General features: G+C 42.0%; 4 protein-coding genes across 4 annotated transcripts in view; 1 reads left to right on the top strand and 3 right to left on the bottom strand.

The window, feature by feature from the left end:
* The window catches only part of dcdc2b (doublecortin domain containing 2B), a gene marked incomplete at both ends in the record, with an annotated part of 7,118 nt that extends 4,346 nt beyond the window's left edge, over positions 1 to 2,772 (top strand). Inside the window, 5 exons of the mRNA XM_079527479.1 lie at positions 345 to 528; positions 814 to 923; positions 1,019 to 1,087; positions 1,340 to 1,477; positions 2,674 to 2,772. Of these exons, the coding sequence (XP_079383605.1) occupies positions 345 to 528; positions 814 to 923; positions 1,019 to 1,087; positions 1,340 to 1,477; positions 2,674 to 2,772 (600 nt within the window). The remainder of the gene's footprint in view (positions 1 to 344; positions 529 to 813; positions 924 to 1,018; positions 1,088 to 1,339; positions 1,478 to 2,673) is intronic.
* A 2,525-nt stretch (positions 2,773 to 5,297) lies between these two features.
* tmem234 (transmembrane protein 234) lies at positions 5,298 to 8,706 on the bottom strand. The gene is made up of 5 exons (XM_079528224.1): positions 8,506 to 8,706; positions 7,981 to 8,132; positions 7,662 to 7,728; positions 7,286 to 7,378; positions 5,298 to 6,238 (listed from the first exon to the last, which is right to left on the bottom strand). The coding sequence occupies exons 1-5, from the start codon at positions 8,516 to 8,518 to the stop codon at positions 6,117 to 6,119; spliced, it is 447 nt and encodes a 148-aa protein (XP_079384350.1). The 5' UTR covers positions 8,519 to 8,706; the 3' UTR covers positions 5,298 to 6,116.
* A 959-nt stretch (positions 8,707 to 9,665) lies between these two features.
* On the bottom strand, positions 9,666 to 24,394 carry ncmap (non-compact myelin associated protein). The gene is made up of 4 exons (XM_079527376.1): positions 24,137 to 24,394; positions 11,745 to 11,842; positions 10,491 to 10,575; positions 9,666 to 10,175 (listed from the first exon to the last, which is right to left on the bottom strand). The coding sequence occupies exons 2-4, from the start codon at positions 11,830 to 11,832 to the stop codon at positions 9,899 to 9,901; spliced, it is 450 nt and encodes a 149-aa protein (XP_079383502.1). The 5' UTR covers positions 11,833 to 11,842; positions 24,137 to 24,394; the 3' UTR covers positions 9,666 to 9,898.
* Positions 24,395 to 33,629: 9,235 nt separating this feature from the next.
* rcan3 (regulator of calcineurin 3) lies at positions 33,630 to 67,614 on the bottom strand. Its single transcript, XM_079529050.1, has 4 exons — positions 67,360 to 67,614; positions 40,660 to 40,833; positions 36,897 to 37,068; positions 33,630 to 34,440 (listed from the first exon to the last, which is right to left on the bottom strand). Exons 1-4 carry the CDS (start codon positions 67,444 to 67,446, stop codon positions 34,289 to 34,291), a joined length of 585 nt encoding a protein of 194 aa, XP_079385176.1. The 5' UTR covers positions 67,447 to 67,614; the 3' UTR covers positions 33,630 to 34,288.
* Between the last annotated feature and the right edge of the window lie 542 nt (positions 67,615 to 68,156).

The raw sequence follows: 68,156 nt of genomic DNA, 5'->3' as shown, positions 1-68,156 counted from the left end.
CGGACATTCTGATCAAATGCAGTGCTCTTGACGTATTTTCTATCTATTACACACACCCCATGAAGCCTTGAATTCATGGAGATGTTTTTGTTTTTGTCACATTATTAAGCCAATAATTTGATAATTGGTGGAAAGATGCTAATGTCTCCGGCAGGAGACTCCGCAAGTATCCTACCGGTTACCGGTCATCAAATTATTGACTTAGGAATGCGACAAAAAAAAAAAACCCATGGCTTCATGGGGGGTGTAATTGCTGGAAAATAAGTAATTTTTTGACGCAATTGTTGGCATCGTTGTGACGTTGGCTGCGTATGAATGTGACTTTTAATTCTTGAACTTCACAGTCAGATGGGAGGAGGGTGCGGTCCACAGGAGATGAGGCTACGCAGGTGGCCTCACAACAGGCTGTTCATAGAAGGACCGGAAGGACCGGTCATGGGGAGGAGACTTCTGTGTTCTACGCCAGGCCTGTCAGGGTCCGCAAGAACCACGACTACCAACCTAGACTGTCAACCAGCAACGGACCAGGTTAGGACCCAGGCCCGAACACACCCATGCATGCACAAACACACGCAAGCCATACTTGTATCATGCCAGATCGGGCAACAACATAAGATACAGCATGTACTGTATGTATATTGTCTTTTCTTTAATCTTGTATCACTATTTCACATGAGATATACACACAGTAAAATCTGTGTAGTAATGAATGACAGGGTAAACAATCCTCTGTCTTTGTGTTAATGTTCAGTGTGTTGACCAATATATATGTGCAGTGCATGTGCAGCAGCAGTAACTTACTGTTCATTATAGCCCAGCCAAGCGTGTTTAGAAGGAAAGTCCAGCGGAGGAGAGAGGAGGTACGAGGGGCGGAGGAGATACAAGAGGATGAGAACACAGCGACAGAACTCCCTGTTGATCAGGTAAACTCACTACTATCTCTCCTCTGAACTTTTATGTCATGTAAGCTCAATACAAATGACACTTTTCTTTCCTTCTCCTTCCTCTCCATATGAAGAGAGTGGCAGAAATAGTGGAAGATGAGGACGTAACTCAAAGGGATGGCCTGCTGCAGAACACTGAACAGGTGCACATGGCATAATCATTATTTTTAAGTGTGGGAGTTATGTACCCTGTCAATATGTTATTTTTGGAACTCCATAACCATAATCATGATTATCAGAATGATAATCGTGTGTGTGTGTGTGTGTGTGTGTGTGTGTGTGTGTGTGTGTGTGTGTGCGTGTGCGTGCGTGCGTGCGTGCGTGCGTGCGTGCGTGCGTGCGTGCGTGCGTGCGTGCGTGCGTATATACGTGCGTGTGTTTAATGTGGATAGCAGCTAAATAGAAAGGCAAGTACTCCAGCAGGCTCACCTGTCAGCAGCAGTAGCAGCAGTAGCAGCAATAGATCAGTCCATAAAAGTGATCCAGACATCCAGGCAGACATGAAATTGAGACATCAAACTGAAACATCACAGGTATTCATGTATACAACTATTTGTGTGGGAGTTATATACCCTTTCAAGATGTTATTTTTTGGAAAACCATAATAATCATGATTATAAGAATGATTGGTGCAAAGATTGTATGACAAAACTATAGTGTGCTCTTGCCAAGGCAAACTCATATAATTTGTTTGTTGTTTTTTACATTGATAGCAGCCAAACATAAAGGCAAATTCTCCAGCAGGCTCACCTGTCAGCAGCAATACATCAGTTCATAAAAGAGATCCGGGCAGAGATGAAATTGAGACTGATGGTGAAACATCACAGGTATTCATGCATTTGTGTACTGGCTACAACTATTTACTGATGTTCAACAACATCATGTATGGTAGATGCACAAATTGTTCATGGCATGATGTTCTTTTTGGTGAGACAGGCAGAGATTATGAAGAGTGAAGTGTGCAATGAGAATGATCACCATCTCACCGGTACCAAAGAATTTGACCGCATCACACCAGTCCTAAGGCTCCCGATCAAACAAAGGATTGATTTCAAGGTTATTTTATTTACTTTTACATCCCTTAATGGCCTGGCTTCCCTATATATGTCCGAACTCATACAGCGCCACAACCCACTCAGAGGTCTGAGTTCTGCTGACCAGTCACTATTGACTGTGCCAACAGATCTAACCCGCAAAACAAGAGGTTACCCCAGAGCTATGGAACAACCTTCCCCCCACATTAGAGATGTTCAATCCATCAACCCTTCTTAAAACTCACCTTTTCTCTATGGCCTTTAATGTTATCAGATTTTAATGGTTACGTATTCTTGTTGTTTATGCCTCTTGCTTATATACATGCTACAGTATGTTTCCCTGTTTTTCCTTGTATTAGTGTGTGTGTGTGTGTGTGTGTGTGTGTGTGTGTGTGTGTGTGTGTGTGTGTGTGTGTGTGTGTGTGTGTGTGTGTGTGTGAGAGAGAGAGAGAGAGAGAGAGAGTGAGTGAGTGAGTGAGTGAGTGAGTGAGTGAGTGAGTGAGTGAGTGAGTGAGTGAGTGAGTGAGTGAGTGAGTGAGTGTGTGTGTGTGTGTGTGTGTGTGTGTGTGTGTGTGTGTGTGTGTGTGTGTGTGTGTGTGTGTGTGTGATATTTCATCTGGCAGATGATAGTATGTTCAATTATTTTAGTTTTATTTTAGAAAACCTGTTTTTGGTTTTTCATATCCACGTTACAGGTATCCAAACACGAAGGCACTGAACAACAATCAGCTACAGAAAATGATGATACATCTGCAATGACAGAGGAAAATTTTGCCAGAGCTGAGGTGAATTGAGCATCTTCTGCAGACGATTCATACACAGTGGGTCAAAGTTTCTACTGACAGGGTAGATTCTTCCACTGAATTAAATGAACACTGTACACTGTATTTACACTGTATTTACTGTGTACAGGTGCTTATATTGAGAGCAAATAAAGACAGTAATGAATTCTGTCTCTGCTTTCATGTGTATTATTCAAGGTACCTGCGCCTGAGCTGACCTCTTCAAATACAAGGACATCCTCCTCCTCATCTAACCGTTCCAGAGACAGCGGATCGATCCATGGGAAAAAAAGGGAGTTTGAAGACAGGCCAAGTTTAAAATCATCTAACTCTAAGGGGGTACAGTGAAATTCTCTTCATCACCAAGCCATGTCCTGTCTTATCTCTCACTTTGCCCTTACCCTGTTTAATGGTTTACTCCAACAGAGTTCTCCCCAGCCTCCCCCATCAAATATAATGGAACAGTCCAATCATGGAGGACTGATGGCTGAGGAGAGAGAAGGATTCATCAAAGATGAGCCGATGCAATAACCTTAATGTCTACTGTGATATGGCGTATAAACAAAAATGGCTGATCCACAAGCTCACCTATTTTTTTAAGATTTTTAAAATTTGACAATGGTGACATGCCCAGAAAAGGTTGCCAACTTGTACAACAATCTTATGAATTCAATTTAAATAAGATTGTATGATTTTCTTTTTTTTCTCTCTTTCCCTTCAAATTGCGCCTCCACTCTTTGAAAACCACTTGACTAAACATCAACTGATCAATTATGGCCACAAAGTCCAAATAGCCAAGCCATTGTTGTGTGTTGACCTATATGGGGCCAAATAAATGTGAAATTAAAACGAGTCCTATTTGAACTATGTTAAAGACCAGAATGATAACTTTTAAATTAATTTGTGTTTCTTTTCAAAAACTGTAGACAAGAGTCCAAAATATGAACTTGCTCAAACACCATTTTGCAGGAATAGCTATACCACCATGACAATCCCTTGATTGTCACTTTCATCAATGCAACATTATGTATAGAATAATACTTCACATATTTTGTGACATTCTGGACGAAAAACATTTTGTTTTGGATCAACGAGCCATTGAGAACAAACTAAGTCAAAATCTGTTTCACCAAGGTTTTTATTAAAGAAATGTAGCTACATGTCTTATCACTAATGGTGCCATCTTCACTGTATCTTTTAAAATATTAAATATTTGTTCAATAAAATGACAAAAATATATATCTTGCATTTTTTATATTTATTATCTATTTTGAGGAAGGCAATAATTACAGCAATGATACTGTTGAAATATAAAAATGAGCATTAATTACTGTTATTACTGTTAATAAAACAGCATGCTGTTATTATTGAATGCTGTTGAATGTCGAGCTTGTAGGCCAGTTATTTTCGACCGTTAACGCTCAGGATCTTTAGAAAACATTTTGTTCTCATTCCAGTTATATCTAAGCTGGAATGTCAGGTGAACACAGAAATGTACAAAATCTTAAGTTCATTGTTATATTGATAACACAAGATAGATGTAACCAAAATGGACCCAATGTTTCTGCCATAACCTTTGCTCCCCCCCCCCCCCCCCCCCACACACACACACACCACATGTGATAGACAGCAGCAACAGTAAAAACGCCCTGTTAAAACGGAGAAGTACGATTCCATGTGTAACCCGAAACTCATTTGTATGTGGTTTCCATAGTGTTTGTATGAATAGCAGTAGTTAACAATCGGGATTCTATACAAGGACTATAAATCTCTGAAGTGAACCCTGTGTGAACTCGGTTTCCTTTAGTTTTAGCCCATGAGCTCCTAGGTCTTGGCTTTGCTGAGCTCACACCGAGTTCATTTCAGGCATCATTCTCACACCAATAACTTTTACATACAGGGACGTGCACACATTGACATCAAGTTGTGCTGTGGAATGCACTCCCCGTTGCAGTCAGAACTGCAGCATCACTCCCAATCTTCCGCCGTAGTCTGAAAACCCACCTTTTCAGACTCCACCATGGCCCATAGCACTTACCCTACCCCCTTAGACAGCACTTTTTAGACTTAGATAGCATTTGATACAGACTTATAGCATGTTATGTAGACAGCACAATAATTGCATTGTATGTAGTCATAGCACTTCATATATGTACAGCATAGTATAGTATATATGTATAGTTTATATGTACAGTGTCATTATATAGATATGTTCTAGCTACGTTCTTAGCTTACGCATGTTTCTTGATAAATGCTTTTTATATATGTGATGTATTCCCATGCTTTTGTTCTTGCTAAATGTAAGTCGCTCTGGATTAAGAGCGTCTGCTAAATGCCTAAATTGTAAATTGTGCACAGACATTTAGAGGGGCAGGTGTGCAAGTGAAAAAAGGGCACCTTGTGCAGCGTGTGGAACCGGACAGTTGCCTTAACCCATTCAGGCCTGACCTCAAAATTTCAAAAGATTCTTCTAAATCCTCCAGTTTTCTGAAATAAATATTTTCACAATTTTTCAAAAATAGCAGACTATGAGCGCTATGAGGTTGTAGATCTGCTATCTTTCAATAGCTAAATTATAACAATGTTTAAAACACCAAAAGGGGTTCCCGCCCAAAATGGGTTAATAGTGTGAGATTTATAGATTTTGGGGCATAAATAATATATTAGAAGTTTTTTTATCAAGAATTGATCAATGTCACCATGGTCCACATACTGTACAAAAAAAAAAAAGGGCACATTGCTGTCCAGAGGGCACCCCCTAGTGTCTATCTGTGCACGCCACTGGACATCAAAGGGGGCTTCAGCCCCTGCCCTTTTACCTGTCTGTAAAACAACTGCCCTCTCCAGACCACGGATGCAGCATTTACTGTGGTGAAAGAAATGCCTCTCCTTTCCATGCCACACCGGAAGGCAGCATTCAGGAGAATGTTTTTTTTTTCCTGAGTCTCCTGAACTTGAACACAGTATTTTGCGTTTCTGTTGTTCTAAACAAATTTGTTTAGAACACCGCATCTCCACTAGCGTGCTGGGTTGCGCCCCGCAAATAGCTGATCTACAAGCTCTCAACGTGTCGCAGAGCAATGCGTTGTGAGCTTGTAGATCTGCTATTTTCGCTATTTTTGTCCAAAAGTGCCCTCTTATGGGATTTCAGCCCCTGCCCCTCTTGCACGTCCCTGTTGACAGTGGCAGCAACATACGTTGGTGCCACTGACTGAATGTAAATTCTCAATTCCGGTCCTCATTTTCAGTCTCCTGGTTCTCCACAATCTCATCCAGTGAGGAGGTCTGGGAGAATTCATAGCAACTCAACCCCTTATTGGGTCTTTCTGGTTCCATTTGTACACCCAGTCAGGATTTTACAGTTCAGGCTTGGTGGACTGGTTGGAGTGCTGCTGAGTTAAGGCATCCTTGCCATTGATGGAGCTGATCACACACAGAGTGATGCCAGTCATGGTGAGGAACATTCCCCCAACAGCTCCTACAGAGAGGAATAGTGGTGTGGTGGTGTGAAATTAGAGAGCGTAATGTAGTAGATGTAGTAGAATACAAAAGTAAAAACCCCAAACAAAATGATTAGGTCCCAGAATTTCTATCATACTTACAAATTGTACATGTACCGTACACCTGCTGCCATGTGGACCTACCGCCGGTGCTTTGCCACTCTTTTGCACCATTGTCTAACCACATGTACATACCCACACATTCTTTATGCTTCATGTACCGTATATATGTTTATATTTTTTTCTTTGACATTGTAAAAGAGTTTGCAGTCTAGAGCTATTCTGACTACAACTGTTTTAAGGGCAGAGCTCTCCTCAGCATTGTGCACTCTCTCCTGCCTGATTTCCGGCAGACTGGATGCATTTCGGCGCATTGCTGCCCTCACACATTCCACAACCTCCTGGCTGCATCCAGCACCATTTTAATTCGTTCCGACTTTCTCTGTATTTCCACTGCAGTTTATGACCATCGCAATAAATGCTAGAAACCCTCTCTTGTCCAAGCAGATGTTCTGCTCAGCTCCATTCCCCCTTTCCTCTACATCCTCATGCCCCTCCAGTTTCTTGACAGTGTTCACCGTCCGCATATTTCTCGTGCCTGAGACTGAGATTGTGACTCATATATTCAAACCTGGGCCTCTGCTTAGTGGCACCTACCACCTACCTATTAAAATGTATTGAACTGGTTCAATACACAGGTAAATACCAACTCTGATTAACAACGCAACTACTATCGAAGCAAACAGTGTTTGGTGCTGACCATGTGTGCTGTGCTAAAGGTAATGGAGATCTGTAACAAAGGGTGGTGAATACATTGTAATAGTAATATATGGGAATGGTGAATATGCAGCAGCAGAACATGTGAGGCTTAAGGTAAGGTTTTTCCTTTTCCTTACTTTACTGACTTTTAGACACTCGCTTCAGCTTCTGTTGAATCACTCCTACAGGTTGCTAACTGTTCTTCACAATACTCCTGAGCTGAGCCAGCCTGGCCGTGAAAGAACATGTCATGAGGGGGAACTTACGTCTGCCTCCAAACTCTTCACCAAGCAGCTTGCCAGTGAGTAGAGTGAAGAGGAAGGTGAGTGAGTTGGTCACAGGAACAGCTAGGGATAAATCTGAAAGAATGGAGTTAAGAGAGATGTGTTAGAAACTTAAAATTGTATGATTGTGTAATATATGATTAATAGACTGCAAAATCTGCAGCATTAGGGCACGGTCACACACTTTTATTCTACAATAGGAATGGAGTGTTTTGTTTTTTTAGAAATCCGCAAATGGAAGCAAACTGCTCCATTCCTATTGAAATCTATTGGCAGAATCCACCCTCATAGGTAGAATAAAAGTGCGATGTGACCGTGCCCTTAGATAATTATGCCTTGAAGGAAGATGTCATCTCACCTGTGGTAGCAAGGGTTAAATAGTACACCAATGAGCCACTTTGGTTCAACAGAAATGGGACCAGGTACTGGACAAATGAAGCAATAAGTAACCATTAATATACTGTACATGTCATCATGAAACAACTGACCATGGTGTGTGTGTGTGTGTGTGTGTGTGTGTGTGTGTGTGTGTGTGTGTGTGTGTGTGTGTGTGTGTGTAACATACATGTAACAATGTTTTCTGTCAATTTCTAATTGATTTCTATTTGGAATAGAACTTCTATTCAATTAATCAATTTCTATTCCAAATGTATATGTCCATAATGGCTTTAGATTACCTTCAGATTGAGAAAAAGAAACTTGACTTCAGCCAGTAGCTGTGAAACCATATTGGTTCTTTTCACATTCTCGACCCCCTCAGTTCCTCTCTTGAGGAAAGGATTGGTGCAGCCCCACAGCACAGCAACCAGCACCAGACACAACACCTCCACTGAAACACACGACAGCCACGGAAGGTACACGTCGGTGACAGATCAGATTCAGAACGGACACGATTTGTGGCTTGTCTAAAAGTTATGTATGTGTATAAGTAACTTTACAGATATTATCATCTGTTAATGTTGTAGCGAGAGGAGGGTAACATGTATCTCAATCTACTTCCGTAAACAAACCAAGAAAGCTCCGCGATATATTTTCCCCTTTCCCGCATGAAGTAAGCTAAAGAATATGTATGAATAAATATGCGAATTGCTTCATTTTAAAAATAAATGTATTTCAATTGTGAAAACGCAGCGACGGTCCTATGAAAAACACAACAAATGTCAAATACACTACACAGCAGCAATTATAAGCTTGCTACTTACCAACAGAAACCATCGCTGTGTAACGTGCACGCGAAGTTGCATTCAAGTCTAACAAAATGTTCTTGATTAGGACGTCACATTATCGGCCAGCTGCCAGCAGAAACTACTATACATCAATTATTTTTGTGAGGAATTTGGCCCTAGACCCGAGTCTATTAACAGTTAATGGTTAAAAAAATATATATATCGACAAATTTAAACTATAAAAGATGACATGATGTGCCATCTTGAATGCAGCCCCTTTGTCATTTAATAAATTGTAGGAATGGAGTATACCAGTTGAGGGCGCAATACATCCTTGTTTGTTTCAACAAATGGGCGCCTACAATTTATCACAGTACAGTCGCCCATGCAGTGCACTCAACAAAGTAAGTAATAGACATGTTTAGAAATATCAACATTTATTTTCATTTCATTGAAAGAACATAATAATTAAAACAATGGAACAAGAAAAATAAAGTGCAAAATCCATTCGTGTCAGACTAACTATAAGGATTAATGTCAGCACAGTGATAGAGTTCAAAACAATATAAACTTTTCACAAAATCGCTGTGGTCTCTTTAATCTGCACATTGTAATTATATGCTAGACCTAGGTTCATAAATAAACCCTCTCATTAATTCTAAGTGGCAAAACCAGTAGTGTAAAAAGTTGTAACTTTTTACAACTACACAGTGCAACCAATTAAATGGATACAATTCAACATCTTGTTTCATATCCTTGTTGGCTTTCACAGAAGTTTATGTTCTTGCAATTCCATGCAGTGTCCTACACACTCATTCAATCAACTAACCAAGTGCGGCCAATAGAACATAACCATTCTAAAATATAATCTCCTTGGTCCTTTCCAGTCACCGAGTAGTGTCGGAATAGCTGCAAAAAGCACAGACAGTGAGGGATGAAGGTCTCTCTTGCGCTGAACACTGACTGTAATAATAATAATAATTAGGGGATTCACCAAAAAAGTGTTCATTTTAACTCATTTGTTTTGTATCCTGGTCGCAGATAGAGAATGCCAGTGACCAAGAACTCTGGAGGTCCCTTGTCGACGGCCTATACCCCAGTAGGCGTGTCAGGCGTAAGTAAGTACGTTTTGTATCCTGCATCCATCTTGTATGGCCACTGATTGCATTGCAACATTTTGTTCATACTTGTGTACTGTACTGTACATCCATAAGGTCTCTTGGTATTCTTGTGGTAACCAGCGGTGGCTCAGTTGATTGAGATTGACACTGATTATATGGGTTCTGTTACCACAGGAGCCAGTCAACCGTTGTTAGGATGCTCTCAACATCCTCACAGTAACAGGTGACTTCAGGTGAAAGAAACACATAGTTGATTCCAGGTTATGTACTATCCATATATCATGGGAGCAATATCTCTAGTCTTGTTGCTATGTGTTGTCTAATAACGGAGCACCATGTATCGTGACCACTGTAGATCCACTGGCCGTGCTGTTTTGCTCTATGTTATTTGTTTCTATGCTGTTCAGGTCCACTCTGGGGAGGTGGAAGCCATTCTCAAAGGATGGGTTGGTTAAGCTGCCCGACACAGAGCTGATGCCAATGTTGCCCATTGGTATGCTGCTCTGGACAGTCCATGATGACATCTTCTTCTGACGTGCTTTGGAGCCCATACTGGCCCCCAATAATCTAGATGCATGGGTCCGCCTGTTGTCGGTGAGAGAGATTTTGTCATTGTTAAGAGTAATTGTAAAGTGTAATGCTGTATACAGTAGGCCTACCATTACTGTATTACCAACGATGTGTGAAAAGTTAGCTAAAAAGTAACTAACATAGACCATGATGAACATAAGTGAACTCATTTATCACAGTAGAAATAGCAACAGCTGAAGTGACAGGAGAAAGCGATTAATTCACTTTGGATTGTATAAAAATAGCATCATGTTTAATGTGTACAGTAGTTTAATGAGAGCTATGGAAACAAGGCCATTCATTGTCTGTGTTGACAGAATGCTGCCGTACCTGTTGTAAGTTTTTAATATGATGAGCAGAATAGTGATTATTATGACGATCCCTATGACGATGACAGCAATCATAGCCCCAGAACCTGTGAAAAGCAGATAGACACACATAATATTTTCTTCAGTGTTATTTCTAGGGCTGTGCCCTCGTAATCGATTAATTGGTCTTTTTGATCTTATTCGACAAAGACTTTGTTAGCTGATTAGATGTTCTTTTTATATATATTATTAATAATAATCGTTGCATACCTCTTGTAAACTCTAGATATATAGACCATCTAGAAAAATGCGGGCAAAATCCTTGATTATGCAGACTAAAATCTTTGATTTTGCGATGAAATATGCAGGATTTTAAGTGGATTTTATGCAGCGAAATTGCGAGACGAAATATGTGGAAAAATTAGAAATGCCAAGTATGCAAAATGTTGCTGTTTTTTGCAGTTTCTGGAGGGTTTAGAATATAGCCCTTTAAATATACCAGTGTACAATAGCCATTGTTAAATCAACATTACCAACTTGAAATAGCTGGTCTCTGCATGATACAGATCATGGTACAGTATACTGCAAACTCAATTGTACTAATCGATTAGTCAAGAAATTCCTATGGCCGTTAGACGACCAAGTATTGTTTTCGTTGAGGAGAGCTTACTAGTTATTTCCCCACTGGTGCTATATAGATATTTATTCATATCCCATCTCATTCACATGGTGACAGTTTTTGAACTTGTCATAGTGACTAGTAGCTTTTGGAGACTATTCACAGGCATGCTAAACAGCAGTGGTTCTCAGTGGGGTCCCCAGCAAAATGAGTTAATTATAGCATCAAAATCTGTGTAACCACTTTAACCCAATATGGCTGTTACAGCGGTACAGATTGTACAGACAGTATTTACGCTCTAAATGGTATTGTTGCCACTCCCTTGCAGTCCATCTGATTAAACCTCCTGACGTACTTGGGTTGCTTATCTTAACTACAGTCAAAATGTGCTATTAATTTCAACTTCCATGAGGGACACTGTAACGGTAGCTAGTATCGCTCTGTTATGTTTCAGAAATGTCCATGTTGTTGGTCAACAAAGACAAAGAAATAATACAACAATAAGTCAAATACACTTAAACAAGCAGAAATGCTCATGCATAGACAGTGAACAAATACACACACACACACACACACACACACACACACACACACACACACACACACACACACACACACACACAAATATAGTCTACCGTAGTTACTAGTTATACATACTCTGAATGAGTATTTGATCTTTAGATTTGGTCGTGCTGGTTGTATTTGTGATGAAGTTGGTCACTGGTGAGACAGTTGAAGTTTGCATTTTCAACAACCTGGACAGGGAAGACAAAACACAAAATACAATGTAAGGATTAGATTAGATTTGACTTTATTGTCCCAGAAGGAGATTTTGTTTTCACAGCCTGTTCAACACAGCAGCACACAGACATGAACGCAGTAACATACTAAACCTGGGTGAGCGCTGGCGCTTTGGCATGGGGGGGGTCAGATCAACATGGAATGAATTCTGTACTGGCCATATAAGGAGCATGTCTTGAGTGTACAGGGTTTGATGAGGTCAGATCAATATATGAAATGTCAGAACACGTCAGCTCCATATATGGAGATATAAGGGTGGTAGCGGAGACATTCTCTTGAGTTTACAAGGTTTGATGAGGGCCGGGCCTTAATATTCGGGCCTGTTGATAACTCTAGTTTTCGCCTGTTGCCGGGCGCAGCTGCACTAATAACTTTGGGGCAGGCCCGTCTAGAGTTTGAATGGACAGGTATCAGTCAAAAGCGAGACATTGAAGAGGAAGGATGGATGGGTAAGGGATCAACATATGGAATGTCAGAACCTGTTCTGACATTCCATAGTTGGCATAGTTGACATTGTAACTGTAATAATATTACCCAATTTGTCAATGTAACGCAAATGCTGCTCATTTAAGAAATGTCATTATGTAATATGTTACTTACGTAATAATGTTACTTATGTAATGCGTTACCCTGCAACACTGTGCTCTAGGTATCAGGTGTGAAACAGTTAAACAAACATGAGAAGAGTTTGTGCAACACTTTCACCGGGCTAACTCTTACACAATCTTTGGGGAAAGAAAAGAATGCACAGTATACTGTAGAGTAAAGAAAAGGCTGAGAACAATAATCATGCAGAAGCTGGGTGGCACAGTGAATATTGTCCAAGAAACAAAGGAATGAGGATATTTCAACAATGTTTACCAAAGCATTATAATGGTTGAGATAATGGCCATTATAGCTACACAAGGCAAATAAAGTGGAAAGAACCGACGGTAGCCTAGGCGTATACCTTCTGCCTATTACACAGTCAAGTTCTCAGAGTTAATTTATCCATTTGAGTGTACAAAATAATGTACAGTAAATGGAATTCAAGCAACAATTTGGTTACATTTACAATTACATGTACACTCAGAGTTAAATTAACACATTTTCTTAAGCAGAGTAAGCATCCACTTGTGTGTCTTACATGAACCGGTGCATTAAAAAATAAAATCATAGATGTCTGGATCCACATAGGAACGATATGACTCCAAAGTGGATTTCGGACTTCACGAGGCCAGTCTGTGACATCATGCATCCACTATCAGTCGTCTTTGGGCAAGCTTTCAGCCTGATCAGAGCCCTACTGTCTTCCATTATGATTCATTTTTATTCAATATTTCGAAATATATAAAACATGTGAAAATAAATTGAGGAGTTACTTCTGTGGCCTACTGGCAAGTGCGCAAGAGAAAATTGGACGCTGATCAGTTTGCAAGTTCCTGCCACACAGACACAGCCAGACCGACCTCTGATAAGTCTGTAGAGCCACTCCGTAAAAAGAGAATCTCATATGAGTGTCTAACATACAGTAGACTTGATTTAACACAACTCTCTATTAACATATCTACTAACATGCACTCATTCATCATAGAGCATAATGAATTGAGTTTCTTCCTAGAAGTGCTATCATCAGACAGATTGATGGCCTGTATTCATGTCTCCAAGGAACAGCTACAACCGAACACAATGTTGCAATGTTATAGATAAGTACAGATGACATGGTTGTAAAGAGTAAATGATTGTTAGTGGTATTCGGCATGAAGTAAACTCATAACCAGACACCATCATTGACAAAAGTTCCCCTCTTTTTTTCTCTCTGTTATTACTACTAGAAATGTTTTCTTTAAATTAGATTTAGAATCCACCAGTCATTTCAACTTTCCCAACAGGATATTGGCAATTTAAAATGTTCTAATGGAAAGCGTATCTGTTTTCTAAACCCTACAGTGTATGTTCCTCAACCCCAAATAAACTTAGGGAACATACCGTAGGGCTGACCCCTCCTAATAATACATATGTACACATTTAAAAGCAAGGAATTTCTGCTCAGACATGAGTTAGTGGCTTTGACCCTTCTGCTTTTGTAATAACGTTTACCCGTTCTGGATTATATCAAATCTCCCTGAGGCCCTCACTTATGTCTCTTCTCTATTCTAATCTAATTCTCTGCCTTACTGACTTGATGACACAATGCTATTGAGGAGAGTGCCCTTCATCCCCTTTTAATACTATAATTACCCTGACACGCATTGTAATTGGTCCTGTCTGTTTGTTTGCTTGTTAGCTAGATAATTACAAAACATATGGGCAGATTTTCCTGAACTTCGAGGAATGATCAGTAGGCGGCCCCAAAGAGATGATATATTTTGGGACAAAAAGGTCAACGGTCAAGGTCACAATCTAGAGATGTACAGTAGAGCTGGATACGTTAACTATTTGCAGGGTAGGGTTTGCACTTTGCACCCTCAGTGCATCTGTTAAATGGTATTATTGGTCTATTATTATTATTATTATTATTATTATTAGTCTGTCTAGTCTATTGTAGAATTATTAATTTTGAATCAAGATGGTATAGTGCGGCGAGATGAACAATACCTTGTTCATTGTTAACATGACATTCTAATCAATATTTTGTGATGTCTTGGGCCAGGACATCCACAAAGGACTCCAGGCAAAGTTCTAGGATGCTCATCTGATTTCACAGTATATTTCTCCCCTCCACAATGTGAATAGTCAGGCAATATGCACATACTCCTAATTGTATTCTGTATGCAGAAGCCTCAGCCGGTATATCTGCGCATTCATTGCACCTGACAGGAACATTCTTATAGATTGAATCTATGGTGTGGTGATTAATGACTCCAACAGAGACCATCCATCACTGACAATAGGCCTTTATCTATTACTGTTTAGGAACGAATCCAAACAAAACACAGGTCAGAGCACACCCTGTAGTGTAAGGGATACTTCCCCTGTCTTTTGGCTTGACTTGGCCTGGTGATAACCCAGAAACACTTCAGAGGGTTTGGATGACACTTGTTTACTGGCGGCGGCCAAACAAACAAATTGCTGATTTGTACCCAAGAAAACAGAATACATGTAAAAGTGGATTGTATCCAGTACCATCTGTGTATTCCTGATGGGTGTTGCAAAAAAAACACATCATCACATACATTGCCACAAGCTGACTTAGCTGAGCCCAAGGAAGACAGCAATAGGCATGAAATTAGCCCAACATTTTGGTATGCTAAATATCATTGCAGAAGCCAGTTCTTTCATAAATGAATGCCAGTTGTCATTTACTACTATGTGCAAATGTGCAGTTGCGAAAATAGCCTGTCTAAAAGCTTGTAGATATATTTTCACAATAAATAAAGTTTGCCCTATAATGAGACCACAGATTAAACACGAATGCCAGGTTGAAAGTGTTTAATTCACCAATGAAAACTATTATCAAGGACTGGTGACTAAATAACTACATTGATCGATTGGAACACATGTTCTTTCCATTTCCTGAAAAGCAACAGTTTTGGACATACAAGATTAAAGTCCGACTGTGATGATGTATTTTTAACTGATAAATCCTGTGTAAGTAACATGTTCTGTAAAATCATACTGAAGGTATATAAGTAAAAGCAGAATACTATTTGCACCCACACACACACACACACACACACTGCATGCACCAACAACCCATACACTTTTATTATTGAATACTCTTTCTAAGCAAACAGAAGTGAGAAAGTGAAGTGAGGCTGTTAAGAACTCATTGTTCTGTGTTCCATGCATTTTATTTTGAAGAGTTATACAAAAGAGGTCTCAACTCAATGTTATTATTCGGCCTAGGGGTCAACAAATTGACTCCTTCCTTCCCAGTCTCCAAACACAGCCAACCAACAATTTCAAATCCAAAAATGCAGTTATATAATGTAAAGTTTGAAACATGGGTAATTTCTTTTTTATATCTCTTATTTGCCTTTTTTCTCTTTTTATTGATAGAGGGATAGATGAAAGTAGGCTGACAGGAAATTGGAGGAGAGAGATGGGGGGGGGGGGGTGACACGTAAAGGCCGTCGGGATCGGGAGTCGAACCCGCGGCACACTGCCAGACTAGATTACCAGCCAAGGTACCCAGACGGCTACGCCAGCTGCCCAGGACATAGTGTCTGACAGCCAATCAGACACTAGGGGTGTGTTCAGAGGGGTGTGTTCAAGCTACGTGCAACACAAAATGTCTTTCTGTATGACCGTACCTTCTTATTAATTACCTTGCAACACACAAGGAACTACACGTCCCTAGGGTCATAACAAGCACTCTTAAAGGGACATTTCACCGCTGGAAGAAACTGCAGTCACTCAATGTTAGTATTTGTATTAGATAACAGTAGCACAATTTGAAATTTGCACCCTATGGCCAGAAAAATAATGAATTATGTGTGTTTGACTAGTTTATGTGTGTTTGACTGGATTGCTGAATTCCTACAATGCCCATAATGCTTTGGTGCACTGCTTATTGTGGAGAGGGGAAGGCTGCGTGGAGGTGTGACTTGTAGTCCTCAAAGACGCTTCAACACTAACTCAGCGAGAGCCGGGGGTCGAACCAGGACACCTTCTGATTCCAAAGCGGCTATTCAATCACTTGAGCTGCTGCTGCCCACTTGAGCTCAGTTGCCCATTTTAGCTCAATGAAAAAATCTATTCCACCTTCTGTGTGCCATTATCAACATTAATATTGGCATCCCTATTTTTGGCAATATTGTTTTTTATTTAAAATTATTTAACATTTGTCAGAAATAGCTAAATTAACCGATTTACAATGTGACAAGAGAGCGTTGTGAGCTTGTAGATCTGCTATTTACGTTATTAATATGACAAAGTATATAGGGCTTAATTGGTTGAAAACCATGGACCCATATTTTGCTCATGTTTATATAAATTGACGTACTGTACTACTGTACTCACGTACTGTATATTATGCATTCCACACAATGAGCCAGGTAAAGCTCAATAATGTTTGAGTGTGACTGAATGCCAATAGCGTGCATCATGAGTACGTCTCTCTCAGTTTGCAGTAATCTGCTCTTGTAGTAGAGAAAGAGCGCATGCGTTGATGTGAGATAAGATGGCTTGGGGAGGGCCCATTCACATGCGTTGATGTGAGATAAGATGGCTTGGGGAGGGCCCATTCACAGCAGTTTTTCAGGGGCCAAGTCATTTCTCTGTTCAGGCCTGAGAGCAGGTGCTTTAAACGAGAACAAAATTTGCATCAGCTATGAATAGCGGAAAACCCTGGAACAAGGAAGAGCCTCTGTACAGTTGCATATTGTTGCGCGTGTGCACAGTCTGCATGCACGCACACACTCACGTGCACACACACACGCATGCTTGCTCGCTCACTCACTCACTCACACACACACGCACGCATGCACGCACGCGTGCAATCTGTTGGAACTTGACTGTTAGCTACTGTAGCTGTGAGAGGGGGCCGCATTGTATTGGGAGATCTGTTCACTTAAGTTACTCTACTATCTACATTCATTCAGGTGGCACCGTACCATAAATGTAAACTTGATTCAACAAGTAAGGCACTTTTCCAGCTGGACACAAAATTTGAATGAGACAGTTATCATGAGTGGATCAGCAACTTTACAGATTCATTACATCACAGAGCCACAGACATAACATGTATATTAGAGCTCACTTGAATTAAACATGATTGTTTTAATGGCATTGTCTGTCTGTCTGTCTGTCTGTCTGTCTGTCTGTCTGTCTGTCTGTCTGTCTGTCTGTCCAACATCTCGAAATCTACTTGCCATTGCCAATTTGCCATGGAATTGTAATGCTGGAATTTAACACTGTATTTTATTACTTTACATCTTGGCTCAGCATATACAAGAAATAAGAGTACAACTTCCATCCATTTGAGAAACTTTGAATCTTCTACTACTTCTACAACTAGGACCAACCAATCAGATTTCATCTCCAACTACAAAAACAGACTAAATAGCAAGTGGCTTCAGATCAGTGCTTCCAGGTACTCCCTGCTGACTCTCGTTAAAGTTCACAGGGAGGTGATACGTCTAGATTTCTCTTCCAGGTTGACTCCTGGATGAAATAACTTGATCTGGTGCCAGGAATGTTTAAGCAAAGACCTAGGATGTTTGAGTTCAGCTTTTGAAATGAGGATAAATATAGAGGATGAGCAATTTGTCCATACAGCAGTGGTTCGCAATATTCATCTAGTGTCCTTGTCTTTCTTTCTTTCTTTCTTTCTTTCTTTCTTTCTTTCTTTCTTTCTTTCTTTCTTGATAGTATCAAGTGAAGACAGGAAAGAGGGAGAGAGAGAAGGGGAGAGACATGCAGCAAAGGTCGTCATGAACGGGACTCGAACACGCGACGTGCTGTCGGGCCAAAGCCTATACATATGTGGCATGCGCCCGGACCACTTTAGTGGTCAGTTAGGTGACATTCACACCAGAAAGCTTTGCTGCGTTTAAAACGAATCCTGCTGCGCATTGTCAGAAAGTGCACTTCGTTTGGCAGGTGTGAAGGCTCATTCGAATCCTAATGCATATCAAAGAACCGCATTCTACTCCGAGCAAAAACGGGGGTTTCGCTTCGCTTCCAATCGCACTTGATTACGATTCGGTGCAGGTGTGAATGCAATCCGCAGTAAATAAAGGAAATGAAGCAAACAATGTGGCGGGTGAGGAGCTGAACACAGTTGGAGAGGGAGAAGGCATATTTTACGCAGCGCAAACTCCGCAAAGATGTCGCGTTACCGTGGATAGACGTGGTCGAATGAGGAGACTGAAGCCCTGATCGAAATGAGGACGAGTACATTAATCAATTGCTTAAGGAAACACATAAAAACACTGCAGTGTATTATAGCCTACAGAATATTCTGTCTGTCTGTCTGTCTGTCTGTCTGTCTGTCTGTCTGTGCGTGCCATAAACATGGAGTGCTGTCACTGTGTGGGAACTTGTAAACATTTTGCGCTGTTGTCTGTTATATCAGTGCGCTCAGCGCTGCTGTGCCTCCATGCCCAAAAGAACAGTGCGTGGCTGCGTGCGGAGAGAGAGAGAGGGGGGTCCAGTCCCAGACGGCACGACACATGCACGTTATAAGTATAATTTTATCACCATAGATTTCACTGTGTAGGCTCGTTTATGAATGGAACACATTGATAAAGGTCCCCCCTGCTGCGTTTCCAATTGCTGCGGTTGACAGTGTGAAGGCAAACCGCAGCAAATTAAATATGCAAGAATCCCAAATTCTCCGCCCAGTCGCATCGAGTCTACCGAAGTACCGTGTGGTCCCTTCCTGAGAGAAGCAGTGAGAGGTTTTCTGTCTTATGGACTTTAATTGTAATTAACGTTTGAACCTAAGCAGACACATTGGCAAGTTCATGCACATTTCCATCTGTGCCATGTTCAGCTGTTTATGATCTACCACGATTCACTCATGAAACCCAACTGACGCCAGTGAACAGACAGTCAATAAATGACGTAGAGATTACATGGGCTCTGACGTACTGGACATGATTATATGATGTGACAAATGGAAAACAGTCCTCATTGGTTACTCATCACAAATTGAACAATACATCTTCAAATGTGTACACACATGTCAAAAACATAATTTATCATACAATAAGCAACAAAGACACATTCACATTTTGATGAAGTAATAAATATAGCATAATAGAAAATACACTTAGGGACTTAGGGAGTCCACACTCCCACAGATGTTACTGTGATCCCTTTTTGGACAGCAAATATTACACAACCTAGTCAAGCCTGTGTTGACTATTAGGCCATAGAGATTAGTAATGACATAATATATCATCTTTGCTATTTGCAGAGGTGACAGCTTCTTGATAAGTAGATAATTCATCGCAAGCTGTACAGGGCCAGAAAGACACACACCAGTGTATGTACTATTGATGTTGAAGAGGCAATGTTAACAGCCTTTGTATTGAGTTTGTGCTTGAAATGTACTGTAATTCTGCAAACTGTTAATAAATTCTTCAATCAATCAATCAATGTAACCAGCATTACATTGATTAGACATTGAAATTAGACATTGAAATATGTCTAATTTCTTCATGTTTCATTCATATAAACTATTTTCTTTTTTTTCTTTTTTTTCTTTTTACAATTCTACATAATACATAATACTACAATAATACAATAGCCTACTTCATGTAATCTCCAAGCTAGGAAGTGATACGAGACGAAATAATCTAATAATACTAATAACAATTATAAAACCAACCAATTAAGCATCTTCCTGAAAACCCAAATAAATAAGATTAGCCTACAGGTAATTTTATATGGCCTCGTCTATAACTGGCTGAATTTCAATTAGGGTCATCTTTGAGTGTTGAAATGAAATCGCCTTCATATTTTGGAGTCAAAGAAATCAGAAAGATTTAATTTATTTGTCTTTTGCTTATTACTTCCCTTTTCCCTATCTGCAAGCTCTCCCTTTGCTATGATAATGGTTTGTGTGCTCTTCCACAAACCACAGCTATTCAGCTCCAGTGCAGATTCAATATCCTCTCTTCCTTCCTCAGCAAACACATCATTTTATTGGCCTAGAGAACAGAGTCTCTGCACAGAACAATTTGGTTCCTCTTTCTTACAGTATATGAGGGGGAAAAAAGCCAGACAAAATTGTTATATGGCTAGACTTTCTTCCTCTATACATGTATTACGTGCAGAAACATGCATGTACGCACGCACGTACAGACAGACAGACAGTATAGCAGGTCATACATGCGTTGTCTCTTACTCACACATTCATAAACACATGCAAAGCATGACCTTCGTCAAATGTGGTTCAGAGTCAATATTTAAGCAGTCAATCAGAGCCTGTCCAGAGGTTAACAAGAAAATGCAGAGAGAGAGAGAGAGAGGTCGTCATCAACAGGTCATAGACGACCTTTACTGTTCACACTATTTCCATCCCTCTCACATTAACTCTTTCCATGATGGTTAACCTGCCTGTGTGATTCAGTTCTCAGGAGTGCATTCAGATATGAACCTGAAACTTCCTCACGTGTGTGTGTGTGTGTGTGTGTGTGTGTGTGTGTGTGTGTGTGTGTGTGTGTGTGTGTGTGTGTGTGTGTGTGTGTGTGTGTGTGCGTGTGTGCGCGTGTGCGCGTGTGTGCGTGTGCGTGAAATAATCTTGGAGACTACTACATCGATCAGCGTCAAATGTTTTGTGAACACTACCGTTACCAATTGCAATTACCCAATAGCAGCGCCACCAATGTGAAACTTTCACTGTGTTGGAGAAACACATTCTTATTTTGTTTTTTTGTTTTGTTTTTACCTGTCTTTACCACATTAACACATGACCTCATGAGTCATGATTGTGATAATGACCATCAATCAGCTTTATGATATTTCATTTCATATTTCAGGCCTACTTGCAATATCCTCACAGTGAGTACCACAGACGAATAACAGTCTAAGTCCACACTATTGATCCATAATATATAAATGATAGATAAGGGTTCAGGACAACGAGGCCTTTTCGTGGAGGGGTCAGTCTGAAATTTGGACTTAGACTGTTTTTCGTCTGTGGTACTTATTGGCCCGCCCCAGGTTGAAAACACACCTCTATTTGTACTTCTGCCAATAGAGCGGCTGCATGGCCAATGTTGAAGCCGCCAAACTCTACTGGGCAAAGCTGGAACTGCAGGCAGGCGGTTTTTGCCCGTGCATATAGCACAGGTAAACCCCGCACAGCTGGGTGTTTTTTTAACACGGAGTGCTCGTTAGCACTTCCACATTTTGGACACCAAATATTGGTGTCCAAATAAAAAATTATGAAGTAGAGTGTTCTTCCGGGTCCTTCAAACACCACTCAGCAACTTCCATTGAAATGAATAGTGGGGTCGGGGATGTCCGCTCTGAAGCTTACTGTATGGGCGCAACAAATTGGAAACATTGTACTGTATGTCATTGATTTTTCCTTGCAGATTCCTTGAGTCTGGACAGCTGCAACCCACAACTTGCAATGGGGAAAACAGTGAACCACACATAGCAATTTCTAGAAATTGTCTAATTACCACATGAGACTGACTGATCGGCTGGATTAGCTACCTGCATGTCAATTTGGACAGACATGATGTCGGTCCTCATTTACATTCCCATATTTTAAATTTTTAGATAGTATCTTGCAAACAGTATGCTGTTTTGGACAAATACGTACCCGTTAGGGTAAGTTGTAAGATGTAAAAGGAACTTTTGAAAAGGGTGTCCTTGCACAATAGCTTCTCAACTCACAGTGCATTGTTCGCTCAGTTTCCAAAGACATAACAAAAGGGTATTTATAGAGAGTTGCAGAGAGGTAAAGTTACAAATATACAGACACAGCAGCCCTGTGTAGTAGAGTCACAAACACAATGAAGCTGATTTACTGTATACAGTACACTTGTCGTGGAGGCATTCATAGCTTCATGTATTAAACGAACTTAGTGGTCAAGTTTGAATTTGACAAAATATATAGTTAGACAGTATCTAAGTGTCACATCCTGACAAAGTTATTTCTGGTTTCAAGTTGTTGTAAGCATACAACTTTGGACAATATATTCTCTGCAGTCATGTACAGTAGTGACATTGATTCATTTGTGAATCAATGTCACTACATTTGCATGAATCTTCTCTACTTCTTTAGTAATGCAGTAGTAGTTGGGATTGGGAATAGTGTTCATATTATATATTGTGCAGTATGTAATATGTATGTGTTGAATAACATGACAAGCTGTGTTTGTTCAACAGTGAATTTCTAGAGAGATGTGTTCTTGTAGAAAGAAAAAAAGTTAACAGTGAATTTATAGATAGACAAAAGAAAATAGTTATTGCCAACATTTATTTGTATTCTTTATTTCTGTGTGTGGCTAACATACATTTAGGCCTGAGGCCGATTCTAAAAAGGCCTTTTAAATCCTGACCTAAGTTTTCTGAAAAACTTCAAATATTTATATAGCAGCATCAAAGTTTTTCAATTTTTGAATACTGTACATACTGTACAGAACCCCAAAATGGGTTCACGGCCTGAAGGGGTAAACCACCAAAAGGGGTTCCAGCCCAGAATGGGTTAAGGTCTTTAACTGCAATCTATGTCAATTACAGTAATTGTCTATCAAGTGCAAAGATTGAACATATTGAAAATATTGCTTATTTTGATTTGTACAAATTGTGCATTTCTAATTTATGTAACTAATATGATGTATGTAACTGTATGATCAGGTATTTCCATTTCTATTATTTAATTCTTACTAATTATATTATAACATATTAGTGAGAGGGGAATATTTGGAATAAATTAGTCCTAAATGGAACATTGGCTCTGAGACTTTACTAGGTTCATTTCTGAAAATAGCAGGACATTAGTCTGATATTAGGTGGATTGATGGATTTCACTCTTGTGTGCTAGCAGCTTATACTGTACATACATTCCTAATGGTAGCTTTCTAACAAGGGCGGGAGTCACTCACATTCACCCTAACGGGTTTAATAACCCCTATTATATATAATTATATATGTTAATATCCCATATTAGAGTTACTTAACTGGTCCCAGTCCCATTAAAACTTCAAAGTGATAACCATGCTCTGTCATTTCAAGCTGCATAAACCTGCCAGTCGCAGCTCACGTCTAGTTAAATATATAAGTATGTATTTACATTATAGGTCGCTTGTTCTTTACACCCTAGGAGAACAGGTTACACATTATCTAGAGCCTATTCAGGGTCAAATGGGTCACCTGTACAATTATTACAGGTCCACACAACAATATATCTGCCTTTAGCTCCAAACAAACAAAACAAACTATCCCCTCCTCCCCTCTCCAAAACTCTAATGGCTGCAACTTGCCAGCTTTGTTTAATATAATATTAATTAAAGGGTTAATGTAGATATTGTGTCACATGTGTCACCAGGTTATCTTTTTATAATGATTTAAGATATAAAACCACAATAATCAAAAACGCAGAAGAAGCATTTGCACAAGCTGTCATATCTATATAACAGACAATTCATTTTGCACATGCCGTCATATTTTCCTGTCGCACATCAGCAACTGATGAAGTGCTATGATGAAACTAACACACACACACAGACACACACACAGAGCAACCATAGTGTACTGAATAACACCCTCATCAACTTACTGTAAAATATACCTATAATAACAAACTGACATAATTTTCTTCTTTGTGATCAGTTCAGTATCACACGTACAGTACTCACCTTGAGCGTCTCGTTCTCGATGTAGCCGCAGCCCTCTCCAGGTGGGACCCTGAGCAGCACCTGGGCCCCCTCTGCCTCAGCCGACCGAGGGGCGCATACTGTAGTCCACTGTACTGTACAAGGGGCAGACGGAGCTGACAGACAAACCCGCTTCTGGGCCGGGTGGGGGAGAAGAAAGGAGGAGGCTGTTTTTTTTTCCTTTGCTTGTTTTTTCTTTGTTTGCGTTCCCAAATGAGTGCAAAGAAGACAATCCTGTTGCTGTTGCAGTGACAGTGACAGTGGACACTTCCACGAGTGCAGTGAGAAAATACACAGAGACACGGACGCAAAAAGAAAAACAAATCACAACAAAAGCGGAGAGATGTGTGTCTGGTTTCTCTGGGAATCAGAGCATGTGTGTTGAGGAAGAGGAGGGGGAGCAGGAGGAGGAGGAGGAAAAGTAGGATGGGCTCCACGCTCTCCACGGCACCTCCCCTCTATGAGTGTAATAATTCCAAGCAGCTGGTTTTTCAGGTCCTGCTGCCGGGCCCCTAGGTGTGCCGACAGCTGTTGATCAAAAAGCAGAGCTCCCTCCTCCATGCTTTTTTATTTTTTTCTCGCGTGATGATGACGACGAGGTGCACCTGAGTCAGGCTGTTTCATGCCCCCAGGATTCCACTCACACGCAGTGGAGAGGGTGTGGCTGGCAGTGGCCGGCTGTGTGGGCCTGTGTGTGTCTCTCTGTCTGCGACTGTCTCTGTTCTCCTGAAGGAAGAAAAGAAAAAACATTAGTATTCATTTAAGGTCATGCATGAAAGCAAACACGTGTGTTCAAGGTTCAAGGTTCTGTGTGTGTGTGTGTGTGTGTGTGTGTGTGTGTGTGTGTGTGTGTGTGTGTGTGTGTGTGTGTGTGTGTGTGTGTGTGTGTGTGTGTGTGTGTGTGTGTGTGTGTGTGTGTGTGTGTGTGTGTGTGTGTGTGTGTGTCGTGTGTGTGTGTGTGTGTGTGTCGTGCGTGCGTGCGTGCGTGCGTGCGTTTATGTGTTTGCACACAGATATGTGGGGTGTGTTATCATCACAAATTCACAATAACCATAATCTTCTCTTAATCACCCTGTTGTGTGTCCAGTCGTAAATGAACCATGTGAATTACTGCAGGTGTGCAAAGGCCACCGATTGGGACCACAAAACATACAGCCAGGTAATATCATCTTTCCACCTATCTCTTTCCGTCGCTTGAAGGGAATATTTTGTATCTGACTAAACAGACTTGGCAAGTTGCCCTCTGAATAGGAAAGGAGCATGTTTTCGTGAGGACTCAACTTTTGTCTCTGCTCGTCTTTCTACCTACCTATCTGACTGTGACTAACTGGGTATTGCAACAATGTCTCAGATCATATAACACATGGTTCTCAACGTCAGGTCCGGGGATCACCAGGGTGTCTAAATGGACCCAGACTGTAGTGATTGTAACTCTGAGAGTTACATTAACACTGAGAATTTTACAGTATAGATATGGGTTCCAAAATATTTTTAGTTACAGATTGGACCCTTGCTGGGCCCTGGACCAGACAATGAGAAACAGTGCTATAACACGTCTTCTATAGCAGTCTGCCTCCAACCATTGCCAGCAAGTCATCGGGGGTGAGCCTCATGTTACCTGCAAGGGCTAGGTGGTGCCCGTGACTAGAAATCAAGTCACTGTTGCTCCTTTGTGAGAACTTAATTTAGGTGGACAGACGTGGTTCTGTGTACGCTGAAAGCTACTGTTTACGTATAAAAACGTCTGGGTTTCCGAGGCTACTGTTTACGTGCCTGCCTTCCTTGTATCCCACATTGAGATAGTGGAAGCTCTTTTTTTTTCTTTTTTTTTTAATAATATATTTATTGACATTCTTTTTCAATTATATAAAACATTACAGTTATAGCTCTCTTGTTAATAAAATGTCCAGAAAAGTGGAAGCTCTTTTTACTGCACATTACATGAAGATATGTTTCCACAGCTCTAGATCAGATTTCACTCTCATGAGAGAAGAATCTATTTTTCCACAATGGACTCCACAGTACCACTGTGTTTGTTCTCACTACACTGCAAACAGCAGGGGATGCTTTTATATACTTTGATTAGTATGATTTGATTATTTTATTAATTAGTAACTACCTTCAAAGTTGAGAAGTAATCAATATAAGCTATCCTTAAAATTGTCAAAAGGTATAATAATGCATATCAGATCTGAACCAGAAGAGAATCAGAATATAGCAGCTGGATCCATTTATCCATACATTTCCCAAATGTAATATAATGTACAATAATCATAACCAGTAAGACGCCTCGGCCGCGTGCACGCATCCGCCTGGGTGACAGTAGACTGCTGAGGGAGTGCTGGCGCTTTGGAATGGGGGGTCAGATCAACATATCCGCCTGGGTGACAGCAGGGTGGTTGACAGCAGGTGATATATATATATATATATATATATATATATATATATTATCCTTTAGTTTACTGTTACGAACTAATGCATTAGGCCTACTTAAAGTTCCTGAGGCAAATCTGAAGCTTTTCACCTTTGTAACTGTAGATCATGCCTGTAAGGAATGCAGATACTGGGCCCATTAGCTCCACCTGATATGTTCCCCTAAGGTGTGCACGCGCAGTCACGTTCAAACGTACTTCCTGGTCACTAAAACAGTAAGGGTCATTGTGGAGAGGAATTCCCCACTCTCCCTCGGCGAGAAGAGAGGGGTTTTTGTGTGACGGACAAAAAGAGACACAGTGGTACGGAATGTGCCTCATCACTGACTTGTTAGTCAGTACTCCCAAACTGGAAAGGTCTATGAGCCTCTTGCTGCTGCACCTCTAAATGCTGACTGACAGAAAAGGCATCACATCTGTCATGCAGAGTTTGCAGACGTCCTTCATGAATCTCTCAACTAATTACCTTTTTAATATGAAATATGAAAAGACATTGAATTGGATAGGTCTGTAGGTTTTCAAGAGAGGAGGGAGTTCAGATGTATTCATGTGCCCCACTAACAGCAGATACACATCTCATATACAGTATGTATATGAGTTCAGCTCTTGTCTTTATTCTTTAGCAGAGTGCAGAGGTGCAACTCAGGTCAACCCCTCCACCTGGAAATGTCAAAATAGGTATGATTTGTTTGTGTTCAGGGCCATTGTTTCGCTAATAAGGAAGCAAGTGGTTGTTGTGGATGTTGTGATTGTGATTGTGGTGCACTAAACTGTCAGCTACTGTACCATGTTCCATTTGGTTCCAGTACGTATCTAGGGTTTATGATCAGAAGCAGAACGAGAGGATACTTTACTGCCAGTTGAAGAAATTGTGTCTCCATGGTACTGACCATGATACTGACATCATATTGACCATGACACTGACATGATACTGACCATAACACTGACATGATACTGACCATGATACTGACATCATATTGACCATGACACTGACATGATACTGACCATGACACTGACATGATACTGACCATGATACTGACATCATATTGACCATGATACTGACATCAAATTGACCATGACACTGACATGATACTGACATCATATTGACCATGACACTGCCATGATACTGACCATGATACTGACATCATATTGACCATGACACTGACATGATACTGACCATGATACTGACATCATATTGACCATGACACTGACATGATACTGACCATGATACTGACATCATATTGACCATGATACAGACCACTGGTTACACCAACATTGACAAAAGGTGTCTGTCAACCAGTATTCACCACTTGTTGCTTCTACAGTCAAATTCTACTGTTTGCTGAAGAAAGTCAGACTGAAAATCAAGCATGAGTTCAAATTAACTTTAATTCCACCTGACAACAATGAATCAAGATAAAAACATAATAAATTGTGATTGACTGAATCACTGTGACAGGGCCTGACATGCTTGTGACATCAGATCCCTATCACAGGACTGTGTGACAGGGATGTCAGGCCTTGTCACACAGTGCTGGGAAAGGGGCTTGATGTGACAGGGGGCACTGGCCCCCAAAAGTTTGAGAAACACTGACATAGACAAACAATACTGCCTGGCTCCTCTTCTCTTTATCTCACCTCTCCCTCCTCCTCCTCTCTTCCTCATGAGTAATGAAAAAGGTTTTTCCAAGTGTGTCATCGCCATAGATTTTTTGGGTTTTCTTTACATTTTTACAAAACACATCTTTTTATATTTTGAAATTCTTCAAAACAAAATCCCCCCCTCACCTTTCAGGTCATTCAGTCATCAGTTGTTCTCCATGACTGATGGAGAGAATGTTATTGTCGTGTTGAAATGAACAAGCCATCAAGTTTGCAGTTTCCTTGACCTTAATGTCACTAAGACCAAGGAGCTGTGTTTGGGAGGGGGGTCAAGAACAGAGGGCTCAGGGTCCATCTTTAGGCCTGTTACTATGAGTGGGGAGGAAGTGGAGCAGGTCAGTGACTTTAAATATCTGGGAACGACCATAGACAATAAACTCATCTTTCAGACCAATGCAGATAACATCTACAAAAAGGCAAGGCAGCGGCTTTATCTTCTCAGGAAACTGAGAAGTTTTAATGCCAGTAAACACACCCTGACCATGGTCTATAGATCACTCACTGAGAGTGTTCTCACTTTTAACATCGTGTCCTGGTTTGGGAATCTCTCAGTTAGAGATAAAAACAAGCTCACCCAGGTAGTCAACCAGGCAAGTAAGATCATTGGAGATAAACAATTGCAACTTCAAGACATATACAACCACTCCATAACCAAAAAAGCAATTCAGATTTACAATGATTCTACCCACCCTCTTCACTCTGAATTTGACTTGTTGCCATCGGGCAGGAGGCTTAGGGCAAAATTAGCAAAAAAGAAGGGTTACAAAACTTTGTTTGTGCCAACTGCTGTGGACATTTTAAATAAGAAAATGTTTAAATAGTCTAATCGCCACTGCTCATGATCACTGTTGTTATGTTAATGTGAATGCATTTTTATATAGTATCTTAATGCACCTGTGTATTTTTTGTAATGTTTTATTGTTGTAACTGACTGCCGGTGTGCCAAAGACAAATTTCCATTTTATGTAAATTTAATGGACAATAAAGTTTTCTTTATCTTTATCTTTATCTTATTCTTCACTCCTCAGGGGACATGTGAGGTGCAAAGTGCACGTGACATAACCACTTATTTCACTTCACATTTCTAGAACCAGTAAGACGCCCTGAGGGCGTGCACGCATCCGCCTGGGTGACGGTAGACTCTTGAGTGAGTGTACAGGGTTTGATGAGGTCAGATCAACATATGAGATGTCAGAACAGCTCAGCTCCATATATGGATTCTAAGGGTGGCAGCGGGGGCAGTGTCTTGAGTGTACAGGGTTCATTTTCGGGCCTGTTGAGAACGCTAGTTTTCGCCGGCTGCCGGGAGCAGCTGCACTAATAACTTTGGGGTGGGCCCGTCTAGAGTCTGAATGGACAGGTATCAGTCAAAAGGGAGACATCGGGCCTGGGCCATGGCTCAATGGTCCAGGCACCGTGGCTGGTAATCCAGTCTGGCAGTGTGCCGCGGGCTCGACTCCCGATCCCGACGGCCTTTACTGCATGTCTTCCCCCCATCTCTCTCCCCATTTCCTGTTCCTACTGTCTGTCCCTCCATAAAAAATATAAAATAAAGGCGAAAGCCACAAAAATACATTAAAAAAAAAGAAAAGGGAGACATCGAAGAGGAAGGGCGGGTGGGGTAGGATCAACATAGTTATGGAATGTCAGAACAGGTCAGCTCCATATATGGAGAACTAAGGGTTTGAGGTCAGATGTAGAGTTGTTGGCCGGCTCCATATACAGTATGCAGATAGGTGATGATCCAGTCTTCTCCTTAATTGTCTTCATATATGGAGACGGCCATATATGGAGCGTGTCACGAGGCGTGATGTCACGAGGCGTGATGTTCTGACAACCATATATGGAGGCGTGACCTGACTGACGGACGGGTTTTGCAAGTTTTCATAGTAAACTGCAACCTACGGTCCCAATAACAAGCGAGATGTAAATACGCAGACTCTCTTGTTTTTCACTGCAGTGCTAAAGGATTTTCCATGTACTTTATAGCACAGTATGCCACACCAAGCTATCCACTGGGAATCCACCGAGGAACATTTCAGGGGATTTAGTTGTTACAGGGAAAGCTAGTATCTTTTCTAAAAATAAAAAGGGTGACATATGAAAGGATAGTGGGTAAGTGGTTAGTGGGTTTGTAGCTTTGTGAAAAGGTATACTTCACCTCCAAAATAACTTTTCTTTTCTATAAATTACTCAATTATTTTGGTCACATTCCCAAATGAACAATCCAAGAATAGAATATTTGATGAATGGAAAATAAAATAATAGGGGTCCCAGCTTAAAAAGAGCAAACCAGGACAGTGTGAAAAGGGTGTTCCTCCTAGTGGGAATGTGCGTGCAAAGTTTCACGACAATCAGACATTGCGTTCATGACTTGAGGCATTTTGTGTAAAACTTTAGATGCTAATGGCCAAACAGGATGGATTATGACAAAATCAGACGTAGGCCTATCAGTTCCGTATTGTCTGATCACATGACTATAGAGATAAATAATGTGTAGTTTTGTGTACCGATTTGCGTTTGGACAAAATCTGTAGGAGTAATATAAAAAGATGTGTTTTGTAAAAATCTGCCTTCTGGTGGCACTATAACAGGCCCATGTGAAAGGTTTGGAGCAGAGGTTTTGCTCTGGCATCCAGGGAGTATGTGTGCAGTTTCGCTGTGATCAAGCCAACGGTGCTGGAGATTAGCTGTTCACAGACTGACGGACAGCTCGGCCATGCCGCATGGCGGAGGCAACTAATGTATGAACTCCAAACCCTATTTTATTCAATTCATTAAATATTCTCTTCATTTTTGGATCGTTTTGGGGGTAAAGTACTACCAAGATTATTTGTATGGCCGTCGATGAGGGCTACATCATCCCATTATATTCATACAGTGAATTGAATGAATCCGTTTTTACATAATAACAAAGAATGTGAATTTGGCTCAAATTATTTCTAACCTGTGTTATTTCACATAAACAAAATTAAAGCCCCAAATAAACATAATTTTTAAGAATAAGTCTTTATATATCTCTCTATGTGAAACAAATTACAATCATACTACACAAATAGCGGTACTGTAAGAGTCAGAGAGACCATCTCTGAGAAATATAAGTACAGAACATGAAAATACAGATACTGGTATCATAGAACTGTAAATTATTGCTTGTTTAGCTACTTTGTTTTCTGAATTTCTAAGGTACAAGACACAATATTCATATATTTCAACAGAAACAGTACAACAGTGACAAACGGTATTATTGACCTTTTAGTATGACCCCCCCACCCAAAAGAAGAAAACATTCAAACAGTCCATTTCAACACGACACAATGAGAGTTGTTTTTTGATCGAGTATCGCCAGGACTTATATTTTTGTACAATTTTTTTCCCTTTTTTCGTACAACATAAACAGAAGCCGTTACAAACTGCACACTGTGACTGGCCTCAGCAACGGAAAAAAAAGAAGAAAAAAACACTTGGCATATGTACATAAATATACATTTTTCTTTTTAACTGTGACCAGAAAATGCACCCGGTTTCAAATACCATGACTAGAGACAGTAAAAAAAATCTGTATCCTTTCTCAGTCTACCCATGCTGCTTTTCCATCCATATCACAATCCATCACAACATTTTCATTGGTCAGTGCAGCAAAAACTGCAAAAACATGTCAACTTGGTGCATCTCCACGAACGTTTTTTACTGTTCTGAAAAGATGAAATGAGCGCAGCTCAACAACACACACGGTACCAAAAGACATTGACTTTGTTTAGCAGTTGTCAACTGCCACATCCCATCTCACCTCATCATAGAATATGATGTGGCCCGTTGTCCACAAAGGCCTCAAAGCCTGTATGGTATACACTAGCAAGAGGACACGGACATTGGAACATTGTGTTTCACCCACTGCAGTATGCTGGTGAGAAGGCTACCCAGGTGTTTAGCTTGAGAAAAAAAAGACAATGAAAAAATAGAACGAAAATAGAAAAGAAATAAAATGTGCTTCCTACTTCTTTTCTAGCAAGACTATTTTACAGTGGAGAAAAAGTAACAAAACACTGACAGTAAAGTGCTGGCATGCAGACAGATTTGTATTTTGCTTACTAATATTGTTATAGCAAAAAAGTAGGTTTTTTATTTCATGCTGCCTAATATGAACATGGTTTACTTTAGACTCATCATTTAGACCCCAAGATCCTGTTCAGGACACTCACTGGTCACTCTACTTCTCAAACACTGGATTATTTCACTGAAATATTACAAGATGATACACTCTGTGTTAAGTTTTATAGGTAGTTCAAAAGGAAGTGTATTTTTAAACGATTTGGAGCAGGAAAAGCACAATTGAAAATATCTACTCTTAGTTTAAGAAACATTGTTCTTTCTGGCAAATTTAACAAAATAACATTGTCTCCAGGTAAGAAAGATCTATCTAATCTCAGTTTACCAGTGTTGACATAAGGTGGTGTGGGGTGAATGAGCTTTGGTTGATGTCCCACGAAGCTACCTTATTTTCCCTTTTCTTAGCAAAATGCTTTCAGGTATGTTACTGAATCTAAATGGACTATTTCCAGCTAGGTGCTAGTCAGCTATTTACAGCAAGAAGAAGCAGCGCATTATTCCAACCTGCAACGGGAAGCGGTAGAGAGCCGCACCATTGCTTCGAGATATCAAGAGATACTCAGTGCAAAACAAGCAGTAGTAGTAGTAATAGTATTGGCTTCAGATGAAACCATGACATGTAGAAAGTAGGTTGATAAAACAACACAGTAGCATTAACGTGAATGAAAATAACTGTCCTCATAAAATAAAACACCCCATACTCCTTGAAGAAGACAAGGGGGGGGTGAGCTGTCTCTGATCTTTTTCGATTCCAACAAAACATTGTGGGTAAGACTGAACTGTTGGTCATCAGACGATGTGTTCAGCTTCCCTCCACCGCCTGGGCTGTCACGTCGTTAAGCTCTGCGTGTGGATATGCGTCATGCGTAAAGCGTCATTCCGTTTCCCTGTCATCACAAACAACAGTACAGAACACCTCAGCTCGCCAATTACGGTAGTAATTAAAGCATGCAAAAAACTGTTCCTGGTATAAAATACATATTAAGAATACACACCTAATAGTTCCACGAGAAACAACACCTCTCCAGATGAAAGAAAAGACAGAAGACAGAATTTAAAGGAAAACAAGTAAAATTGCGATAAAAGAACAACCAAACAACCACCACAACGTTTGTCGGTCACACACGGCACTCTGTCCTGTGTATGACATTAGATTCCGTTTTCCTTATATATGTGGTTAGTAGTTGTGTTTCTGTGAGTAATTTTTACATTTCTTTTTTCAATACAATGCATGCAGACAAGAGAGGGCACATCACACAATCAACCCTGATGTTGCGCAGGCTGTAGCAATAAACCCAGCTGATATGGGGAAGAAAAATATATAATTCATTAACCTAAAATAGGGGGAAAGCATGTGTTGCTTTTGAGGTATTGCATGTCCTCAAACAAAGGTTTTATTGCACACATAACTACTGAAGACAATCAGACAGAAGGAGAGGTAAGACTAACCAGCTAACCAACTAACTAGTGAACTAAGTAACTAACTAAGCAACTAACTAACTAGCAGATTAGCGATGACAGCTGAGTGTGTGTGTGCGTATGTATGTGTGTAGATGACAGGTGCCTGGTGACGGGACAGTTGTGTCTCTCCCTCCGGCTGGAAACGAGGGGTGTGGGGTGGAGACAGTTACAGTACACCCCACCACGCCCCAATGCCGACCACGGAATGTGATGAGAGTGTGTGTGCGAGATTCTCATCCATCCCTCTTTTTTTGTCTTCGTAAAAGCCACCTCATTCCGTCGCCTCGCTCTCCACAAACACCATTTCTTGTCGTGGTTGTTGTTGTTTGTTTGTTTGTTTGCTTGTAGTTGAACTGAAATGAGGGGCTTCAACGCTCTCTGTGAGTGCACAGAGACAAGAGAGAGAGAGAGGGCAGGTGTGTTGTGGGTAAAGGGGCGGTCGGGGGCGCCGCACTGAGTGAGGGGCCGCTTAGTTGAAGACTGTGGGGGGGCCGTCAGGACGTCTGGTCTGGACAATCTTCTGCTTAGGCTGCTCACCGCCACCATCCTCCTCGCTCTCGCAGACGTGGACCACCACACTGGGGGTGGACTCTGTCCCCGCATGGAGCTCATACTTCTCACCTGGTCAGATGAAGGTATCGGGGAGTGGGGTGAGAGATGGAGCAGGGATTAGGGAAAGGGATACAGTGTTACAGCCTACACACAAAAAGGTTAAGTGCACGTTAAAAACGGTGCAGCAGGCCAGGTCCCTGCTGACCTCACGTAGAGACAAGACTGTCATTTATGCAGTGCTGTGGTCCTTGTACGTCAAATAATATGCAACCTGTGTATTTCAAGTCTCTCATTCTAAGGGAAACCCTTGGCTGAGGGAGACATTAGTATTCTGGTCCTGAAGCAGGGCTAATCTGGTACCCTGCAGCAAGCATGGTCAGGACCTGGACGAATTAATGACGTCTCAATTGGGGCCAGATCAAGTCAAACCAAGACTAGTCAGATCTGGCCCAGAATATCACCTGATTTGGTGAAAATGTCCTGGAAATGACGTAAAGATCATCCCCATATGGGCTGTGATCTGGCCAAGTCCTGAACGTCACCAGAGGACGTCATCATAACGTTGTCATGATGTAATTTGGCTTGCTGGGTACACTACCATACCAAGAGCCCTGTCCTTGGCAACACCAGGCAGTCACACAAACACAAACATACACACACAAAAACACACACCAGATTGTATCACAGTTTCCATGGCGATAGGACGGCTGGCAGGCAGTGTGAAACAGTTCTAATGGCTTCCCACTCCAGTGCCAAACAGAGAGACAGGAAGTGAAAAGCAAGCTAGGCCTCTTTTGTACTGCTGTTACCAAAGGCAGTTGGCAGAGGGAGTCAGCGCGCTGCACTGCAGCTGAGATGTAATCTGAATGCCAGGATGTGAAGCCCAAGGAAGAGCCTGTTTCCTGATGCCTGGTGTCCCCATGGTAACAGGAGAATGTGACAAAGGTGGCCCTCTAGGCTGAACTGTGTGTGTGTGTGTGTGTGTGTGTGTGTGTGCGCGCGTGTGTGTGTGTGTGTGTGTGTGTGTGTGTGTGTGTGTGTGTGTGTGTGTGTGTGTGTGTGTGTGTGTGTGTGTGTGTGTGTGTGTGTGTGTGTGTGTGTGTGTGTGTGTGTGTGTGTGTGCGTGCGTGCGTGCGTGCGTGCGTGCGTGCGCACATAAGCTAAAAAGTGTGTTTACAGGATATAATGGCATTTTGTATTTGATAAAAATGATAATTTTCAAATCCAGTCATACCCAACAATTAATAAGTGATATTATATTTTGCCTACTCAGCTGAACACACACACAGACTCACACAGTATCTGATGTGTGGTCAGTGACATTTGTAGAAGTTCCTGCACTCTTCAATATTGTCTCATCAACAAGACAGATAGAGGTAACCTTACACTGTCTAGAAATACTGCCTGGGCATAATAAGGATGCTTGTCAGAGTAGAAAGAAAAAACATTATTCGAACTTCAGATTTGTTTTTTACCATCTTAGCAGAAGCTGTGGTGGCCACCCATACCCCAAAATTGCTGAAACTATAATTGCATGAGTATTGTGCATGCACATTTACTTAGTGAGCATCACAACATTATAGTCATGCATTCCGTTCAGGCAGATTTACTGCTATTAATGTCAGACACCACATATTTAACACCAGAAAGCTTTATTCTGCTTCACTGTCTTCTATGGTGCTTCCTGTGGCGCCTCCCTGTCTTCTATGTCTTTCATAGGTGGCAAAGTGGTACCAGAAGTTCCATGAATACATGGCAGTGAATGGAGCTGGCTGGACCAGCTCGTGAACAAACATTATTTCTTATACAATTGCGACCTTTGTCATATAATCGGTTCAGGAATATAAAAGAAGACATATCACAGGTTGCTTTTCGATGTGTACAGTACATCATTTTACTTGAGGATCTAAACAGCGGCAGGTATCGTTTCTGTCTCGGAGGTATCGCAAGATTTGGCTGCCAGACAGGAAACGGTGGACAGTCTTGCAATACTTGGTACGTTCAGAAACGTACTTTGTGCTCTTTAGATACCTCTATAAAGTTACATAGTGTACACATCGAAAAGCAACACAGCAGACAATAATGTGTTATATGTATTCTGTTATTTTCCAGACGCGATTACTTTACAAAGGTCTCAGTCGTTCAGATATAGTGTTTGTTCATGAGTTGGTCACCGGGCTCTCATTGACGCCAATGCATTCCACTTCCGTTTGTAGTTTGTAGTAGAAAATGATGTCGGTGACTGTACCTTATTTTTCATATACCTTGGTCTGTAATAGGGAAAAGCCATAGGAAGCACCATCCTTCAAAAATAGGCTACTCATAAGCCTCTGTATTGATTTAGTCAAAGCTGTGGCAGTGACACACACGTATTGACTGAGAAGCATGAAATGACTTCCTGCTTAGGCTTATTTGTTACAGGTTACTGATGCTAAGTGACCAGAGATAAATACAGTCAGATGTTTTGATTACTGTCTTTACTGAGGTCAATTTGCTGGTTTCAATCTCTGTCCCTGCGTACAAACCTGGTCCCAGCTTAGCAACTGCACATAGTAGGTCGTAGTTGATGACGGGTGTCGCGTCTTCACTCGAGCTCCACCCTGCTGGTGGAGAAGCAGGCGGTGAGATCAGGAACTGCTTGACAGGCTCGGGAGGGGCGAGGTATGACTTGTCGACAACCTCACCAGTGTTCTGGACCTATCAGAAGTGAGAGAGGGCAGACCATGAGAGTTAAATCACGCTAAGGAATTGAGATTACTGAGGGAGGCAGAAAGAAAATAAGACTCAGCGGAATGGACAGACGTTTCATAGCAAGACAAACACTGCTTCAGCCAATTAAATGAATGGTGAATATGTTTCAATTAGGCCCCGTTAAAAATACAATACTAGACTGCCGTCTCTGTGACACGTCTGTGAAAATATTGCCTTTAGGTAGCTGCACACCGCACCGAATATTGATAAATTCATCATTCATATTTGAGTGATGTGAGTATATAAAAGAGATAAAATAATTACAATAATACATACAATATGTAAAATAAAATAAAACAATCAATTAAAAAGTATATAAATAGTGTTATTAATGGAAAAATATATATAGGACACAAACAAATCAATTAAAACAATATGTACAGATGATAAAAGATACAAGATATAAAACAAATCAATTAAAACAGGAACAAAAAGAGGTTAAGTAGGTAGTAATCAAAGATTTAAATGGCCAATGCATTCGTGTTCGGGTAGTTCGGTGAGTTGGCACCGCCACCACCACTGCCAACTCAGCGAATGAGTAGCTCGGCTTGGTGCAGCAAGTCGTGCGGGAAGTACTGGGAGCTGATGGTAGGTGTGGCGCTCCACCTCAGCAATCCATCTCCCAGGGGTCCAGTACATTGTAACAGGGATAGACTTACTAGCTGATACCGACAATAAGCCACTCCCGACCTAATTCTAAATGGCCAAAGAGTTACTAATGTGTTAAATGTTAGCGTGCTCTGGAAAAAGCACCCTAAAAAGCATATCTTCCAAGCTCTAGGGATAGTGACAGTGAAAGCCAAAATGAAAGTCTGACCTATACACTGTATGGTCCACTGTTCTGATGCCTTGTTTCTCTCCACAGCTGCAACCATCATGTATGACTGTATGCAGCACGTTGTGATGGAATGCGCTGTAATATATCGTATTACAGTAGAGTAGACTACTATATGTTCTATTATTGTACAGACATGTTTGTCAATTTGGAAACACATTTGGTTAAACGCTGTTGGCAGTATCTGTAAAAGAGATGGTTTGTAAATGTATCAAACAACATGGTAAAATAAAACATTACTCTGTTCATGCTCGGGAGAGATAGGGGACACATTTTGGATTGTATTAAGGCCTTCTTCAAAATGTAGGATCCCAATCCTTTAAGATTTAGATTATGGGAAATAGTGGTTGTGGGAACTTGTGGCTACAGGTATATTTTAAGTGCATGCGTGCGTAGTGCGTACACACTTCATGATCGACGTAGGTAAGTCCCTGGATAGCACACAATATGTCAGAGCTTTATTCAGTGTCCGGGGATTGTCCCTCACACAGCAATATGTGTGACAGATGGGTTTTGACAGCAGCTAGTGAAGAGAAAGAACGTTTGCCTTTAACATTTAATCTGGGATGCATTATGACAGTAATTCTTCATTGTTTAAATGAAGGCGAGTGCTTGGATTAATATACTTAATATGTTTTTTTTTATGTCATTATTAATTGCATTTACTATGAAATCGTAATTTTTTTGTCCGTCAGTCAGTCAGTGATACTCAAAATTCCCATACATGGGAAAGCCCAGGTCTCGTGACATCACGTGACATCTGAGATCGCTGATGTCATAGTAAATGCAACCTGCTGTCGCAATTAAGCCCACATATGGAGATCCCTGATGTCATCGATATTGGCCAGCAGCAACTCTACATCTGACCTCAAACACTTAGATCTCCATATGAATATATATCAGAACCTGTTCTGACATGCCATATGTTGATCCTTCCCCATCCATCCTTCCTCTTCGATGTCTCCCTTTTGACTGACACCTGTCCATTTAAACTCTAGACTAGACGGGCATGCCCCAAAGATATTAGTGCAGCCGAGCCCGGCAGCCGGCGAAAACTAGTGTTTTCAACAGGCCAGAAAATTAAGGCCCGGCCCTACCTGGGCCCTCATCAAACCTTGTAGAACAGGGGTGCCCACACATTTATCTACTTTCAAAATGACCAGCTCAACAAGATCTACCCACTGAAATATTAAGTGTACCATTGCTGAAAATAGTTTAAATATATAATGTACCTGGGGGGGCTTTGGAATAGGGAATTATGACAGGCAGTTTCTGTTGTCAAAATATGTCCCCCCCGTACTTAACTTAAACGCCCAATGCATTCTCAATGGCAATAGCACAAACTTTGCCATGCTACTAGTCCTACATACTTACACCTAGAAACCCCATTCAAACCTATTTAGGTTCATCTTGGACATGTTTGCCTGAAAAGAAATCTTTGAAATGTTTCATAGTTTTAGAAATATAGTGCTTTCAAATTTGAGAAATTTATAATGGGGCTCAATGGCAGATATTGACATGTCAAAAAAGCACTTTCACCTAGAAACTCCATTCACACATTTTATAATTCAGCTTACTGTGGAGACACATGTTGGAACTTTTTACTTTGAAATGATTTGTAGTTTCGGAGTTATTTAACTTAAACGCCCAATGCATTCTCAATGGCAATTACACAAACTTTGGCATGCTACTTGTCCTACATCAGGGGTGGGCAACTGGCGGCCCGGGGGCCACATGCGGCCCCCACCTTCACTTAATGTGGCCCTCAGGTTAATGTCAGAATACTGATATAATATTGGTTTCAGCTGTTACAATTCCACAGCATGCAAACATGACCCGCTTTAATTACTTCAGTCTAAATTAGTAGCTCATTGCCCAACACAAGTATAATTAAAGGCATTTGAAATGACATAAAAATGTAAAGGGATTCCAATTCAAAAATAGCAAAAATGCAAGATTTCAATTCGAACATAGCAAAAATATTTTGTTACAACAGCAATATATGGCCCTAGGGAGTGAGTGTGGAAATATAGTGGCCCTCTCCATCGTCAAAGTTGCCCACCCCTGTCCTACATACTTACACCTAGAAACCCCATTCAAACCTATTTAGGTTCATCTTACGGTGGACATGTTTGCCTGAAAAGAAATCTTTGAAATGTTTCATAGTTTTAGAAATATATAGTGCAAGGACACTTCGACACCAACTCTGGGGGAGCCCGGGTTCGAACTGGCAACCTTGCAGTTACCATCCAGCCACTCTACCCCCTGAGCCACCGCCGCCCTGTTTTGGTTTGGTTTTACTATAGTTTATGACAGAATGGAGAGAGAAATCTAAATTCATTGACAAAGTACATTTGGAATTTGTCACCCATCCTACACACCCTGTAGACACCTGTACACTCAAGACACACTCCATATATGGCCAGTACAGAATTCATTCCATATGTTGATCTGACTCCCCCATGCCAAAGCGCCAGCGCTCGTCCAGCAGTCTGCTGTCACCCAGGCAGCCCTTTAGGGCGAGTCTCTTTAATTGTAGACATTTCAAACCTGGTGTCAATTTGGTCAGGACACCTACTGAAATGGCAGTAAAGTTATTTGTAACAGACGGATTAGACACACATAAACCTTACAGATTATAGCTTTAATAACATAATACCATAGTAGCTCTGCCCCCATACCTATACCTCCCTCATTCTTACCTGGGCGAAGTACAGGCTGAGCTTACTGCCATTGAACTCCGAATCGTGCAGCTCCTGGCGAGCACGCGCAGCAGCCTCTGGGGTGGTGAAGCTGATCCGAACTCTCCTGAAGCTCTTGAACATCTGGAAAGACGTCTGCTCATCATAGCCCTTGAACACCGCTTCAAACCTCTCCTGTAAGGGATAGATACAGGCGTACAATCAGTACATCATTCTGGTGACATTTTTACATGAAATGTACTGATATAGCAGCAGGCAGAGGCCTCTGTGATCAACCACCAGTGTAAATGTGGTAAATGGTGCATTTATATAGTGCCTTTATCCAAGGCGCTTTACATAGATTGTGCAATTTATTTTCAAATGCACTTTCTTTAATTATCCTCAGTATCTGAAGCAATATCTTGTCCTGTACACACCATCATACAACCTAAGGCATACTGATCACCCCTACTTTATGGTTCCCACCAGGATAACAAAGGAAAGTGGTCGCCGTGCATTCAAATTTAAAGCACCATCTGATTGGAACGAATTACCAAGTTCACTTAGATCCATCACCTCTTTCAATGTACTTAAAGAATCGATTTTTACTCATCTTTCAACACAGTGCTCATGCTTCTAATCTCGTTAATCTCTCTTGGGCTGCATTGTCTTCTCACAACAAACTATGTGCTGCCTCTTTCTTCTACATGCATGTATACTATATTATTATTATTATATATTATTAGCTCTGCTTATTATTATTATTATTATTATATTTGCATATTGGTACCGCATGTATGTACTCTGCTCACTTTCATGGTTCTATTGTGCTTTGAGTATGCAGTTTTTCCACAAGAACTCTGCTATTTATGGGTTGAATTGGTGGGATGGGAGTGGCTATCTTTGGGAGAGCTTTTGTTTTGTTTTGCTCTGTATATATGGACGTACTGTTGTTGTACCGTATGTATTGTTCATTTGTGTTGAGGACCCCCTCTAAAATGAGATGTGACATCTCAAGGGGTTTATCCTTTCAATAAAGGTATATATATTACATTCGCCCATTCACACACACATTCATACACCGATGGCGGTGGAAACCATGCACCAACCAGCACATCAGGAGCAATTAGGGGTTCAGTGTCTTGCTTAAGGACACATCGACACTAACTCTGGGGGAGCCCGGGTTCGAGCTGGCAAACTTGCGGTTACCATCCAGCCACTCTACCCCTGAGCCACCGCCGCCCACCGGTGTCTTATTATACTGGCTTGTTGATTACCTTTGTTGCCATTAGAATTGCTAAAAGTACAAAATGCAAACAAATCCATTAGACGTTTCTCACTAGTATCATCACGCACACACACACGCACGCACTCACGCACGCACGCACGCACGCACGCACGCACGCACACGCACACACACACACACACACACACACAATAACTGGATTATTTACTTCTAAGCACTAAGCCGCCCAGCCGTGCAGTGAATTATGCACTGATGATTAGACAGGTGTCTAATCAGACACACAAAGAGTATTCCTATTGAAGCACTCTTGACAAAGCCATGAATATTAGTGATTGACTTGGCTACGAATAAATCAGTCAGTCAATCATCTGGAACCCAATCCCATCAGCTTCTCCGAAGGGATGGCAGTATATCACATGTCATACACTGTATCTCTGTGGCCACCTGGCTTCCTCTGCGGTGGCACTACGGCACAGAGACATCTGTTGAGCAGGTGGACACTGGACAGTAACTTGAGGTTACAGAGAAGAATGGGACACTTTCCATTGTTGAGCTGGAGGCTGGTCATTTACAATTCAAATGAATGTTTGCTTACAGTCATTCATTTCAACTTCATATTCCACTTCAGTTTATAACAGCGAATCTCAATATTGATAACGATACAGTCTGTATTGAAGTGAAGCTTTACTGTGACAGAAATAGAATTGAGAGGCCCATCATACTAGATGTATGATTTTGGTAATTTTTCTGTTTTTCACTCATGCCTATAAGGACTCAACATTACTCAGCAACCACCCCCAATACAATGTGCAAGGATGTCTTGCCTGTGTATGTACTTGCAAACTGAACAGACTGGATTCCTGACATACTGTATCAGGACAATGTACCTCCTCAACTCATTTGACATACAGTAATATAATATCGTATTGCTTCACTCACAAACCTCATGTCACAACTAAAGATGTAATTTGCCAAATGGCATAATGGGATGTGAGTGCATGAGGAAATGTGAAAGTAGTAAAGACAATGTGTAACAGATGTGGACAGAAGACATAATCCCTCGCCTTTGGCTGCTCCGGCCTCCTAGCATGGATAAAAAGTAATGCCTGAGTATTATATGCCCCAGGCATCCCCTGTCCCCTTCCTGCAAGCTCCTTTCATGCTATCGCCTGTCTCTCTCATTCTGTCTTCTCTTTCCTTATCGTAAGTTTTCTCTCTCTGTCTTTATCAGATTCTCACCTCTACCATTCTTTCCCTTCACTGTTTCCCACCATATATACTTCAACATCTCCCTTTTTCATCCCCCATGCAGTAAAACTCCTCATATGTCATCTTTTTACCCAGGAGTTTTTGCACCGTGCCTCTCAACCTTTAGTGCCGTGAGCACCAAATTGGCATTCCCAGCTGTGAAGTCAATCATGCAGCGCAGTAGGAGGGCTATAGGAAAAGGGGAGGGTGCCAGTCAAGGGGAGAACTGGCTGCTGTGTGTCGGCCGGCAGCACACATTGAAAAGACGGACCGGAGCAATCAGGAGGACTATTCTTTCTGTCCCTGCCGTCCAGCTCCCCAGTAGACAGAAAAGTGGCTATGAATCTATGTCCCCTTCCAAAGAGGCAACATGGCTGACAAACTGCAAGGTCGATGATCCATGAGAGCGTCCCTGAATGTCAATAAACTATCAGATTGAGATAGAACGTCAACACCGTTGGCATTTAGCTTTATGATATAGTTAGAATTGAAACTCACTTTCTGAAAGACCACAAATAAACACTAAAGTCAATTCCTATCCCTAACCCTTTAACACTGAACCCACAGTCATAACAGAGTCCTTAGAGGAATAGTTCACCTAAAAAATACTTATTTTACACAACCCATGAAGCCTTGAATTCTTGGAGATTTTTAAGGGGCGCTAGCCCCTTATATTCAGCTAGTAGTGTAGATTTTCGTCTTACACGAACATTAAATTCCCGTTGACAATGAATGGAGAATGTACATCATATACGGACGAGCAAATTGGCTATTTTTGGCCTACACAAATTCCCATTGACCATGAATGGAGAATTTACGTCATACAGTACAGTATGTGTCTGAGCAAATCGACATGTTACATCATGATGATGTACGATGATAAGAACCCCTCATTTCACACGGGTGTGATCTTTTAGTTTTTGACGCAACCCCTAAGCAGATCATTTGATGACCTGCTGTGTTTCCGGAAGGAGACAAAGAGTTGCCTTTGTGCAATCAAATATGTTGTTTATGGTGAGGTTTTAAGTGTTATATCAGTATTATTTGTATGTTAATTTATTTTTAGTTTCTTAGACTGTGTTTGGCTCTGCAGGTGTTTGGCTCTGCAGCTGAGTTGGTGAAGTGATATTATATTAATAACATTTTTATGTACAAATAAAACAATACATCCAAAGAACCTTTAAAAGGGTGCAGATTCAGAATAAAATATTTATATAATTGTGAAATAATAATCTGTCAGGTCAAAAGTCATTTGTTTTTGTTTAGCTCTGTAAGATGAAAGAGATGCTTTGAGGCAGCCAATGCATTACATTACTCATTCATTACTGCAAAATGAATGAGTTCTGCCTTATTATATACTGTATATTAGGCATAGCTCAGATAAAATGAGAACCTTATGCAACAGAGGTGTTATTGGAGTGTAGTGAGACATCTAGTGGCTGTATAGCATGGTGTTTTACAACATTTGTAACTTTAAGTCACTCCAACACGCATGCACGCACGCACGCACGCACGCACGCACGCACGCACGCACGCATGCACACACGCATGCACACTTGCAATGTCTTGCATGCATGTAGTTGTTACTGAGGCTGCAAGGTGAAGGTAGTGACTGATGCTGAAGGGCACAGTAAAATGTGTGCTAATTAGTAAGGCCAGGTGGGGCCTCGGGCAAGCTCAGTTCAGGTAGGGCCGGGCCATCAGTCCGCGGCTGCCGTGCCCGGCAGCGAGCCGGGACAGACTGACGGCCATATAGGAAGCGTGTCATGAGGTGTGACCTGACGGACGGACTGACTGAGTGACTGACTGACAGGTTTTGCAGGTTTTCATAGTAATCTGCAATTAGCCATTTGTACAGGTCAATAATGACCTGGCATCTGTCTACATAACATACCATGCTATCTAAATGACATGTTTAACATAAGCATGCGATGTCGTCGAGGCAAGGACAAGTGCTATATGGCTCCTATTACTCCTATTAAATCTGTCCAAAGATAACGCAAATCGGTACACATTATCTCTATAGACAAGTGATTGAGACGGATCCGTTACATTTTTCATATTCCATCTTGATTGGCACATTCCAAGCATTGTTGGGACACAATGTCAATAATCTACCTGGCCTGGCGGAGACCTGTGCTCCTCCGAGGAGCACTTTTTTAGTTTTCATCATGTTTCTAGTTCACCTACAAGGAGGAGCAAAGAGAAAAGAGGCCAAAGGCCTCTAAAATGGACACATATCTTGTTTGGAATCTTGTGGAATGACTGACTGGTCGCTTTCTAATATTCTAATCTCAAAAAGAAAAAGGCATATTGTACACCCTGTGCACGCGCGCACGTGCATGCGTGCATGTGTGTGTGTGTGTGTGTGTGTGTGTGTGTGTGTGTGTGTGTGTGTGTGTGTGTGTCACTGTCTATTGATAGGGTGGGGGTGATGATAATATTGACAGATTTAGGGTGGGTTATTTAAATATTACAACCATGGAAAGGGTAGGTCTGTTGGTAGATGCATATATTGTGTAAATTGTTCATTCTTTAACACAAAATCCGACACAAACCATGGGTGGGTGTGTAGGCTGTTGAGAACTAGTTGATAGTGGATTCATTTCCAGCGCAATGTAGAATAAAGCAACAGCATTACTGTAAAAGCCAATATCCTCGCTGATGCATATCCTTAGAGCTGCAATGTTATTTCAATGAATGAAACGTTATTGCAACCAATCTGTATGAGTACAGTATGTTAACGCAATATAACCAGGCCTGGATTTACCATTGGGCTAGGGTGGGCAAAAAAAAAAAAAAAAGTCTGTCTGTCTGTCTCTCTTTTGGGGGGCTGGGTACCCCAAAATTACACCAAAATACCCTCTTTTTAAAAAATATTCTATACTATTGTAAATCCAGCACTGAATATAACTAGTACTAGTCTGTAGTGGGTGGAGGTTGACTGGAAGTTTACCCTACAATTCCATTGAGTAAATTAGACCCTGGTGTTGGGTAGAACACCTACTTAGTGGTACTGCCTGAAGCGTAAAGTGCATTAGTCTCCCATATGGCCAAGGAGGGATTGTGTCTTGCATGAGGGGTAGAATTTATTCTTTCTAAAACTGGGTAGGACATGAAACTTACAGATTGCAGCATTAACCACTTAAAGCAGTGGTTTTCACCACTCTGGTATCATTTTGATACCAGAGCCCACTATTTATTCTATTTATTCACGGACCATCATTTGACGAGGTTTAGTCTCTTAGACCCAAAGCGAAAGTTTTTGTTTTGTTTTTGTCCACAATTCTATGCTGTATTGATGTGTTACCAATAGGAGAGATAACAGGCAAATAACAATTATTCTACATTATCTAATTGTGAATTTCTTCTTCTTGTAAATTAAGTAATGCAGATGATTAACAACAATTTAACACTTGAGAGTCCATTTGGTTTCATTTTACACTCTCAAGAGTTAAGGGTCCATTTGGTTACCAACTCTCCATCATTTAGCTGGGGACCACCTGGAACCCCCTCAAGGACCACTGGTTACTTGAAAACCACTGACTTAAAGCCCTGCAGCATCCATATTGTGGCGAAAACTGCTGCAGAAAATACCGGTATCACATTTGATCATAATTTGGTCGTATACACAGTAATCACCATCACCTCACATCAGTGTCAATTTGTTAACCAACCTTTCTTTCATTTGCACATTCTCAGAGTTAAATTAACAGTGTAGCCCAAGAGGTTTCTTTCATTCTTTTTTTTTGTTTTTTTGTTTTTTTTAACAACCAGCCTTAATTTGCTTATGAAGTTTCCTGCTTTGGTCTTTTATAGCAATTAGTGTGGGAACAAAGCGCTTGTTTGTTGTTGTTTTGTGCAGAGACCACTTAGCCCTCATTCATGGAGTGAATTTTCCATGAGCCCCAGCCTTCTGACAGTAACAAGCCCTGGCGTAATCAAGAGTCGACCCACATGTCATCAAACTCCCTGTGTGATAACTGATAAGGCAGACTTTGAGACACAAGCATGTACTGTATGAGTGCGCTCACACAGACACACAGACACAGACACACAAGCATGCACACACACACAGTCACACACACGTGCGCCCACTTTATTCGCTCCTAATGTTTTGGCTTGGGTGTGGAGCCAGGGAACTTCTTTTTATATCCTGTGTACACACACACACACACATAAACTCTCTCTCTCTCTCTCTTTCTCTCACGCACGCACGCACGCACGCACGCACGCACGCACGCACGCACGCTCGCACGCACACACACACACACACACACACACACACACACACACACACACACACACACACACACACACACACACACACACACACACACACACACACACACACACACACACACACACACACACAATACACACACAAACACACCCCTACTGAGTGTAACATAATCAAGCATGCTAATCACTAATTGATGTGGCCCTCTATGAGCGGACATCCTGAGGGAAGACGAGGAGGAAGAGGATGGGACGTGAGGAAGATGAGAGGGGTGTTAACTTACAGCACAATGGTCCCCTCTGTGACCCAGGCCCTTTGTTCTCTTTTGTTTGTGTTTATGTTTGCGTGCGTGCGTGCGTGCGTGCGTGCGCGTGTGTGTAGGCGCGCACCCCAGGTGCGTGGGTGTGTATGTACGTTTTCCTTGTCATCCAATGATGAGTTGATAAATACTTTGCTATAGTCATGCACACACGCAAGCAAGCATGGACGCAGGCATGCTTGAACACACAAAATGACAGTGCATGTGCATGTGCACGTGGAAGCTGCACGCTCAAGTAATTTGACAGGTAACACTATGACAATTACAGCTGAACTGACGGACGCCGGTTTCATCTGTCAGGTGAAATGGACACTTTCTAACCATGCATGCGCACACGCACACACACGCCATACACACACATCTCTCACACGCACACGCGCGCGCACACGCACACGCTCACGCACACACACACACAGAACAGCTGTTATCCTGTGCAGTGAATGAGGGTTGTTTGACAGCAGGTGTCTGGACAGTGGACAGGGGAGAACTTGTTCTTTCTATCTTTCTTGCTATAGAATTTTGACAAGGATTCAAACTAAAAGTGGAACCTCTAGTTCAAAATACTCAGGGCCTTATCTTACACCTGGTGCTAAATGGCACAAAGCGCAGCGCAAGTATCATTGATACTGTAGTTTACAACGGATGCAGTTGTCATATTCACCTCTAGCCGTAGATTAGATGTATTAGGCTACAGGAGGAAGTTGTGACTCTGACTACCACCCCATTTCCAATTCCAAGTGATGTTTTGGTGAACAGAGAGCTTTTGTTTCCCCTGCGTCTCCTGACATCATTATTCATTCTGCTCCTGTAATTGGTGCTTTCACTTTGTGCACAAAAAATTGCTTGTCTCCTCCAAATTACAAAATCTGTCATTTCATTAGCGATATGCAAGCGCAACTAGCTCTTGAAGGTAATTCGAGGTGACTCTGATTGGTCTACTCTAATTTATGTTATGCCCAATGCCCAAAACATACCCATGACTAATTCAGAGATTAAATAAAACCCCTTTGTCCTGTACGGTACGGTACGGTACGCCTTGCTTTACACCAAGAAAACTTGCTGTTTAACATCACAATTGTAGCTGGACACATCCCCAACGCATTCGCACCCTGTGCCATATATCGTCTAAATAAGGCCCGCAACTGTGTAGCTGAACCTTTAATGAAGAAACAGGCTGTTGTTAAAATAATAAAAAATAAATAAATCATGTGTGGTCAAACTCTGAGCCTTCAGCTTTGATATTTCATACTGTTTGATCAAAAATAATTCCATCAGGCCCCCCAATGGATCACCTTGTAAGAGCACATCTAGGCTATACCATATAAATAATGCTATAATCCTTCCTGCAGCTGTCCCAGGTTTGAATCCGACCGAGGCTCTTTCCTACATGTCATCCCCTCTCTCTCTCTCTCTCCTGCCTTCACTGTCTCTGACTCAGAATTATATGCAGAACCAAAACAATAGAAAACAGGTGTACCGGCAGACGGTACCGGCAGACGGCACTTTGGTACATTTAGTAATGTACCAAAGTGAAGATCTGTATTTTATTTGTATTTGTAAGGGGCGCTAGCCCGTCCTATATCCAGCTTTTGGTGTGTGTGTGTGTGTGTGTGTGTGTGTGTGTGTGTGTGTGTGTGTGTGTGCACAAACTTTGTCCTACACAAACATTAAATTCCCATTGACAATGGACGCGTCAATGTTGTCAGTTACCGGGAAGTCGGATGTCAAGAACTTCCACAGAAAAGGGAGTTCGAATCTCAAGGGAATCGCTTGTGTCTGCTCACTCATACATAAGTAGTTGCAATGATGAATCAGTTAACATGAGTTTAATATATCGGGTTAAAGAGAACAGAATACTTTGGGCCTTTCAAACGGGAAGCGAGGAACGCACACGTTGTTGCATAATCAACGACAGGTCTGCTCCAGGTCTGCTACAGGTCTGCTCAGGGGCAGGGCTACAGCTGAGCTATAGCCTGGAAGACGAGATCAAATTATAACAGCAACACTATGTTGCATCAACCTCCATCATTCCTCAGATCACAGCACAAAAGGTTGAGAGAGAGTGACAGAGAACAGAGACAGAAATGGGAAATAATACTGTGGGAATCCACAGTCCCCGAAGGAGGTACAAAACGAGAGGGAGTTTGCTTAAGAATGAGAGAGCGAGATGACATATTGACAGAGAGAATCAGGTATGCTGACAAAGGTTTGAGTTATACTTTGTTTACACTTGGTTGCTTATGAGCTTGTAGATCGCCTATTTTCAGTGCACGACACTGGCACACAACCAAGTATAAATCAGGCTTAATAGACACAGAAACTGACACAGCACAATACAATGCAATGTGGAAGGATGCCGAGCTAGCTAGTGAGCTGGAGCCACCCTGGTCGCACGGGGGGCTGTTGCGGTCATCTTTCAGCAGATTGCCTGTTGGGTAATGAGGCAGTTATTTTCCTGTCGGCAATGGAAAAGCTGTCATCACTGTGGTGACGGGACATTGCTGCCACTGTGACTCACAATCAGGCAGGGAGAACGACAGCCAAAGTGTCAGCTAGTTATCGGGATGTACAATCGTCTGAACAAAAGATCAATCAGTTTAGGGTCTCTAGTGTGCAGACAGGTCACAGGCTTTAATCTACTGTATAGAGTGGTGGGGTCTAAGACGTTACAGCTGTGGACATCACATGCGTGATCTTCGGTAAAAGGAGTAAACACATTTTTGCATCTTTTTCGCATCACAGAAAGGGAAACGATGGAGCTGGGTTGAAAATGGTTGGGTTGATTGGCCAGTAGTCGCACACCCACCCAGCTGGGTTGAAGACACAGAGGTAACGCCACTGACGTATCACAGCCACCCAGCTGGGTTGAAGACACAGAGGTAACGCCACTGACGTATCACAGCCACCCAGCTGGGTTGAAGACACAGAGGTAACGCCACTGACGTATCACACCCACCCAGCTGGGTTGAAGACACAGAGGTAACGCCACTGACGTATCACAGCCACCCAGCTGGGTTGAAGACACAGAGGTAACGCCACTGACGTAGTGACGTAGTTAGGAAAAAAATAGACTTAACTAAAAAATAACTTTTTTTAAATAGGCCTATATAATTCCATCTCACGCCTTTCCCAGGCTGAATTAGAGGCCAAATCACTGTCACCTTTCATCGGTTAGTATTTGGGTCCACGTCGCCGAAGGGCTTCTCCAACTCCATCACCCAGGCTGAATTATAGAGGCCCAACCTGACACGTCCCGAAGGGTGTATGTGTTACCACATATTTTCATGCTGTTGTGGATAAGCACAACATGCTTTGCTAGTACCACCACCAAACAGTAGTTATAGATAAAAAGAAGAAAACAAATAGAAAAAAGAGACATATGCTCAAGCATATGCTGGTGTTTATCAGTGCTGAACCACGAGTAACAAATGCATCAAGATTGAGAAGTTCAATTCAAGGAAAACAGAGTAACGCATAGCAAAATCCTATGATAATTTTACTGTGCATCACTCTGTGACAGAGGCATTGCTGCGCCTTCCACACAGCGCTCACGTAGTGTGGCACAGTGTGATGTTCTGCATAAGTATCATCATCTGTCAAATAAAGAGAGGATTAAAGTTTGTTTAGTTTAACACAAAGGGCTCAGTGATGATTAGCAGAGCAGAGTTCCCAAAGTGCTTTGTTCATTAACAAAGCTGCTTAAAGACTGACAGATGCACATCCTGTGTGTAGGATGTGTAGTGGGATAGTGACAGGGACAAGATTTCAAACTTGCTAAAGTTTACAAGAAAGAGAGCAAATTATAGAACCCGGCAACTACCGCCCTATTTCTATACTTATAGCTCCATCTTGAAGGTGATGGAAAAAATAGTATATAGTATAGTAAACATCCCACTCCAATGACACATGCCTCCTCTATTTGAGCGACCACATCAAACACGAGGTGGATGCTGGCAAATACTGCGGCATGGTCATGCTGGACCTCCAAAAGGCTTTTGACACTGTAAACCACTCAATACTGATCAATAAGCTAAAATCACTTGGTTTTGATAGCACATCAGTGAGCTGGATGCAATCCTACCTGGAGGGGAGAGAACAGATGGTGGAGGTGAACAGAACACCCTCCCCCCAGTGAGCTGTGTTCCACAAGGAAGCATACTAGGGCCTTTACTGTTCCTAATCGACATGACATCAGCTTGTGACTGCAACTTCCTGGAACTTCCTGTTTGATAGGCTGGAATGGCTTAGGGTACCCTAATGCAGGGGTTCTCAACCCGTGGGTCGCGACCCCTCGGGGGGTCGCCAAATTATTTTAGGGGGTCCCCAAATTATTTTCAAAAAAAAAAAAAAAGATTTAGTTTTTTTTTTTTAAATCACGATTTTTCAAAAATAGCAGACCTACAAGCTCGTAGCGCGCCACCGAGTGGCGCGCTACTATGAGCTTGTAGATCTGCTATTTTTAAATAGCTAAATTATAACAATGCTTAAAACACCAAAAGGGGTTCCCGCCCAAAATGGGTTAAGGTTATTGTAGCAGTCAATTTATATTGGGGGTCGGGAGGGGGCGGGGCGGGGGTCCCGAGACATTGCCAAAGCATTTCCGGGGGTCCCCGGCCAAAAACGTTGAGAACCCCTGCCCTAATGTACCCATGTACCTGTCTAAATACTTCCTTAATGTCAACAAAGTCCACATCACTCAAGAGCACCTATGGACGGCTGCAAATGCAATTCAAAACTGGCCCAGAGTCTCCCCCCCACCCCCACCCCTTTTTCCCATGCTGTACATGTTTTTCCTTTCTTTATATGATGATTTCCAGTTTTTTCATAGAATATTATATTAATATTTGTACATCTTTAATTGTTATGATTAATTGAAAATGGTGGACCATGATGTAAACAAGTATTGTGCTTTTCATGGTTTCGTCCACAAAGTAGCAGTTTTTGTATTTACTTGAAATGTACACATTCTACATACTGTGAAATATTTTTTCAATCAAAAAACTGTATGTGTGCAAGCAATGCATCCACACCCGTGCCCATATACTGTGCTGTGTCGCTCTGCATGATAGACTCTGAGCTCACAAACCTCCCTGAAGCAGATCCTAAAGATATGCCCTTATTAAACATATGATATGAACCACTCACAGGGCAGAACATAAAGATACAAGGTAATAAAGAACATAATACAATATGGTACACATGATCCTGCATTGCTGACATTGTGAAAACCTACAGGAATGGCTGGGGAGGAGTTTGTTCACTAACAAGGGTAGATTTGTGGTAACAGCGAGAGATGTTGAATGTGTACGATTGAACGTCGGTCTGCTTAAATATGGTGTGTAGATCGATCCAGTAGTTTCAGGGATTCCCAAACGGTGGTGCGTGATGAAAAGGCTAATGGTGGTGCTATGGTGTTCTTTAAAATATATGAACATTTTATGCCAATATATGGGAAGTATTTCATATATGTGCATATGTGTGGATATATAGGCAATATTATGTATCATATATAGCTTATTCCTTATACTTCTGTATACTGTATACAGTATGTCCACATATATGCCACATACAGTATATGGATAATACTATATGTACATATATGTAGAGACACATGCAGGCGGCCAATTTCGAATAATATGTCACATATATGATAAACATATATGTTGCATATAAAAATTATATGTTAATATATTTCATTTCCATGCGTGTGGGTGGGTGGGTGCATCAGCTAGGTCGGGAGGTAACAGGCGGTGCACAGCCAAAAAGGTTTAGGAAGCGCTGCATGATTAGATCATGGCGTTATGTGATTGGAGGGTGTATGAGTGTTGGTCCGGCTTGACTTCTGTGCCTGCCTGAATTACCACAATGCTCTGTGCTCCATTTATGTGTTGAGTTGGAGCGCGATGCAAAAGAAACGAAAAGGTATTCTCAGCAAATATGTATTCCAGTTTCACTGTGATGCTCCATTACAACACAAACACCTCAAAACTGTCTACTCTCGTTCATCTCAGTGTCAAACACGCACGCACGCACGCACGCACGCACGCACGCACGCACGCACGCACGCACGCACGCACGCACGAGCGCACACACACACACACACACACACACACAGACACACACACACACACACACACACACACACACACACACTGTCAAAGTTGAAAGTGAACATGCCACATCAGCGGAAATATGCTGACACCTCATAACAGTCTCTTGATCATCGAGATCGAAGTTAAATGAGGCAAACACAGTACAAATATATACACACACACACACACACACACACACACACACACACACACACACACACACACACACACACACACACACACACACACACACACACACACACTCATCTAAATAAAAGCCTGTAGATTAGTGCTGGGAATGTGATCTCACACCACAAGGGGGGTAAACTGGGACAGTAGCAAGTGAGGCAGAGGCACTGAAATGCTTCTGCAGCTCTCTCCCATTGGCTAATACAGACGGTTGCAGCTCTCTCCCATTGGCTAATACAGACGGTTGCATAATAGGGTACTATCATCAGCACTAGTCGGCCAGGCATGGATGCTTTCACTATCTAGTCTAGTGGTGTCAAACATATACAGTCACGGTAACTATATATCAGTCTAGCCAATATATAGGTCATTATTATTTGAATATCTTGAGGACATCGGTATAAAGTTATGCAGCTGATGTATCCGGATTTTAACCACTTTCTGTCCCTATAGTTTGGGCATGTCATTCTTGGTTAGAATAGCTGATCTACAGTGTATAATAATTGTTTTTAACTTGTTTTTTTTTTTTTTACTTCAATAATATAAATTCTAGTTAAATGTTCTCAAATGGAAACATTAAGTAAATCTTAGTTTTTCACATTGATTAGAAAATGTTCCACTTTTTGATCAGTGGTTGGACTCTCCAAAGTCTGTACTCAAAGTTCTGCCATCGGTCAGGCTCTATGTTCTACAGAGACCTGCATCAGAGTGTGAAAAAGGGTTTTCGGAATGAAACCAAAATGTTATTTTTCACTGCAGTTACTCCCCTTTATGAACCCCCATGTCCATAACCAACAAGCTTGATGATGAATTACCCCCTTTTAATAATAATAATAATATCTCAAATTGATATAGCGCTTTTCTGAGTACCCAAAGACGCTTTACATGGGGGGCAGAGGTACAGTATAGCAAAAAATAAAAAACAACTTTTTTAGAAAAGAAATAAACACTAAAAGCTAAGCTATAAAAACATAAAAAACGGTGAAAAAGAGTTAGCTAGGGAAAGCAATATTGAAGAGGTGGGTTTTGAGGGCGGTTTTGAAGGTTTGGACGGTGGAGGCATCTCTGAGTGTTTTGGGGAGTGCATTCCACAGGGTTGGAGCAGCAAAGGCAAAAGCTCTGTTGCCCCACGCCTGGCCCACTTTTGGCAATTTAGATCAAATTTAAAAGATTATCCAAACCCTAATGTCTAATGTTGTGGCTTCAGTTGAGTCTAATCCAGGCCCTGGTGGTTGAATGGGATCTGGGTGAAAAATCAACAAACTAGGCCACAGAGCCTCAGGCCAGGTTAGGAACAGTTCTACACCAAAAATAGAACATGTACAAATAATTATGAAAATCCATCTCTTTAAGTGTGTAGACCATTGTTTTTAATTACCATCATCCCTGAAGGGCCTAATATAGCCAGCTGACTGAAGAGAGGCCACAGAAGAGAGAAAGAATATGATGATGATGATGATGATGATGATGATGATGATGATGATGATGATGATGAAAATAGGCATATCATCATATTTTGCCGTGGCTCTGTTTTCATGGTTTCTATACTTTCTATATTTCCATAGGGCAAGGGCCGGGCGTCTCTCTCAGCCAGCTGCCAGCTCAGGTGTGGCTGGTCTCAATCAGCCCAGCTGCTCCACAATCACCATCAACAGAAGCTGCCAACATAAGCTGCGGAGAACCGGCGCCCAACGCTTGGACGTTGACTACTGTGGTTAGTGTAATCGGCAGTTTAGAACAGTAGTCTGTGCTTTAGAGAGTTTTCAGTACTGTAGATCTGTGTTTTTCGTGCTAACCTTGTTCCTCTGTTGTGTTCCAGGCTCCCTCCTCAACCCAGTGTCTCCCAGCTCCACCGCTCCTTCCACCCTCTCCCCGGAGTTCCAAAACCCTCTCACCACTTCCAGGATTCCCCTCACACTCCCCACAGAACTCACCATACGTAACGTTTTCTGAATACATTTCCTTTGGTTGCTCATACTCCTGTCTCAGTATCTTTGCCTTTGGGGACCCTGGCACATTTGGCTACACGGCACCGGTTGAGCATAACATTCATATTTAAAAAATTGTGCCATTTGGAACACCCTGGTGAAGCTTTTTGATGATGTTTCTGTACTGTAAATCTTCAATGTATTAGTTTTTTGTTCAGTTTACATCAACTCCTTTCCCATGGGTTTTGGATTAGCTAAGTCTATTTTGTGTACAAAACACTGACAGTGATAAACCTTGATAGAAAAAAACGCCTCGTAAGCGGTATTGAATGACACAAACATGTTTTTATTCAGACTTTATAGATCAATTGTGTCATCCCTATCAAGGCTTTAGCTATAGTTGTAAGTGCGTAAATAACCAGTGGTAATGAGGAACCAGTGGTTCTCAACCTGGTGGTCGGGACCACAAGGGGCTCCCCACGTGACTTTGGTGGGGTCCCCGGCCAGATGACAGTGAAGAGACAATATTTAATACCTAAAAAAACAGAAAATAATAAATAATAATAAGAAAAGACCATTGCTGCATCAAAAGTAGGACAAACTATACTATAAAAACGAATCAAACATATTTATTTGTGGAGCAGGGTCATACAAAATGTCATGCCTCATCTCCTACAATTCCAAGTGCATGTCGGGGTGGGGGGTCCCCAGTGGGGTGGGGGGTCCCCAGTGGGGTGGGGGGTCCCCAGTTCAAAGTATTAGTTGGGGAGGTTGCGGCCTGAAAACGTTGAGAACCACTGCAGTAGAGTGTGCGTGTGTGTGTGTGCTTCTACACACTAACAGTGACATTTAAATGAATTTATATCTGAGATATGTAACCAACATTTGTACACTCTAGGATTTTACAGTGTATGCAAATGTGTGTCATACTGTGGGAGTGCACTGCAGTGATCCAAAGTTCTAATCTTTACTAAAGAGGCAGCCTCATTCTGACTATAGTGTTCATTAGAGATGCTTTCTTCACCAGCAGCCATAACTATTAACCCAGCAGCAAACACTTAAGCATGATTTAAAATTATAATAACGTACCAGTACGTATTTTCAACTTTCAACAACCACAAAAAACATTATCTTGATGAACAGGCTTCATGGTGGCCCCCTCAGCATAAAACAAAAAACAAAAACTAGCCATGATAAATAGCCCAAATGTGATGACGGCTTATGGCTATGGCCGTTTTTAGCCCAAGGAGTGTTTTTCGTGCAAAACTAATGCTTGCAATCGATTCAGAATCATAACCCCTAGTTTGAAATATCACATGCTACTTAAAGCATAATTCAAATTTGAACTTTTTGCCTTATATAGGTTTTCAATGGTACCCCAACGTTCAACCCCTGAATTTACCATCCATTTTTTATGTTATTTGGATGACCCTAAGGAAATATTGTACTTTTACTCCACTACAATTATTTCAAAACGTTACTAGTTACTTTGTATTTGATTATTATTACAAAACACACTTCAACCCTATATATATTTCGACCAATTGAAAATAGCAGATCTGCAAGCTCACTTGTAGATCGACTATTTTCAAAATATTTTTTTTATACATTTGATCCTGTGCACAATGAGTACTTTTACTTTTGGTTACTTTAAGTATATTTTGATACCAATACATTTTGAATTCCGGACTTTTACATAACAGTATATTTCTACATTGCGGTATTGATACTTTTACTTGAGTAATAAATGTGAGTACTCTTCCCACCACTGTAAATAGCTGTGTCTCAGCGAGGCTGCGTGAGCACCGCGAGGCGGGGTGCGACTGGGCCAAGTGTTATTACGGTGTGCAATCGATACGGGACAGGGGAGCGCTATCGACGAGGGCTGACGTGGCGACGGCACGCTAGACTGGCGCTCCCTCAGGGGACAGTCTGTCCATGGCTCTGAGATTGAAAACAGTTTACAGCACGCAAGGACACATTCATCCTATTACCACCAATCTAGCTGTTATGTTTTTTTTTGTTTTTGTTTTTTGAGCACATTGTGTCCGTTTCCGCGCGTGCCATGCACGCAGGGCCAAACACGATCCAAAAAATAAAGTATACATTTAATTTCCATATATGGAGATCTAAGGGTTTGAGGTTTGAGGTCAGATATAGAGTTGCTGGCCAATATTGATGACATCAGGGATCTCCATATATGGGCTTAATATTGATAACATCAGGGATCTCCATCCCTGATGATGTCACGTGATGTCATGTGCTCTCCCAACCAACCAACACACTGACAGGAATGCACGATGCCATAGTTAACTTACAAATTACAATTGTATTACTGTCTGATCTGTTCAAAATGTTTAACATTTTAATTGTATCCGTATCTACTGATACAGTGTTATGCTTTTTGCTTAGGTCCACAAATACAAACAAACAAACACACACACACACACACACACACACACACACACACACACACACACACACACACACACACACACACACACACACACACACACACACACACACACTAACAACTTCAGCCCTATATATATTTCGGCCAATTGAAAATAGCAGATCTACAAGCTCACAATGCATCTACACGCACACACACACACACACACACACACACACACACACACACACACACACACACACACACACACACACACACACACACACACACACACACACACACACACACACACACACACACACACACACACACACACACACACACACACACACACACACACACACACACACTTTAACTATTTAGGTCCACACAGAGGAAATTGCATACAAGGACATAAATAGTTCAGGTACAGCAAAGTTACATCCACAAAACCAAGGAATAGGTCCTCAGTCACAATACAACAAGCATGTCACCCAGCTTTCCATGGGCACAAGTAGTGTAGGCATGGATCCTAAGTTCGAATCCCCCCCCAACAACCAGTCTGCGGGTATGTCTCAGGCTGGACCACCAGAGGAAACAGTTTCCCAGTTCACTCCTGCATTGCCGCCCGGTGTCATATCGTTCTCCATAGTGTGGCTGATCCCATGGGAAGGGCCACCAGGCAGCAACGTCTGTTGATATTCTCCATCGGTGAGAAGTGCCTTGTTGTATGCAAGCTTGCGATGGTGTTGAAGCACACAGTCCACAGAGGTTGCAAATGCATATTAAATCAGCACCCACTACATTAACGGTGGTAGTTACAACGGAGCAGTTTAACGTCTCACTCACACACACACACACACACACACACACACACACACACACACACACACACACACACACACACACACACACACACACACACACTTCTAAAAGACATGCGTACCCACACACATTCATTGCAGTTACAGTGTTACATAAGGTAGTTGAGAGATGCTTCACCAGCAACTCTCACCTTACACTATCACAGCATATGGAGAGATGGTCTCTCGTTCTCTCTCTCTCTGAAACACTCTCTCCCTACTTCTCTCCCCCGTCTCCATCTCCCTCTCTCTCTTCATCTATCTCTCTCTACCTCTCTCTCTGTTTATTGCTACCCTCTCTCTCTCTCTCTCTCTCTCTCCCTCTTGTGGCATTTTGTGTCACCTTGGTGGTTATGCAGCGTCCAGCTCCATTGATGATCAAGCATTATAGGATTTATTCAGTGGAGAAGTAGGACCTGAACTAGATGCAGGGTTTAGCTATAGAACGACTACAACATTCTACTTCATAAGCTATAGAAACACTTTGTGCTTTGCACCGAGATCTATAAAGAGGGTACTATAGTGTAATGCTGCCTGTCCTCCCAACAATGTTCCAAAACCATGTCCCTAATGAGTTTTGACATTTAGGGCAAAATAGGGGTCAATATGCCTGCGGACTTCATGGAACAAATGTATTTTATGTTGCTAGGTAACAGTATCTTATTGAACGTTCTGTTTGGGGACTGTGTAAGTCTCTAGTCATTTTTAGCAACATACAGTAAGCCTTCCATTGCATGACTCCGTCAACATTCCATTGCACAGCCTTTTTCCTTTGACTCTAATCTTATCACATCATAGTCCCAGTTGCCATGGGCACATGTCGTAACCAGACACCCCGGCCCAGGAGACTGTCCTTTGTTCTACGTCACCCTAACGGACATGGCTCTAACCTTTAGGTGACACCCGAGCCCCGGCACTTCTCTAAGGTTTCAGGCCAATGTGAGTTGCCCATCCCCACCTGCCTTGTGCCCAGACTTGGGGGGAGGAGGCACACCTGAGACCGATGCTCTGGTCCCCTCGCCCGCTCAACCCTGGCAGGACGCAGCTCTGGTTACCAACCTGCACAGAACATGACACTGTCACCATCTCAATCCTCCCTGGCCTGTCCCCATCCCTCTCCCCTCTCTCCTTCACTCTAACGAATGGCGAGAGTTTGTCATGCCATTAACTTTGTAGGCTAGCAGCGGATCATATTAAAAGCGAGGTATATGAGTTATGTGTGCTGAACAAGGTCTGAGAACTCGGACTGTTCTAAATGAATGGTGAAGAGAGACACTGATAACTGTACTGTACAGTGAGACTGACCTAATGTGGTGCTCTATGATTTCATTTGAAAGAAATATATACAGTTTTCATAATCGAAACCTCACCTTAAACTGTGCAATCAAATCGGTATCAGCCAATACTTACTGGAAGATCAGTGAACCTCAGTCACTTTAAAAATATACTATTATTATTAATGAGAATGATCAGATATCTTAACCTGTATTATCAACACTATCAGTCTTCCTATTGACGATATTCAGACCGCGGCCATCTTGCCAGCAAGGTGCTAACTAGGTGCAACTTCCCATTCATCCAAACAGAAAAGTCCTATCTAATTGTATTAAACAACGTCAAGCTCACCAACATTGGAGCAGTACTGAAAGCTTGAACTATCTCCTTTCAATCTGTAGTTTTTGTTTAATAAATATCCACCGTAGACATGTTATGAGCTACTTCCTGTCAAGAAATTGTCAGTGTCAGAATTTGGCAGTGCTCGTAGGATATCACTCAACAGCCCTGCGTACCACCTGTTTTGAATTTGCACATAATGCAGGAGGTTGCTTTACTAAAAACGAGTGCTTCCAAACTCCAATACTTAGGAAAAAGATCACCTGCAAGGAATTTATTGACAGGAAGTAGCTCATAACTTGTCTATGGTGGATTTTTATGAAACAAAAACTTTACAGATTGAAAAAGGATAGCTTTCCGTAGAGCTGCAATTGCAGTTGGTGAGTTTGACGTTGTTTAATATAATTAGATAGGACCTTTCTGTTTGGGTCAATGGGAAGTTGCACCTTGCTGGCAAGATGGCCGCAGTCTAAATATCGTCAATTACATGTGTAGATAGACTAGTCCCAGTAGAGTATTGCTGCCAGTATATTATCATAGTTAAACAGAAAGATAAATGGCTAAATGGTTTAATAGTTGTTGCTTGATACAAGTTGCTGCTGTTTAAGTTGTTTGGCCAGGGGCCACTGTGCTTATAGATGAGGGTGATACGTTGAAAAGCATTTATTTTCATCCATTGCAGGTTGGTAATCTAATATCTAACTATAAATGCACCAAGTCTCTGTGTGTGTATGTAATGTACATCTGTAAATAATCCACGTAACTCGAGAACCGTTCGCCCCACCAACTTCAAATTCGACACACGCACCACCACAGGGGGTGCAGTGCCCGGTGTCGAGTCGGTCGGACCCACGTCCAGAACTGCCCCAAAAAGGCCTCTGCCCAGGCTCTGCAGGACAGGGCCCCTGCCCAGTTTCCATATATGGAGCTGGCCTGTTCTGACATCATTCTGATGTCTGCATAGACTCCATATTTGGGCATGCCTGACAAAGAACTCCATATATGGGCATAAAAGGGACACAGACATAATATCTGGGTGGGGCGTCCATTTCCAACTTGCATCGTTCCAAGTAGGCCAGTGCCCAACGGGCACCGCTCTAGTTAAGTAAATTAAAAGAATCTCTGTACTGTACATAATCCACGTATCTCGAGAATCATTCCACCGACCGACTTCAAATTTGCCAAGCAGATGGCCCTAGAGAGTGAATGACGTGGCCAGTGTCCAGTCGGTTTGATAGCGGTTGTCCAGAACCACCAGAAGAGGCTCTGGCCATATGGCCCAAATGAGCCAATTGATTGCCATGATTTCCATGGCCATGGCCATGGCCATTGATTGCCATGGCAACCCCAGCCTAAGTTCAAGCCAAGTTCAAAGCTTTCTGACACAAAGGTTGCCAACCCCTGCCATATACTCCATATATGGACACAAAAGGAACACAGACAGATACAGAAATCTCAGAATATGTGCACAAATAAAACATTGCATAACTGGGTGGGGCATGCATTTCCAATTTGCATCGTTCCCGAGTAGGCTGAGAACAACACAGAGGTGGGTTATTAAAAAAAAGAAACTATATAATCGATCATATTTCACTATATTGAATGTGGTACAGGACAAAGCTAATAGGAATGATAATGCCAACCTAGCATTGGTATTGGCAGCTCTGGTGTCTAGCAGTTGATAAAGGGTTTAGGCTCAAAACAAATTGCAAAAGAAATTGCATCACCCTTGACCATTTTGAATGACAAACATGTCAAGTAAAACTGAAAAGGTGTAACAGAGGTGATGGGGAGAAAAGACAACCAAAAGGTAGCATGTGCTACTACTGTAGCTCTTCAACAAAGAAACATCTTGAGTGTTAATAGAAGTCTCTGGGTGTAAATATTTACCCAAATTGACCTGCCCATAATTTGATCCATTTCAAAGTAAAAATAACTCAGAAGTTAAATTAACACTAAGGATTTTACTGTGCAGCTGGAGCACATAAACATGGTTATAGTGCATCACAATCTGAGAACCCATCTGCAAATAAAGGAGAAACAGCGCCTTCTTTCCTTAGTCAACAGTCTGTCTCGAGAGACTAAGTGCATCATAAAGATAGAAAGAAAGCGACACAAACAGATCTCAGCAAAGCGGCACTGGTGTTTCTGTTGCACTGCACTGTAAATAACCGATTGCTCATGAAATCCAGCTTACTTCTCCAAATCAAGCATGACTCCATCACAAGCCTGGAAACAAAAACTCTGTGAAACCAGTGACAGACAGACAGACAGACAGACAGACAGACAGACAGACAGACAGACAGAAGGACAGATATAGAGAGATGACATGTTGATGGAAACTTCTCCATCCTGTCTCAGCAAATAGGTGTGTATTTGCTGACAGGGGTGACCGTGTGTCTGTCTGTTGGCCTGCTGACTCAATGTTGTTGTTGTGGTGCATATGACTGTGTCAGTGTTACTACTACTGCTTTCTTTGTGTGGGGGAGGGCGGACCTAAACAGAAATATGGCTTAGAGTAACATTTTATAGCAGGTCTGAAGTCTCTAAGGATCATATTGTGAAAAAACATTTCAACACAGACCTTTTTCATGGCAGCAATATTGTCGTGAAATAATAGGATAATCACCTGTGTTACCAATGATGCTAATTAAGGTTCCATTCAGGGTGCTGCTGTTGTGTGCGGTGCATGTTTTTGTCTCACTGGAAAGATTGGACACACATGGAACATTAGCCCTAATTATTAGTATTAGTAGTATCACGTGTGTGTGTGTGTGTGTGTGTGTGTGCGTGTGCGTGTGTGTGTGTGTGTGTGTGTGCGTGCGTGCGTGCGTGCGTGCGTGCGTGCGTGCGTGCGTGCGTGCGTGTGTGCGTGCGTGTGTGCGTGTGTGCGTGCGTGACTATAGATGCAGCAGCATGCTTGAACATGCATGAGTCATGCTTCTTGTTCTATTGATGTGCTATGACCTTCACTGTGTGTCCTGTGGGTGTCGTTGAATGCTGATGCTGGTAAATAATGACAATGTTACCACATACAACCTCGGCATCCACCCTCACTCATTCAATCCTGGTCTCAGCAAGCAACAGATGGGATGTGTGCTGTATCACATCCCATGCTCATTCCGTGTTCTCACAACAAGAAAAGGGCCCTGCCATAGTAGAGCAAATTTGGAAAGAAACTCTTCAAGTCTCGCACTGTTGCAACAACAACCTCTCTACTTATAATGACTCTGTTTCACTCACAATAATCTGAGCCCTAACATTTAGTATCCAATACATAACCCCTTTATTGTTATATCTAATGTTATCAGTAATGGTAATGTAATATGGTTAGTGGGTACCGCACTAACAATGGGTATGGCCTGTACTCTAACAGGTTATTCTATTAGTCAGTCAGTCACCCACTCGTGTAGGGTTGCATCCATTCCATCATTTATTCATCTTTCCCATGTAAGCATCCTCCTTACCCTAATATTTCCCAAGTCACATCTATAAATAGCAGCAGCCCTCATACCATGTTAGTTCACACAAAATACTCCACATCAAAAGTAGAATACATTATTCTCTGCCATCTCCAGAACCCCAGATACCAAGACAAAGATCTCAAGTCCCAGACGGTTTCAGCCAGGTCTTGTTGAAAGATTAAAAAAAGAAAAGAAAAAAAAAACTAGCAAAGCAGTGTTGTAGAGAGAAGCTGAAACAGAGGCCGCTCCCCATGTTCACTGCCTTAATCTGTCCTCCCCCATCGCTTTCTGTTTGCCAGAAACCAGGATTAGTGCTTTCCGTTGTGCCATCCCAAAGACAGTCCTTGGCCTGCTCTCTTTAATTGTGCACAAAAGCCTCTTCCCCTGTAGCGTGAATTGGGAAGAAAGTGCCCGATAAGCACAGCTTGACAGAGGTGTTCAATTGAGACTGATCCATGACCAGAACCAACTGGCAACGGCTCTGACAAGCCTTTAAGAGAAGTGATGGTTTGGCTGGAATCACTCACAATGACCATCCAGCGCTTGTAGATTACCTGCCGAACAGGGCCTTGTAGATTACCTGCCGAACAGGCTCCCCTGATATCGGCCCTTAGTTATAAATGTGTATACCGTCACCGTACCTTGAAAATATTTCATATTTATGGCCCAGGCACCTAGGCTCCAATCTAGTGTGTCGTGGGTACGAGTCCCGATCCCGACGACCTTTGCTGCGTGTCACTCCCCATCTCTCACTCCCTATTCCTGTCTATCTACTGTAAATGTACAGTATATATATATAATTATGACTCTACTACTCTAGTACTAGTTATTGCATGACAATCTGTTGGGGACTGTGCACAGCCACCATCTCCCATCTTGCAAGAGTTTGTTGTGTCAGATTTACGGTAGCTTGACAGCTAGTTTTCACAGCCACAGTCCCAAGGCAGACTTACAGATGATGAAAGCCATCACATAATTACAGGAGCTGCTGCAGGGTGACAGATTGGTGTCTCTCACCTTGGCTGGTCTGCAGTGGTTGGAGATCGTAACAACACTCTGTGTAACACTGCGTGTGGCTTTTCCACTGAGTCAGACCTTAAACACAGCAGAGAAACTGGCATGCAGACTATAAGGGGTGTGTGTGTGTGTGTGTGTGTGTGTGTGTGTGTGTGTGTGTGTGTGTGTGTGTGTGTGTGTGCGTGCGTGCGTGCGTGCGTGCGTGCGTGCGTGCGTGCGTGCGTGCGTGCGTGCGTGCGTGCGTGCGTGCGTGCGTGCGTGCGTGCGTGCGTGCGTGCATGCGTGTGCGTGTTCTGCACTCTGCACACATCAGGGCATACGTGTAGTGTGTGAAAGATAGGGGTAATGATTGCAGGACATATTGAAAATTCAATCACTTTTAAATACAAGCCGTTGAGCTCTCACTCACATGCAAGCAAAACATGCTATTGTAAACATTATTTTGACAAGAAAACAAGACATAGTCCCCTAGCTAAGGTGAGAATCCTGGGTAATAAAAAGAGATATTGCAGTGCTCAGAAGGGGTAAGGTAGGCCTGGACAATATGGACAAAATCAACTATCCTATATAATAACTAAAGTGGGTAAAGGCAAATAATAGAGCAGCTACAACAGTCAGGTAAGTTCAGGACACAGCCTTTAAAACCAGGAAAAGACACACTTGGTGATATTTATTATGCTATCCAAAATCCAAGATATCTAGTCAAAATATCGATATCGATGTAAGCCCAGCCCTAGGTGGAGTTGAGGCATGCTTCGTTATGAGAAACAGCTTAATTCCATTTGCAAGGTCCAAACTGTCACACAGACAAGCAGTGTGTGTGTGTGTGTGTGTGTGTGTGTGTGTGTGTGTGTGTGTGTGTGTGTGTGCGTGTGTGCGCGCACGCGTGCGTGCATGCGTGCGTGCATGCATGCATATGCCTGCTGAAATAGTGGTCAGACCACTGAGCTGCTAGAGGGCAGGCCTAATATATCCCTTCCTTCATCTCTGATGATGAGCCACAACAGACAAACCTCTATAGGTGAAAGAAAATATTCTGGGATGCACACGCACGCACACACACACACACACACACACACACACACACACACACACACACACACACACACACACACACACACACTGTATGTGTTGACAATGCCAAAGGCAGGGCTCAATTTAAGAGCAACATGCTCAATGCTTATAGTAGGCTTGGGCTATACCTACTGGTGAGTGACTGACAGTTACCAATTATGTATCTTAGCTCACCTGCAATGCTGGTGTTGGGGCGAGGACAGAGGAGACAACAGACAGAACAGTAAAGAGGAGAGAAGATGGGTCTGCTAGGCTACTGCATCTAAAATCTCCTCTAATATTTTGCGCCATTGTGTGCTTGGCATGACAAATCTAATTCAACACACCCTCCCATTCACCAATGCCCCTTTAGTATACTGTATCCACCACCCTCAGAAACTTGAACAATAACACCTGAAAATAATGATAAAAAATCTAACCTACAGGACTGCACTGCATAGTCAAAACTACCGCTAACCCACCACCTCACTGCATTCATTGTATTTCTTTGCATAAACCATAAACCTGTGTGTGTGTGTGTGTGTGTGTGTGTGTGTGTGTGTGTGTGTGTGTGTGTGTGTGTGTGTGTGTGTGTGTGTGTGTGTGTGTGTGCGCGTGCGCGTGCGTGCGCGTAATAGCTATAGGCCTACACTGTATATAGGCTAGAATCATGGGTGGACACTGGACAGAATGATAAGATATGTATTTATGGATATGAAGGCTAAACAGCAGTATTTACAGAGATATAGCCTATATGCTGTTTAATTCAATTCAAATGGAGGGCATCGTGCTTGCACATGCTGGACATGCATGCTGATGAGCTGCGGCTCCCATTGATAAAATCCGCGTCTGAGAGAGGGCTGCATTCAACGTCACCAAGACAAGGCATGCATTGCACTTCTGAAGGGAAGTGCGGTCCAGATAAAACGGCCAGCTAGCCCAGTCCCGACCGCCGAGCAGATCTGCTGCACTGACTACTCGCACCGCAGACGAGAAGGGAAGACGTCATCATAGCCTATACTTGGAGAGCGTGTGTATTTTGAGTGGAAACTGTACCTGCATTTTGTCGGATGTAAACACCTCCAAGTCTACGTCGCAGGCGATGATGGTCACCATCTCCAATTTCATATTTATCGATGGCATACCCTTGCGTTGCTGGGGGGGGAAATATAAAAGGGAAAAAAGGGGGGGTAAAAAAAAGATGCTTTCTCTTCTCTCTGGTAGGTTGCGGAAAAACAATCAACTCGGTTTTTTTTGTCGCGGGATATAAGTCCAAAAGACTCAGGTTTCTCAGTGCTGAGTGTGGATGGTGAGTTGATGTGTCCTCACCGAGTGCTGCCTGCTAGTGATGCTGCTGCTGCTGCAGCGACGTCTCTCTCTCTCTCTCTCTCTCTCTCTCTCCAACGGTCTCTCTCTCTCTGATACGCGACGTAACGCAAGCGCACCAAAGGGCTGGAGCGCACACAACCCCACCGTGCGCTGGCTCCATGCATCCACATTGACGTCATTCATCGTTCTTTTACGCCACTCTTTGTGCTTGGCGAACCATGCACGGGGCACTGCAGATTTTACCGTCCGGTTTATTCTGCTTCTCTTGTTTCTGTGCACCTCAGAAAAAGAACGGTTCTAAAACGGAAATCTCCTGATTTAGTTTGTATGTAGCCTAGCAGTTATTGCTAATATAGCTGTAGGCTTTTTGATTGGCTGGTTGGTTGGTTGGTTGATTGATTGATTGATTGATTGATTGATTGAATACTTGAATACTTGAATACTTAAAAACAGGAAAGTAGCCTACAGTTCAATACAAGGTCTGCTAAGAGGATTTATAACTTAACCCAAGAAAGCACTATAGC

Source organism: Electrona antarctica, assembly GCF_951216825.1.
Source record: "Electrona antarctica genome assembly, chromosome: 18".
Classification (NCBI taxonomy): domain Eukaryota; kingdom Metazoa; phylum Chordata; class Actinopteri; order Myctophiformes; family Myctophidae; genus Electrona; species Electrona antarctica.
This window is presented reverse-complemented; position numbering and strand designations above follow the sequence as displayed.

Excerpts from the sequence above, each read along its gene's own strand:
- ncmap (XM_079527376.1), bottom strand. The coding sequence starts at position 11,832 with ATGCAAACTTCAACTGTCTCACCAGTGACCAACTTCATCACAAATACA. Across the intron at positions 10,576-11,744 it reads AGATCAAATACTCATTCAGA|GTTCTGGGGCTATGATTGCT; the intron begins GTATGTATAACT and ends TGCTTTTCACAG. Across the intron at positions 10,176-10,490 it reads ATATTAAAAACTTACAACAG|GCGGACCCATGCATCTAGAT; the intron begins GTACGGCAGCAT and ends CACCGACAACAG.
- tmem234 (XM_079528224.1), bottom strand. Across the intron at positions 7,729-7,980 it reads TTCTTTTTCTCAATCTGAAG|TACCTGGTCCCATTTCTGTT; the intron begins GTAATCTAAAGC and ends TCATTTGTCCAG. Across the intron at positions 6,239-7,285 it reads TGAAGAGTTTGGAGGCAGAC|GAGCTGTTGGGGGAATGTTC; the intron begins GTAAGTTCCCCC and ends TCCTCTCTGTAG.
- rcan3 (XM_079529050.1), bottom strand. The coding sequence starts at position 67,446 with ATGCCATCGATAAATATGAAATTGGAGATGGTGACCATCATCGCCTGC. Across the intron at positions 40,834-67,359 it reads TTACATCCGACAAAATGCAG|GAGAGGTTTGAAGCGGTGTT; the intron begins GTACAGTTTCCA and ends TATCCCTTACAG. Across the intron at positions 34,441-36,896 it reads AGTTGCTAAGCTGGGACCAG|GTGAGAAGTATGAGCTCCAT; the intron begins GTTTGTACGCAG and ends TCATCTGACCAG.